Source organism: Amblyomma mixtum, chromosome 3 (assembly GCF_055824585.1).
Source record: "Amblyomma mixtum isolate Tamu chromosome 3, ASM5582458v1, whole genome shotgun sequence".
NCBI classification, from domain to species: domain Eukaryota; kingdom Metazoa; phylum Arthropoda; class Arachnida; order Ixodida; family Ixodidae; genus Amblyomma; species Amblyomma mixtum.
The window spans coordinates 429,396,787-429,467,966 of record NC_143014.1 but is presented as its reverse complement, the minus strand read 5'-3'; the positions used below and the strand labels follow the sequence as shown (position 1 = coordinate 429,467,966).

The 71,180-nt window shown below is 52.4% G+C and overlaps 2 protein-coding genes and 1 pseudogene across 2 annotated transcripts; 2 read left to right on the top strand and 1 right to left on the bottom strand.

Moving 5' to 3' along the window:
• The first annotated feature begins 22,393 nt into the window (after positions 1-22,393).
• Positions 22,394-23,437, top strand: LOC149358065 (uncharacterized). Its single transcript, XM_089578017.1, has one exon. It carries the CDS (start codon positions 22,394-22,396, stop codon positions 23,435-23,437), a length of 1,044 nt encoding a protein of 347 aa, XP_089434143.1.
• Positions 23,438-28,195: 4,758 nt separating this feature from the next.
• Positions 28,196-30,857, top strand: LOC149358064 (uncharacterized; annotated as a pseudogene).
• Positions 30,858-42,976: 12,119 nt separating this feature from the next.
• Positions 42,977-46,337, bottom strand: LOC149358063 (uncharacterized). The gene has a single exon (XM_089585039.1). The coding sequence runs from the start codon at positions 44,573-44,575 to the stop codon at positions 42,989-42,991; it is 1,587 nt and encodes a 528-aa protein (XP_089441165.1). The 5' UTR covers positions 44,576-46,337; the 3' UTR covers positions 42,977-42,988.
• Positions 46,338-71,180: the final 24,843 nt, after the last annotated feature.

Genomic DNA, 71,180 nt, shown 5'->3' with positions numbered 1-71,180 from the left:
GTGTAGGTTTCGCAGAAGTGATTCTAGCGGGGCCATCGGCTGGGACGGGGGCTGGTATATGTTTTCTATAAATATAGAAGGAAGTGAATGTGTGTGATGTATAAGTCCTGTGATCACGCAGGGCGTCTCAAACGGGATGTAATGAGTTTTGTAGGTGAGGCTGCGGTGGATTTTTGCGGACGCCCTGGGTGTGTTAGTGGTATCTGAGTGTGTAGATGTGTAGCTGGGGAGTGTTGCCGGTGTGCAGTCTCCTGGAGAAGTATGTGGGGCGTGGGTGTGATGGTGAGAAGGAGAAGTTGCAGAGGTGCGCGCTTGGCCCGGAAGCCGCGGCAGTTCCAAGTTAAAATGGGGGGAGTGCTCCACCCCGCCATATTGAATAGTGGGGGGATTGAGGAGGGTAGTAACATGGGTGTCAATTGGTATGTGTTGCTCAGGAAAGGTGGTTTGTTCTTGCAGAGGTAGGATGGGGGGAGTGGAGGGGGTTTGAAGTTGGATGAAGCGATGGGTAAGATTATGTTCCATGAGCTCACCATCTTGGTAAGCATAGCGTCCATGCGCTGCTCAAGTTTTATTGCGAAAGCAATACTACTCCCAAGAACGGCTTTTCGCGTAGCGGCCGCCACTTGGCATGTTTGACCTTTAGATTGACCATTAACGTCATACCGTGCCTAGTGACGTCACAGCGTGACGTCATACCAGGAGCGAGAGGCGGGCTTCCAACTCGGCTCGTCGGGTAACGGCGGCCGCTTGGCACGGCGGCGGCGGTGGTGGTGTAAAACATTTATTTATACTATGTACAAGAGAGGTATTGCTTGGACCGTGCCTAAAGGGCCCGGCCCTCACAATCACTAGGAGGGATCCCTAGTCCAGGACCGCTGTGGCCTCCGCGGCGGCCCTGGCTCTTGTCACCAGGGCTCGTTGGTCCTGGAGAGTTGAGCAGCCGAGCAGGGCAGCCTCCCAGTCCTCTCGGGTGGGGTGGGGGTGGGAAAGTAGGATTGGCAGGGCATGCCCACACCAAGTGATACGTGTCCGCAAACACTTCCCCACAGTGTGGACACTTGCCCGAAAAGGCCGAATTGAAATGTTTAAGCACTGCCGGGCACAGTACTGCCGCGCTCTTCCCACTAGAGGCGCTGCATATGCAGTATAGAACACCTGCTTTCGCAACCTACCAGGCTTAACCAAAGCTAAGCCCCCGCCAATTTTTCGGTGAGGCTGGCTGATTGAATCTGGCCTCGAGGCGGGCGTCTAGCTCTTCTAGTTTGTGGTCAAATTTGGCTTCGAGTGCTGCTAATTTAGCGTCTATTTTGGGGGCATGGGAGGGGGTGTGGCGTCTGAGGTGCGCTGCTTCTTTGCAGGAGGATTGCTCGAAGTGTCCGTTGATGATGAGGTCGGGTTTATGACAGGGGGTGCGGGTTGAGGCAAAGCCACCTACACACTTAAGGCCTGCGCGCTCCCTCCGTGACGTCACCCAACTTGACCCAACCGCCGCTGCCCGCGTCTCCTCCCGTGCAGGTGGACGCGCGTAGTGCGGGCGGTACTGATGTGGGGTAAAATTATGGCGACTGCTATTAAATTGCATTGGGCTAAAATGCAGGTATGCGTTGAATGGATGGGTTTTTATTGTATTAATAAAGGGATTGCTGGAATATTTTTGTGGTATATGTTTCACGTAGCATACCTAGATATGAAACTTCCGTAAAAGAAACGCCAGGGATCGTAAGGAACAGTGGTCACAAGACTTTATTCACATATTTACAAATTATATACATATTTACAAATGGCAAAGCTTTTTCCGTTCGTGCGCCAGCCCACACGATTCTATTAAAGATTCTATTTTAAGGTTTGAAATGTAGCTCGAGCGCATACCTGAAAAGCAGCGGAGGAAAAAGTCCATCAGGGACCAAAATATTGCCCTTTCTTTTCACTTTTTTATTTCAAGTTTGAACCAAGTTCAGTGCAGCTACTTGTATGCGACACTGCGCACCCATGTCATAGACGCCTTTATTCATTGCGCAAATGCATAGAATCGCTTCAATTACCTAAATATACTGAGCATTCTTTAGCCAAAACACTACGCACACTAAATATAGTCGAAACGCTGAATCAAGATGCAAGAATATATCTCGTTAGTGTGTATATGCTCTCTGCAAAATTCGATGATATTCATAGGCATATTTATTTAATCATGACATGAACGCCCGCCCTGAACTTGAAAATTTGTATCTTTCAACCACACAAGAACGCTGCCTGGTACATAAGAGAAAAAGATACATTTACTGATACCAGCAGTCTAGGGCAAACATCGCGTCCCATGAATCTTAGAACAGCACCTTGTCCATATTTTAGCACCGTGATAAACTATTACACTTCAACGATTGCTTCGATGCGCAGACACAACGTACAGTACCTTAGAATCTCGCACAGTCCGTATGTCGACGTCGTCGCGGCGAACAGCACGCTCCCACGTAATCCTACGGGAGTCTTTTGGGAACGAAAACGCACGCACTTTTGGCCCATTGTCATAGTTTCCTCTACAGTTGGGCACGCAGTAGCGACCCATTGCTTCAACAGCAGGTCACGACACTCAAAGATTTAGGTATCACGATGACAAGCAATTTCCTAGCCAGCACTCACGAACGCAACAGCAATAAAACGCAGCAGCGCACGCTGACATGTCCGGCTACACGACTACGGAAGGGTGCAGAACTGGTTGAGGGAAGAAAGGAGACGTCTCAGTGTCGGAGGAATGCGGAGGGGTCACCGGTCAAAGTGGCTGACGTCAGAGCGGGGGGAAAGGAAAGCGCGCAGGCCTTGAGAATTCAAGATGGCGCTGGTTGAGGGGGCATGGAGGGGGCGGGGGTGCTCCGGAGGGAGGAAAGGCGGCTTACCTCGTCACGCAAGGCCTTGAGATCCTGGTCTCTCTGATGTGCCTAGGACTCGGAGGACTGGGGTGGTGGGGGATGACGGGTGGCGTTGCCAGAAACGCGGTCTGCCCAGGTGAGACGCGAGGAGTTCTTGCTGCCATTCTGTCTGGTTCTAGACGATGACCGGGAAGCCGGCAAGCTGGGTCCGTTGCCTGTGCTGGGTTGATCGCAGCGGGAAAGCCGCGATGTAGACGGGGGAGAGAGAGCGTTCTTCGGGGGTGCTAGTTTACGGCCCCGTGCCTTGCAGTTCCCAGTTCCGGTCATATGAGGGCGTCCGCAGAGAATGCAGCTGGGGGTGCATGAGGGTACACCTTCTTTGGGATGGGACTGCCCGCAGCGGGGGCACTTATGGGATCTTAGGTGGACGCACACATCCGCCCGGTGACCTGGGACGCGGCAGTTCGTGCAGGCGTCTATATTCCCTCGGTATGGTGTGCATCTGTGGAGGGCTCCTCCATAAAGAACGGTGCGTGGGACAGGCCCAGCAGGGAATGTAATTAAAATAGAACGCCTGGTGCCCATTCGGCGGGTGTCCACGATGAGGACGTCTGGGTTGCCGGTGATCAGGTCTTGCAGGAGCTCTGTCGGGGTACATAGTCAGCAGAGGCTATGTAAGCTGCGACGGCGGAGCCCTTGCCTTTGTTTTAGAGGGCAGCTCTTTGGCGTCCGTTCCTGGGTTTCGCGTCGGCGTCGTCGTCGGCGTTGTCGTCGGCCTCGTAACCAGCTCCGCCCCCCTTTCATCCGCAGCTGGGGTTGACTCACTATCGGCGTCAGCGGCATCAGTCAGTCGCTGCTATCTCTTCCCTCCTCCCTTTATCGTGTTGTCCGCTTGCTGCGCGCGCTTCTGCCCCCATCGTTTGCCGCTGGGTGTACACGCCGCCCCCCTCCCCCCTCTTCCTGCGAGTCTCCGGTTGTCAAAGCGCCGGCTCGAACTTAATTCCTTTCTTCGCTCCTCCTCCAATGCAACCCCTGTGCGGTGGCAATCAGAGAGCCAGATCGGTGGCGGCGGATCTGTATATGTGCACCGCCCGAGCCGAAATTGCCGCTGCCGTTCGCCACTGCGAAATTATCTGCCAGTTCTTTCTGAGCCATGAGCGAGACGACCGATGGAAGTCCTCCGTCTGCTAAAAAAAAAATTCTGTGATAGCGCATACATGTGTTGCTCGATTTCTGTGCCTCAATCTATCGAAAAGGTGAAACAGCTTATTTGCTGCGCTCAAATTTCGCATTAGGAAGTAACGTAATCGTCGGTAATTTTTGATGTTTGTTAAGCGAACCAGGGCGAGTGCGTCATTGGTGCAGCAAGTAGTGCATATATCCATCTATTTCTCCGACCACAAAGCTTCCTCCATGACAATTAAGAACTATGGAGTGTTTATGCGAAGCATATTGCTAGAGCTACCACTCACGCCGTCGGCGTGGGACCCCTAGACGTCACACCACGTGACACCGTGACGTCACACCACGTGACTTCGGATGAGAGAGGCGGCCTCCACCTCGCGCCGTCGCCGTGGGACCCCTAGCCGTCACGCCACGTGACACCGTGACGTCGTCGTGACGATGCCATCGCACAGACGCCGGCATGTCCTCGAGCGGCATTCCCGCGCATTTCGAACGCGCGTTCACACTCGGTGTAGGTGAAACGCTCGCTCCACCGGGCAGGCAGACGCGGCTTCCGTGGCAATCCAGGCGCTCACCCAACGCGCGTCTCGGGGTTAGTCGGCGTTCCGCTGTAGCCATGCCGTTGTCTTCCCCCACGACGAAGGCTTCTAGTGGTTGTATTAAAATGACCAAGTATGCAACCAAGGAAAGCCATGTATTACTAAGCCTAGCCATCAATATGCTTCGCATCTGACTAGGCTTAACCTTAGCTAAGCCTCAGCCATAATTTTTTTTGAAAAGGGTATGTGCGTGAAAAATAAGTTTTCTGAAATTGTACGTACATGTCTCGCTCAAATATTCGCCTCAACCTTCCGAAACGCTTAAATAGCCGATGAGCTGCACTCAAATTCGGCATACGAAGGCTTATCAGGCTCGATCGCTAACATTCGCCCAACGCAGGCGTCAAAAGCCTTTGGGCTTTCTTCCTGGGGACATGCATAAACGCGCAAGCTGCTCCTTAGACTGACTCCGCGGAAGTTTATTTTGTTTTTCATATGTCACGGAGCGAGTGTCAGGCAGCGGCCGCCATATACTTTCCAGATTCGTTTGCTTTCCTGCACTTTCAACCGGAGCCGACGTCCTCGAGAGTCGGTACTCGCAGACGTCGGACCGAGTCTGAAAATTGGCAGCCGTGCGGGGGATTTAGAAATCGACAGGGAGCGCGAAAGCCCTAAACGTGCAGCCGAAACTGACTAAGAGCGATAGCTTCGAAGGAAGGAAGGGAAAACTTTATTTACACTAATGGTTTTTCCTGCGGTTTGGGGGCATCTTCAGAGACGTCTTGGTTCTACCCCCAGGAGCCTTCTCTGTCGAAGTCGTCCGCCTCTAATCAGTGGTCGGTTGCCCTCAGTCCAGGGCTCCGCTGGCCACTGCCGCCCGTTGAGCTCGCTGCACCAGACCTTGTTGGTCTTCACAGCGGTCGCTGGACAGCAGAGTCTCCCACTGCTCCGCACTCGGGTTTTGTATTTTGGGGACCACGTGTATGTTTTGGCAGGCCCATGTGATGTGGTATAGAGTAGGTTTTTCGTCGCGCCAGGGACATTTGTCCATGTATATCGTAGGGTGCATTTCGTTTAGTATATGTAGGTTTGGGAAAGAGCCTGTTTGTAATTGTCTCCAAGTGACAGCTTCCTCTCTGCTGAGAGATTTGTGCGATGGGGGATATCGCATTCTTCTGCCTCTATAGTTTTGTAGTATGGCCGAATATTCCCTGGGTGCTGGCGCGAGTTCGGCGGTCTCGTCGGATGCTCGGAAAGTAATGTATCCTCGAGCAATCCTGTCGGCCTCTTCGTTCCCTGCTACCCCCGTGTGCCCCGGTACCCACACAATTTTGTGTGGGATCTTGTCGTTTTGTTCTTCCTGGTTTTTAATTCTGTCGCTCGCTGCGAGGAGTATACGGAGCGCGTGACGACCTATCCTGCCATTCATGTAATTTCGGCAGGCTGTTTGAGAATCCGTGAGTATTGTTAGTGACCGCCCGGTTCTATAGCCCTCCGCCACCGCTAGAGCAACGGCTACTTCCTCGGACTCTGCAGCTGTGCAGCCTCGGAGAGACGCGCTGGTCATTTCGCGTAAAGACGAATCGACCACCGCCGCTACAGCGATTTTGGTATCTCCTCCTCTCCAAGACGCGTCTGTATACACGGTCGTGGCTTGAGGAGCGTGTTTTCTCAATGAATTCGGCCCTCACTTCTCTTATGCCGCGATGGAGGTTGGGATCCATGTTTTTTGGTATTGGAGCTACCTTGAGGGTCTTGCGAAGCTCGTCGGGGATCGTTGCCGTCCTCGACATTTCTCGCATCTGCTCGCGGTATCCGAGCCTCTGCAGGAGCGCTCTTCCAGTCGTTGTTTGCAACAGCCTGAGCTTTTGCGACTCAAGCAAGTCCTCAAGCACAAACTGAAGAACGCTCCTGCGGACTTGAAATTTTTAGCCTATTCATCATTAATCAGACCCAAGTTAGAATACGCTTGCATTGTCTGGGACCCATTTACTAAAACTAACATTCAAGCGCTTGAAATGATCCAGCGCAAGGCCATTCGATTCATCTTTTCAAAATACCGTTCAACCGACTCACCTACTGCCATAATGCGAGCAAACCGAATTCAAACATTGCAGGTAAGACGTAAAGTACTCAGATTAAAATTTCTTTTCCTTCTCAAACATAACAAGTTGTCAATGTGCCCGGATCCCTACGTCAAGCCATTTTCCGCTCCACGACCAACAAGACATCGCCACTCTGATTCACTAACTCCATTCACCGCCAGAACTAACCTATTTAAATACTCCTTCTTCCCCCGCACCGTAACTGAATGGAATGCTTTACCTTTAACAGCACTATGTGACATTGACTCCATTGAAGAAATAGAATATTGACGCCATCTAACTTTTTTGCTTTGTGTTTCGAATTTTCTTTCAGTGTTTTATTTTGTATATTCATTTTGCACTGTATTGCCCCTCCTGCTAGGGCCCAGAAGGGCCTGCAGTATTCTGTAAATAAATAAATAAATAAAGCTGCGCCTCTCGTAGCTCCTCAAAGGTGTTATGTAATCCCAGGGCCATGAGTTTTTCTGTAGACGTGTAGCGTGGTAGTCGGAGCGCTGTCTTATATGCTTTGCGTAGCAGGGCATCCGCTTGTTGTATTTCGTTTTTGTTGAGGCACTGGCAGGGTAGACTGTACGTGATTCGACTAACTACTAGGCTTCTTACTAGTTTTAGTGTGTCCTCTTCACGCATGTTATGTCGCCTGTTGGTGATGCGGGTGATCATGCGTGCGACTTGTAGCGTTGCTGCTTTCAGTAATGTAAAAGTGTGAGTACTGCGCTGGTTGGATTGAACCCACATGCCCAAAATTCTTATTGTTGTCTTTTCGGGTATGGGTGTCCCTTCTAGGTAGACGTTGAGTTTTAGGTCCTCGTTGGTTGGGACGGTCCGGTTTTGCTTGCCTCTCCAGACTCTCAGCAGTTGCGATTTCTCGGTCGAGCATGCGAGTCCTCTTTCTGCGAGGTATTGCTCTACACAAAAGGCCGCTTGTTGTAGCCTTTCTTCCTTCTCTCCGAGACAGCCCGTGTTTGTCCAGACTGTTATATCGTCAGCATACTTTGCATGCCTTCGATGTTCTCTAGTTTTCGAGCTAGGCCTCTCATAGCTATGTTGAAGAGTAGGGGTGAGATAACTGACCCTTGGGGTGTTCCCTTATTTGGAGTGCGAATTTTGGCCGATCGAAGGTCTCCTATGCCGATGGTGGCAGTTCTATCGGACAGGAAGGCTTTGACGAAGCCGTGCATTCTGTGTCCGCAATCTAGGTTGTCTAGGCCCGTAAGGATCGCTTCGTGGCTGACGTTATCGAATGCCCCCTTGATGTCCAGGGCCATTATGACATTTTCTCCCGTCCGAGGTACGTTTCGCAGGACATCTTCTTGTATTTGGAGGAGAACGTCCTGCGTCGAGAGCTTCGCTCTGAAGCCGAACATGGTATGTGGTACACAGTCGTTATCTTCCATGTAATTTTGAAGTCTTAAAGTTACAACCCGTTCGTAAAGCTTGCCAAGACACGACGTGAGTGATATGGGCCTGAGGTTTTCAATTTGTAGCTTTTTACCAGGTTTAGGTGTCATTATTACTTCGGCGTGTTTCCAATCTTCGGGAACCGTCTCCGCCTCCCAATGTTTGTTAAGAAAGCTGACGAGCTCTTGTATGAGGTCGTCGCTCAGGTTGCGGATTAGGGCGTTGTCGATTCTGTCCGCTCCGGCTGCCGTGTTTCTGGTGGTGTTTCTTATGGCCGCGTAAACCTCTTCCACAGTTATGGGGCGGTCGAGTTTCTCGTTTTCGGCTCCTCGATACGTTCCTTGGTATCGCGGGGGATTGTGATCGCCAAAACATTTTTCTCGTGCCTTCTCCAGTAGGGCGATGTCTGATCCCTCGAAGGAGTGGATCAATCTGTGGATGGCTTTATTGTTTTCTGATTTTATTTTGGTCGGATCGATTAGTGCTCTTAAGAGATTCCAGGTTCTGGCTGTGCCTAGAGTTCCCCTAAGCGAGTCGCTGAGTTCCCGAGTTTGTTTCGCGAGTTGCATCGCGTATTCTTCCGCCTTTGCCGTAATTTCTGCTATCTTTAGTTTTAGTTTCCTGTTGTGTTTTTGCTTCCGCCATCTTTTGGTGAGACTGCGTCTCGCTTCCCATAGCCTGAGGAGGTGGGCGTCTACTTCGGGCGTTGCTGTCGTTGTCCTTAGACTTTTTGTGCATCGTTGTCGCGTTTCTCTCAGCATGCCGCTCCATTCCTCCAGTGATTGGATACCGCCTTCAGATTTGTTGCAAGCCCCGCGAAACGCGTTCCAGTCAGTGATTTTCGCCTGTCCAATCTGGCGTCTTATGGTGTCGGATGCTATTCGTGTCCGGAGGATAAAGTGATCGCTGCCTAGATTTTCCATCATGTTTTCCCACTGTGACTCCCTGCTCTTCCTTACGAAGGTGAGGTCCGGGCATGTGTCCGTGCTCACGCTATTCCCGATTCTCGTGGAGCCAGCTTGTGCGATCCATAAAACAGTTCGAAGAGTTTGGCTTTTCTTTGTCTCGGCGGGCTGTACACATTCAGTAAGAACGTGCTGCGTCCCTTTCGCTTCTTCGGAATGAGTTCAACAAGCGCGTGTTCAATGTCGGTGTCGACGATGGTGTCGTGCCTGATGGCGGTAATGGTTTTGCTGACAAGGACGGCCGCTTTACCTTCGTTTTGACTCTCGTAAACCTCGTACCCTTGTAACGTCGGCTTGATTCCAGTCTCTTGGAGCGCAATTACATCAGGACGTGTGAGTTGTTTGTTTATATATTGTTTTATGAGGGCCTGCTTTTTGCGGTAGCCTCTGCAGTTCCATTGCCAAATATCTAAGTGTTCTTGTTCTTGCCGATACGTACTGATCATGTTTACGCCTTACTGCTGTTGCCTTGTTCGTTTGCGAAAGCTGTTAGCGCTGGACGGTTGTACGCCCTTTCCCTAATGTTTTCGGTATGTTTTTGTTTTCTAAAAGCGCTTCTGATCTCTGAGATCTGCCCTTGGAATTGTACTTGCATCTGTTGCATTTGCGACTGGATTTGCTGCATCATATCCTGCATCATCTGCTGCATCATCTGTTGCATTCTTGTTTCAAGGTCTCCTTCGTTCGATGCCTGTGGTTGTCGTTTTGGAAGGGCTCTAGTCGTGTCGAGTTCCCGCTGTTGTTCCTTTAGTGTTTTTGTGAGTTCCTCAACTTTGCGTTCGAGCTCGTTTTGTTTGATTCGAGCGAGTTCTAGCTGGCGTCTGAGCGCATCGCTGTTCGCGTCCTTCGGTTCTGTGACGCTACTGTCTTTGTTGTTTGTGTTGTTTATGTCACTACCCTTTCCTACCGAGTGCGAAGCAGTGGTAGAAGCCCAGCTCACCTTGCTGCCGCTTGTCTGGGAATGCTTCTTCTTTTTCTTTTTCTCTTGCTTCTCCCCCTCCTGTGGGCCGGCTGGTGGTAGAGGCGGGAAGGAGTTGGACCTCGATCGGCTCCTCGATGTCTCTCCCTCTGAGCTATAATATATCTGAGCTGAGCCATCGCTTGGGTGGATGCCCGCGTTGGTCGCTCCGTCCTCTTCCTCCTGTGGGTTTTGGCCTCGCTTTTTTCAATCTCTCTCGGCACTCCTTCGATCCTGTCCGGTGTGCCTCGCCACAGATTATGCACTTGGGCGCGCACTCGTGGTCGTCGGGCGGGTTCGAAACTCCGCACAGTCCGCACACAATAATGTTCGGTGTGGGGCACACGTCGGAGCGGTGTCCTTGCTGGAAGCAGACGTAACACACTTGCCTAGTGGGGCGGTACTGGTAGCGGTACTTCTCCTCCGTAATAAATGACAAATTTCGGCAAGACTGGGCCGTCGAACGTGAGCACTGCCGTCTTGGATTTTCCGAGCATCCTTGCCTGAAGTATGGTGACTCCTTGAGTTCTGACTCGTAAGTGTGCTTTGAGTTCTTCAGGAGGGGTACCTGGGTCTACACCGTGGATCACGCCGCGCAGGACGTCTTCCGGTGCCGCCACGTAAGCGTTTACATCATAAGTCTTTCCGTCGAATTTGAGACGGGTAATGTGCCGCACTAGACAAAAATTCAGGGGGCACTTTGGCTCTCTAAAGTGCTGCAAGGCGAAAGCGTTTCCTGGCCACTGTTTGTTTTTATTTACTTTTTTATTTTTAATATTTTGTTATTTCTTTTTGCTCCTCTTCTTAATTTTATTCTTTTATTTTTATTTTAACGCCTTATTTTTATTTTCTTTTTATTTTCGTTCATGTTTTATATTTTTTTATTTTTCTTTTCCTGACTTTACTCCTTTTATCTTATTTATGAAGCTCATGCATTCAATAGATGCGCCTTTATTCATGCTGGAACCTTGAGCCTTTTAAGCAGTGACGCCGAAAGGCGGACGAATCTGCCGACGCGTCTGTCGACACTCCTGCCGACGCGGCTGTCGATACTCCTGCCGACGCGTCTGTCGACACGGCTGCCGACGCGTCTGCTAACGACAGTATGAGGCATTAAAGGCTTTCGCCTTAAAAGGAAAGGCGCATAACTGGTTCCCCCCCCCCCCCTGGGACAATGGACGACACTGTGTTCATTGGCGTTAACGTTAACGTTCTAGACACATGATTTTGAGGAAAGGAAGGGTGCATAGCTGGTTCCCTGGGTCAGTGGACGCCTGGATCGCGTTTTGAGATACGCGAGAGAGAGAGAGAGAGAGGGGGGGGAGAAACTTTATTTCAAGAGGAATTCGGGGCACGCCCCAGGGTCCCCGCACGACCCCACTGCACTCAAGTGTTTATGTTCCTAAGGTCCGTAACACTGGCAGCCCGGCCGGTGGCGATGGTCTGCACGGCCGGGTCCTCCGAGTGCAGCAGGGTCTCCCAGTACTCCCAGCAACCTCCAGTTGTACCCCCGCTCCCCCATTGCCATTGAACTGAATAGTGACCTGGTACCTGAGGTTGGCACCCTCCGTGTATTGGGTTGTTGGTTGGTTCGTAAACATTGACTAAAACAGTCAAGGGGCCGAAGGCCCAGATCTAGGGGTCGGCCAAGACTCCTTGAAATCTGGCAGCCTCTAGAGCGAGACCGATGAGTGCTCGTTAGTCGTCTAGGGTAGAGCTGCGTAGACGAGCCTCCCAGGTATGTGGGCCTGCACATCCAGAACGATGGCAAAAACACCACCACCCTCAAGAAACTCAAGCAGGTTGTAGGCGCGATATCGCACCTCATCCGCAGGATTTCGGGACATCATAGAGGCATGAAGGAGCACGACCTATGTCGCCTCATTCATGCCTTTATCCTAAGCCGTGTGCTGTACACCACCCCATACTTACAACTATCCAAACATGACATAAACGCTTTGGATGCTTTGATTCGCAAGGCATTCAAAGTAGCACTTCATCTTCCCCTCAACACACCCACAGACAGATTACTAGGCCTGGGCCTCCACAACACGATCGGGGAACTGGTGGAGGCCCACCCGACAGGTCCAATGTATCAGGCTCACACAAACCTCGACAGGTCGGTATATCCTGGACTCCCTCGGAATCAGAATACCGGCCAACGACCTAACCCTCCTCGCCATCCCACGAGCTCTTCACCGGGAGCTCCTCATCAGGCCGCTCCCGAGGAATATGCACCCGTCCCAGCATGAGCAGCGCCGCAGAGCCCGTGCGAAGGCACTCCATCGAGCGTACGGCTCTGAGCCGGACGCCGTATGGGCGGACGCTGCCTGCACGGGTGATGAAGCGACAGCAGTTGTGGTGGACTCCTCTTTATCCACCCTCCTCACACTACCTCTCCCTCCAGGCACCTGCCCAGAGGCTGCACAGGAAGCCGCCATTGCACTTGCAATCACTCGCACGGAAGCCCGGTATATTTTAATAAGTGATTCTAAAACTGCGATTCAGAATTTTGCTCGAGGCTGAGTTCATGTCCCTGCTTTCGACATACTGGACTCGCCCGATGCACCGCCGCCCCGCCAAGTGGAGTTGATATGGGTGCCTGCGCACTCCGGGAATCCCGGAAACGAGGCCGCCAACCTTTTAGCCCGAGGTTCTTTAAACTGGGTTCAGGTGGCATCGGACCAGGGATTCACGAAGGAGCGAATGCACTCATTCAGTGAGCTGACCCAGGTATACAGAGCCTCACGCCAGCTCTACCCCCCGCCCCACCCCTCCCTAGATAACAGACACGCAACACTCTGGCGCAGATTACAGACACATACTCTCCCCTCGCCCCTTACCCTAACCCACTATCATCCCCCCTTCCCCAATCCGTCATGCGCCCTATGCCCAGAACCCTTCGCCTCCTCCCTCCACATCCTTTCCCTCTGCCCGGCGGACCCTCCCCCACGGGACCTAGAGAACCTGAAGACCTGGGAGGACTGTGAGCCCCTGCTGCGCTCGGAGGACCCGGCCGTGCAGACCATCGCCACCGGCCGGGCTGCCAGTGTTATGGACCTTAGGAACATAAACACTTGAGTGCAGTGGGGTCATGCGGGGACCCTGGGGCGTGCCCCGAATTCCATGTACAATAAAGTTTTTATTTCGAAAGCAATACTGCTAACACTTTTCTGCCGTTGGTGGAGGTCGTTCCTTCGCTCAGGTGCGCTACCACGTGACCGCGTGACGTCACGACAAGAGGAGAGCTGGGGGCCCAACTTGTCTCATCGATGGAGGCTCATTAAATTAACCAATTAATTTAAATTATTCTATTTGTTTAATAATTAAATTAAATTAATTAATTCGTTGATTCAATTGATATAATTAACTAATTTTACTTAATGCCTTTTACTTAATGACGAAGAAGAATCTATGAGTAGTGCGGAGCGATATAATCACAAGAGAAGAAAACGCCGTGCGGAAGAAACGCCGGAACAGAAAGAGCGGCCTGCTAAAGTGAGTGAAAAACATTTATTGCTCCAAAAATCAGGTTTTAGCGGTGGGCCGATGTCGTCATGTCTTCGGCCTCTTCACAAGGTCGGCGCCCCTATTCCAGGGCACCGCTGAGTCTTGCTGCTTCGCAGGCGTGCTGCACCAGTGCCCTTTGGTCCTGTTAAAAGAAGAGAGAGAGAAAACTTTATTTACAAAGGAATTCGGGGCACGCCCCAGGGTCCCCGCACGACCCCACTTCACTCAAGTGTTTATGTTCCTGAGGTCCATAACACTGGCAGCACGGCCGGTGGCGATGGTCTGCACGGCCAGGTCCTCCGAGTGCAGCAGGGTCTCCCAGTCCTCCCAGGTCTTGAGGTTCTCTAGGTCCCGCGGGGGAGGGTCCGCCGGGCAGAGGGAAATGATGTGGAGGGAAGAAGCGAAGGGTTCTGGGCATAGGGCGCAAGCAGGAGTGGGGAAGGTGGGATGATAGTGGGTTAGGGTAAGGGGCGAGGGGAGAGTATGTGTTTGTAATCTGCGCCAGAGTGTTGCATGTCTGTTATCTAGGGAGGGGTGGGGCGGGGGGTAGAGCTGGCGAGAGGCTCTGTATGCCTGGGTCAGCTCACTGAATGAGTGCATGCGATCCTTCGTGAATCCCCGATCCGAGGCCACCTGAGCCCGGTTTAAAGAACCTCGGGCTAAAAGGTTGGCGGCCTCGTTGCGGCCTCGATTGCAGTATACAGCCAAGAAGAAAGAGCAGAGCATCGTGGCTCAGCGACGTGAAGAACAAGAGATAAGAGTTCGCGAGTTCGAGTCTGCTACGCGTGAATTCGAGAAACGAAACTACCAGCACAACCAAGCGCAGCCAGGTACATGTTATTGCTTTCTCTCTCTTCCTCGCTCGAATATTCGCCTCAATCTTCGGAAAACCTTAAGCAGCTGACGAGTTGCACTCAAATTCGTCGCAAGGTTTGTTAGACCGGAGTGCTTAAATTTGCCCTCCGCAGCAGTACAAAGCCTCTGGGCTTTCTTCCTGGGGACATGCATAAACGCGCAAGCTGCTGCTTAGATGAGTTACAAAAGTCGCTGCTTTCAGTTTCCCCTAAATGTCCGTTCACAACATCACTAAAGCTGCCTCTGTTGACTCTGCGGAAGTTTATTTTGTGCTTCATATGTCACGGAGCGAGTGTCAGGGAGCGGCCGCCATATATTTCCCAGATTCGTTTGCGTGGAGAGAGGCTTTCCTGCACTTTCAACCGGAGCCGACGTCCTCGAGAGTCGGTACTCGCAGACGTCGGGCCGAGTCTGAACAGCGGCAACCGTGCGGGGGGATTTAGCAAAAGGAAAGACGTTTAACTGGTCCCCCCCCCCCCCCCCCCCCCCCCCCCCCTCCATTAGGACAGTGGACGACACTGTGTTCATTGGCTTTGACGTTAACGTTCTAGACTGCGATGATTGGATGCCTCAATCGCGCTTTGAGATACACGAGCAACCTCCAGTTGCACTATCCATACTGGCACAACGCGAAAGACACACAAAGGAAGGCGGGACAACACGGCGCTGTGTCGGTCCGCTGTGTTGTCCCGCCTTCCCTTGTGTCTGTCTTTCGCGCTGTGCCAGTATGGATAGTACAATTGACAACCAACTCGCACAGCTTTCCGTCCTACAACCTCCAGTGTCCGCAACGCACTCAACGTTACAGACTCGAAGCCGTGTCTAGTGGCCCACAGCTTTCGCTCTCTAACCATGCTGGTTCAAATGTAAATCCACAGCAAATATTTAGAGCGCAACACTTTGGCGCCCGTTTCTGCGTTTCGCGGCGTCGCCGTTGTCCGTTGTAGCCAGCAGTGGACACCTTAGTCGCTCTTTAAGCTGCGAAATAAGTGGAGCGGGAGCTTGGAAAGCAGAGGAAAGACGCATAACTGCCCTCTTGGAACAGTGGACACCTCAATCGTGCTTTAGGCTGCGTGGCGGTAGTGACAGATGTGCGCTGCACGCGTCGGCATTGACAAAGTTGCGCCATTTTAAGGAAAGGAAGTGTGCATAGCTGGTTCCTTGGGTCAGTGGACGCCTGGATCGCGTTTATAGACCTCCTCCATGTTTGCAAACAAGCGAGGTGGCGCTGCAGTCGCGAACGGGCTCGCGGTAGGCAAGAGGCCAGGGAGTGGCGTCGAGTTGAGGTGGTGCAGCGCCGGTTTTCAAGGCTTGTATGCGCGTTTTGAGTTTCTGAGAATCATAACAATGGTTGATGCTTTCAACTTAGTATTCCTCGAAGTACACGGGCTCGCGTTGGCCATGTACGGCGTATTTCGACACGGTGTGTATTGTATTATGGCTAGAAAGCGCTGCAGTTGGTTTCTACCCCAGGCATTCAATAAAATGATAAGTTTTTGACACTGAACTAGCAAGAATGATTTTACCTCGGGACAGTGCTGAGCGAAGCACTGGCGTTTTTTCGGCAGAGCCGACGTGCGCTCACCGTCTGTTGACACACGTGTCGCACAGTGCGAAAAGTGGGGACAGCGTCGATCGTGTCCCGATCTCATCTGTCTCGCGTAGCCGCTCTTTTTAGCCGTCAGATCAGGCACCACCAGGCTGACTTCTCCCCTTCTTAAACTGGTCGATTTGGTGAAAAGTTTGGATTCCTGAAAGTATATTTCTTCCAGCCCTGGGTCTTCTGTTTGGTTACTAAAAATTATAGCAAAATATTCAGTAGAAATTAATAAAATTATGGTTTTTAGATCTGTCGTCGTCAAAAATTGAGGTAATGGCGTTTCTGACGGTCCTGGCACGTCGCGAATCCTGCGGGTTTCCGACGACGGAGCACCACAATGTTAGTATCACTACGCAGAAGAGGGATCAGAGGTTTCGTTGATTTCAGTGCGGCATTTCTTTGACCAAAGCGAAAGCGAAGAGGCCATAAACGAGGGAAAAAAACTTAAAGGTTTGTTTTGTGATCTACCACATTTTCTGATTGGCATCACTCACCCCTTCGTAAATTTGTAACGAATGGAAATAGAATGATTCTATTTGTCGCGAACGATTCCAGAGACATTGAGGAGTGCAATAAATCTCTCGACTTTTTTTTGGTACAAGAGCAGTAGTATGGTAGTCATTTTTGATAAGAAAGCACTGCGAATCTAAAAAAAAGAAGTAATACCGCCATCATAGAGAATAGGGCGTTGGCAACGTGCTGGCATAAAAAAATTCCGCATTTTCTACTTAATTATTCAGGAGCCGTGGTGACTTGACGAGGGTGTTAATTAAAATTATCCAAGAACTTTACCAGGTATAGTTGAAAATAAAACGCATTGCTGAAATTAGCAGAGCAATTTCATATTTGCACCAAATTTGGTTACATATCTCAAGCATCAATAAAGAAAACACTTTTCATTGCCTCATCCTCTGTCAATCTCGCTACGTGCCTCTGTTGGTAGCCCGCCTGCGGTTGCTTCTTTCCAAACAGCCTTCGCGATCATGTACTACTTCAGGAAGAAGCTTATGACGCATGCATGATGCAATGAAAGTACGATGTTCGAAGCATGCCAACGCGACCGCGCAAGATTGTCACAACTTACCAGACTTTTCTACTACAATCAAATAATTATGTCGTTCATGTTAAGAAATATTTTCAAGCATATATTAAATGCCCTAAAATGCTTCATTACACGTTCGTATAACTTCTGCACACGTTAAAACATGCTGTGCTATCAACAAAATAACGCACTCCCCGGTGGAGAGGGACCCTGCCGGCGCCCGTGCACACCAGCTCAGAGCGATAAATACGTTCGCAGCTACATACATGCTTTTTCTTTTCCTTGCGCAATTTTAAGCGTACCATGCGGTTGTTCAGGTGAATGAGCGCGGCAATTTCCGTGCTATGAAGTACGTTGACTGGCAGCGCCGGTCTACACCCAGACTTCGCGCTTTTACTACCGCGGCCCATTTCCTAATGCGGCATTTATTTCCGAGAAACCTATTAAAGCTAATCTAATTTTTCGTTTTATGAGAACTTTCTCCGTTAGGATCATGCAACCGAAACCATGCGTTTAGGTGCAGCCGTGTTAACGGCATGACACCAGGAGAGGAACGAGCAGCACGGTACCGGTGAAATAACACTTGTGTACCGCAAGGTGATAAAGCTCCTGTTTTTGTGCCTTCGGCTTGCCGACACCGGCGTCTACCATGGGATAAGACTCAAAAGCAAAAGCGCACGTTTCGAGAAGAATGGAAAAAGGCCGAGGAAGAGGCCCAAAATTCCGTGTTCTTTATTTACTCTGTGTTTTTGTGTTGATTCAAAATGATATTATCTATTGTTCATTAATAAAAGTGGCTTATAATAATGGTTTTTTTCTACTTGGCTACAAATTTGGCGCCAAGATCAGGTGGCGTGGCTACTTTTGGCTACTTTTAGCTTCAGTTCTGGCTCTTTTTGAAAAATTCCCAACGGCAACCCTGCGCGGGATTCCTCCGCCGGCTGTTGAGGTGAGCGGACGTGCGTCCGCTGAGTTCCGTCGACTACGGGGGCTGCGCCGCACCCAGGGCCCTGGATGCTCACAAAACAAGCTGAAATCATCGACAAGAGTCTACCGAGTGCCGGCCTGGCCGAAATGATCAAGGTGGGAGCGGAATTTTCGATCTTAAGAGCCGCAAAAGCGCCGAGAGCCAAGGGAGCCGCTAAGCCTAACGAGGCCTAGGGGCGAGAACAAAGACCGGACCCCCTCGAAGGCCCTCCGGGGCGACTCCAACAGACATTGTTCCTGAGGAGATGAAGATACCTGGACAATGGTTTAAAGCCAAGAAAAACAAAAAGATAGTACCGGAAGAGACTGAAGCCGGCGGCCACGTGGCAGCGCCTGAACAGCGACGCAAGGAGGAGAAGCGTGCGGGAAAGAAGCTAGCGGAAAAATCGGTGGAAAGCCAACGAATGAAGATTCCATGCGACTACGAGAAAGTTATTATGAGGCCGCAAGGAGGCCTGGAAAGACTGATGAAGTTCGGCAGCACCTACCTGGCTGATGCAATCGGCAGGGCGGCAGACATAGGCGACGAAGGAGCTGGAGACATTATCACCTTCAACTTAAAACAACAGTCCGTGCTCATCGCAACGGGAGACGAAGGGAAAAGAAACCGCCACATGGCGGTGCGTGAAATCATCGTGGGGAAATAAGCTATAAGCGTCAACGCATATATGGCGGTACCAGAAGACTGCGGGAGGGGTGTTATATACGACGCCCCCACTTTCTGGTCGGAAGAGGAGATTATGAGGAGACTAAAATTCTTTGGAAAAATGAACCCCCCGGTTTTAGGGGTGAGAAGATTGGGAAAGGACTCAAAAGCGGTCCTCATCCTGTTCGAAAGCAAGGAGGTTCCGTGGCGGGTATTCCTCTCAGCGGCGCCAACCAGATGCGTACTTTACAAGAAAAAGTACGAGGTCTGCTATGCATGCGGCCGCATGGGACACAGGAAAGACGTCTGCCCGGCCCTCGAGAACAAGAGATGTAGAGGCTGCGGGGAAGAAAACCCTCAAGATGGACATCAGTGCCAGATAAAATGTCAGCTCTGCGGCAAGGAGCACCTACTCGGAGACAAGAGATGCAAAGAAATATATAGAACTCCGTTCATAGTCAAGGAAAGAACGTGGGAAAAGAAGAAAATCGAGGAGCAGCGAAAGCAGCAGCAGGAGCAAGAGGCAACAAAGAGCAAGGATCGCCGTAGGGACGACAGCTTCCCAAGGCTGGGCGAGAAGCAAGCAGATTCCGGAGAGGCTTCCTCGAAGGAACCCAGGAGATCGAGATCCAGGGACCCAAAGAACCCCTGGGGCAAGAAGAGAGACCAGAGCAGAGATCCGAGCAAGGACTCGAAACAAGTAAGCTTTGCAGAAGGGCAGTCCCAGGCCAAAGATGATAAAGATAAGGAGATAAAGCAACTTAAAAAGAGAACAGACAAGCTACAAAAACTCGTAAACAATCTTACACAGATGTTGCATGAGACAAAAGGGAAGCAGAGCGTTGCTCCCCCTCCCCTCACACAAACTAAGCAAGCGAAACAAGTGGCCCAACAGGTTGTCCCATCGGCACCTAGAGCACAAACAGATAAGAGTCAGGCAATAGAAGTAACAGACCCACCTAGGAGGCCCCCGCTTAAACGTAAGGGGGAGGATGAAGAAACGGACATATGGGTGGTACTAAAGAAGGAAGGGGAAGCCCATAGAGTCGAGATGGCGGCAATTCGAACAGAACTACGAGAATTCATGACGCAGGTGTCGCTGCAATTCCAGAACATGAACCAGAGATTCGAAAGTATGATGGCAGAACTTAAGGACCAAAGAGCCGATATAACAACTCTGGCGGAAAGACAGAGGACCTGTGAAGAGCGCCAGGCCAGATGTGAGGAAGCATTAACTCATTTTGCAACATGGCCAGACGCACTAAACAGAAATCCATAATCTGGCAATGGAATTGCCGAGGGTTCCAACGCAAGCGAGCGCTGGTGCAACAGTACATAGAAACCCTGCAGGAGAAGCCGCTAGCAATAGTGTTGCAAGAAACTGGCAAAAAGATAACACTCCCGGGCTATCAAGCCTTTCATAGCGATCGGGGGGAAAACTCACATGTAACAACGTTGGTTAAAAGAAACATTGCGACAATAGAGCACCAAATTCACTCGAACACGATAGAAGGAGTCTTAGTGGAGATGATTACGGGTAGGAAAGAGGAGCCCAGCCTCTTCCTACTAAACATCTACTCGAGGCCAAGACAACAAAAAGTAAGGTTCAGGGCCCTCTTTCGTGCAGCTTTGAAGGCTGCAGGAAGGAATCCCCTTGTTATAGTTGGAGATTTTAATGCGCACCATGAAGAATGAGGCTACAAGAAAAAAGATAGCAAAGGCAGACAGCTGTGGGAGGACATCCAAGAGCTAGGCCTCACGCTGCACACAGACTCTGGCTGCCCGACAAGGAAAGGAAATAGCGTAATGGCAGACACATCTCCTGATCTGACGCTCTCCAAAAACGCACCTGCGATTAGGTGGGAGAATACAGAGCAGGACTTAGGAAGCGACCATTACATAATAGCAACTACCCTGGAAACAGGACTTTCGGAAGATCGCTCTCAGCAAGCGAAGATCACGAAATGGGAAAGGTTTAGGAAAATGCGGGAAGGTATCCCGGCTGAAGACATTACTGACATAGAAAGCTGGACGAGCAAGCTTAAAATGCATGTAGCTAAGGCAACAGTAGCTTTAGAAGGACAGGACGCCCCAGCGATAGCCGACAGCAAGCTACTCCACATGTGGGAGGCAAAACGCGGGTTAGAAAGCAGGCTTAAAAAAACAAAGGTGGAACCGAAACCTGAAAAGGAGGATAGCTAGACACAATAAAGAAATCGAGAGGTACGCCATGCAGCTACGTGAACAAAATTGGTGCGGCGTATGCGATGATATGAAGAATGAGTCTAGCCAAGACGTGGAATATCCTACGCCACCTGTTAGACCCAACTCAATCGAAAACTCAAACGAACATTAAGCTAAAGAAAACTAGACATGCCTACCAGGGGGAAGACAAGGAATTCATGAAGGAAATAGAATAGACCTATATATGAAATATAACTTGCTCTGACTTGCCGGCTTATATAGGTGTAGTAAGAGAGGAGCTCGACGCACCCATAACGGAGGCGGAGGTTAGAGCGTAGTTAATCAGACTTAAAACAAAGTCCGCCCCAGGGCCGGATGGTATAACAAATAAGATACTTAGAAATTTAGATGACGAGTCCATCATTGCTCCCACAAAATACATGCAACAAGTATGGGAAAACGGAAAGCTACCCAAACAATGGAAAGAGGCCAGCATAATTTTAATCCCCAAGCCGGGCAAGCCACCCAAGCTGGAGAACCTCAGGCCAATATCCCTGACCTCATGCGTAGGAAAGCTGATGGAACATGTAGTGCAAACGAGATTAACTCGCTACATGGAGGATAACAGCTTATGGCCTGATGAGGTAGTCGGATTCAGACCAAAGCTAAGCACTCAGGATGTAATGTTACGACTGAATCATGACATCATAGACTCCAATTCTAGGGATGCAAAAGTAATTCTTGGGCTGGACCTCAAAAAAGCTTTCCACCATGTAAAGCACGAGGCCATCCTAGAGGAACTCCAAGAGATAGGAGCAGGCCAAAAAACCTATGACTATATAAAGGACTTTCTGACAAATAGAACAGCGAAAATAAGATAGCAAGACATAGAGTCGGGGGTAATTACGCTAGGGAGTAGGGGCACCCCGCAAGGATCGGTCTTATCCCCGCTTCTATTTAACCTTGCTATGAGAGGTCTACCGGAAAAGCTCAAAAAGATTGGCAACATACTCTTTAGTATGTATGCTGATGACGTAAATATCTGGGTCAATCAGGGCAGCGATGCCGAAATAGAGCATAAACTACAGGAGGCAGCGGACGTAGTGGTAAACTACGCAGCGAATAGAGGGCTAGCGTGCTCACCAGAGAAATCCGAGCTTCTGGTGTATAACCCTAAGCACTTGCGACTCAAACAGAGTAACAACTTCAACATCACGGTCGGAGGAAACCCCGTGCCGATGGTGGATAGGATTAGAATTTTAGGACTGCATATTCAGAGCGACGGATACAACGGGGAAACCATGAAGAAGCCGAGGGATATGCGGCGCAAGCCATAGGGTTATTTAGAAGAATAGCACTCAAAGGACGAGGGCTAAGAGAGAAAAGCTTGATCAAGTTGGTGCAAGCATACGTTATCAGCCGGATAAGCTATGCTACACCCTACTGGAAGATCCGCGCCTCAGAACGGGATAAACTAGACACGATCATAAGGGGATTCTGCAAACGGGCTCTAGGCCTGCCCATAAGCACCTCGACTGAAAGACTCCTAGACATGGGTATTCACAATACATGGAGAGAGATTGCTGAAGCCACGAGAACGGCGCAGCGAGACAGATTAAGCCAATCAAATACAGGAAGGGCGATTCTAAGCATGGTAGGACTCCAGACGGAAAAGGGTATTCTAGTAAAGCGGGACATCCCAAGGGACATCAGAGAAAAGATCAGGGTAGATCCTTTACCCAGAAACATGCACCCTACATTTCACAAAGAGAGGAGGGGAAAGAGAGCTGAGGCGCTCACCAAACGCTTCGGCGAAATGAACGAGAAAGCAGTGGCCTACACGGATGCGGCTAGCGGGAAACTGGGAGCAGCGGTGGCAACGGTCGTTAGTGGCCGGGGTACAGCTGTCTCTTCCGCAACCATACGCAGTCGAAATCCAGAGTCGGCTGAAGAAGTTGCAATAGCGCTCGCTTGCGTGGGAACGGAGGCACAATACATAATTAGCGATAGCAAGACTGCTATCCAAAATTATGCTCGAGACAGAATAACACACGAAGCACTGCGAATCCTAGAGGGACGCAGAATAAATAGAAATATTAGTCTCGTTTGGACACCAGCTCACGAGGCAGTTCCAGGAAACGAGGCGGCAAACGCCCTGGCTCGAGATCTCTACTTCCGAGCCGCGGCAGGACCGCCCGAAAACAAGGAACTGGACGAGAGACCGATAAATTACACAGAAACAGTGGAAAATTACAAACTAAACAGGAGACTCTTTCCTCCCCCTGACATAGAGCTCGCTAATACAGAGGCTACGGCTTGGAGGAGACTACAGGCTAAAAATTTCATACACCCAGTGTGGGCATCGCATGTCTTAAAGGATGAGGATATTGATGATAAGTGTAGGAAGTGTGGGGAGAGGGGGACCCTCGACCATGTGATTTGGGAATGTGCGGATTCTCCAGGGTTCCGAGAGGAAACAGACAGTAGAGAGGCCTGGGAAACCCTTCTGCAAAGCACGGACCCCGTCGTGCAGAAGAAAGCGGTCCATCTGGCGATAGTTGCCGCGAGGAGCCAGAAGCTCCTTGCCTGTATCTAGTCGCGGAGGTCATATTAACACATTATAGCGACAACCACCGCCTTTTCCCGGCCCCTGCAAAAGGGCTGAGTAAGACGGAGGAGCGAACTTTAAGGCGCCTGCAGACCGGTACTCTACTCTGTCCTGCAATAATAAAACATTACGATCCTAACACGGATGGGCGATGCCCACACTGTGGGGAGACCTGTGATATCTTCCACATGGTGTGGGCATGTACTCAAAATCCCCACCTCCCCCCTTCCCCTACCCCCTCCAGAGAGGCATGGGAGACTGCCCTCCTCAACTGCTCCTCGCTTGAGTCCCAAAGGGCTCTGGTGAAACGGGCGAGAGACGGGGCCTCGTCGTGCGGTGTCCCGGACTAGGGACGCCGACCATGTAGCGGGGCCACTCTGTGGCTCCCAAACTCTTTTTCACAAAATAAAAGTTTTCACCACCACCACCGGCCCCTGCCCCTAGGCCTGCGTGCCGGAGGTAGGGAGTAGGGGGCCTCCATTCTGATGGGAAATAAAGTTTTATCAACAACAACAACATGGCAGAAACGCGGCGCTGAAGCCATAGGCCTTCAGCGTTCGTTGTGTTCACTGGCGTTGGCGTTGACAACGTTTTACACTCCGATCATTTTAAGGAAAGGAAGTGAGCATAACTGGCTCCCTGGGCCAGTGAACGCCTGAATCACCGTGGGGTGATGAGAGGGAGATGTGGCCTGCATGCGTTAGCGCTGATAAGGGTGAGCGAACTCTCGCGATCAACCATTAACTGCCACCTGCGGGTGGGGACTTTTATGTACATATATAGACAAACAGGAATTTCTTACCACTTATGCGGGAGAACAAGCCGTTCCTCTCGCTCGTAACAACTCGTAACGACTCGCACGTTCTACCTCGCATAGTGGTTCCACGTCATCGGTCAGCGATGAAACTTAACACCTGTCTGCTCAGGAACACCACAATGCTACCGGGGGAAGGCAATGCGCTCAAGAATCGCCAGAAGAACGCGCGCAAAGACTCGAAAAACAGCGGATTACCGAGGTTGCCATTGCTAACGCAATTTACCCGGTTTAACCAGAGCTAAACCACTGCCAATTTTGAAGCGAAAAGCTTCACTAGGCTCGTCAACACCGCGGTTCGCGTGAGCAGGAGGCCAGATTTGCCACTTCTGCGCATGCGCGAAACCTAGCGACGTCACGCGCTGTGCAGGGGGCCGCCGAGTGCGTAATAAAAAAAAGAATAAAACAGCGCAGAAACGAGAATAAAAAATAAATGAAAGATAAAATATGAGAACTAAATAAAAATAATAAATAAAGGCAATCAGTGCGCCAGGAAACACATCTCGGTGGACATCCAAACCGCGCCAAAGGGCCTTAAGGAAAATTAAATGAAATGAATATTGGTTTTAAGGAAATGAAATGCCTATCTCTCATATCTTGTACACCCGAAAGGAATGGACACAACAGTACATGTCTCTAAAGCAACCTTCTAGCGTCTCGTCCTCCGCCTCCGTACAGGCAGTGTGTGGACTGCCGAACGCCTCCACCGTTATCCTGGTACTCCCAGTGCATTGTGCGCAAACGTCCAACCAAACGTAACTGGACCTTTCCGATTTTTTTGCCATCGTAACGCACACCTCCCCCGCTCATGAAACTACCGCCCTAAGAGCATATACGAACGGGTGAAAGAACACCCCACTTGTTGTTTTGACTGAGAGAAGGATGAAAAGGAAATTGCACGGGCCTGCCTACAGGCTCAAGCCGAGCCACCACCGCTGCCGATCGAGTTTAGTCGAAAGATCAAAGGAAACAGAAAAAGATCTGTGTGTGTGTGTGTGTGTGTAGCTTCTATGCCATTTCAGAAGACATCCGAATACGGACTGGATAAATTAACAATTTATGCCCCAAATTTCTCCAATATGCCAATAGAAGCCGCGGGCATAGGAGGGTTGCGACTAATGCAGCAGAAAGCGTAGGGCTTTTATCTAGAATTTTGCGTACGGCAAAAGAAAATGTGACACATTTGCTAAATTACTCGACAAGAAACCCGAGTCAAAAGGGGGTGTGGTGAAAAAAAATTAAGATTTGAGGAAAGGAAGTATCTCTGTCACATATCTCGGTGGATACCCGAACCGTGCCGAAAGGGAAAAAATAAAGAATGCAGTGAAATAAGAAAGAGGGGCCGTAACGCACCCGCCGCGGTGGCTCAGTGGTTAGAGCGCTCGGCTACTGAACCGTGGTACCTATGTTCGAACCCTACCGCGGCGGCAGCGTTTCGATGGAGGGAGGGAGGGAGGGAGGGAGGGAGGGAAAACTTTATTTACACTAATGGTTTTTCCTGCGGTTTGGGGGCTTCTTCAGAGACGTCTTGGTTCTACCCCCAGGAGCCTTCTCTGTCGAAGTCGTCCGCCTCTAATCAGTGGTCGGTTGCCCTCAGTCCAGGGCTCCGCTGGCCACTGCAGCCCGTTGAGCTCGCTGTACCAGACCTTGTTGGTCTTCGCAGCGGTCGCTGGACAGCAGAGTCTCCCACTGCTCCGCACTCGGGTTTTGTATTTTGGGGACCACGTCTATGTTTTGGCAGGCCCATGTGATGTGGTATAGTGTAGGTTTTTCGTCGCACCAGGGACATTTGTTCGTGTATATCGTAGGGTGCATTTTGTTTAGTATATGTAGGTTTGGGAAAGAGCCTGTTTGTAATTGTCTCCAAGTGACAGCTTCCTCTCTGCTGAGAGATTTGTGCGGTGGGGGATATCGCATTCTTCTGCCTCTATAGTTTTGTAGTATGGCCGAGTATTCCCTGGGTGCTGGCGCGAGTTCCGCGGTCTCGTCGGAAGCTCGGAAAGTAATGTATCCTCGAGCTATCCTGTCGGCCTCTCGGTTCCCTGCAACCCCCGTGTTCCCCGGTACCCACACAATTTTGTGTAGGATCTTGTCGTTTTGTTCTTCCCGGTTTTTAATTCTGTCACTCGCTGCGAGGAGTATACGGAGCGCGTGACGACCTATCCTGCCATTCATGTAATTTCGGCAGGCTGTTTGAGAGTCCGTAAGTATTGTTAGTGACCGCCCGGTTCTATAGCCCTCTGCCACCGCTAGAGCAACGGCTACTTCCTCGGACTCTGCAGCTGTGCAGCCTCGGAGAGACGCGCTGGTCATTTCGCGTAAAGACGAATCGACCACCGCCGCTACAGCGATTTTGGTATCTCCTCCTCTCCAAGACGCGTCTGTATACACGGTCGTGGCTTGAGGAGCGTAGGCAAAACGCAAACGTGCGATGTCATGCACGTTAAAGATCCCCAGTCGGTCAAAATTATTCCGGAGTCATCCACTATGGCACCTCTTCCTTCCTTCCTACATCTCTCCGTCCCTAATTTACTCTTCCCTTACGGCGCGGTTCAGATGTCCATCGAGGTATGTCAGGCAGATACTGCGCAATTCCCTTCCCCAAAAGAACTTTCTTAGGGGCCGCAGGGTAAGGATGGGTGGAAACAACTTTATTACACACACACACACACACAAACACACACACACACACACACACACACACACACACACACACACACACACACACACACACACACACACACACACACACACACACACACACACACACACACACACACACACACACACACACACACACAAATCTTCTAGGGTGGTCCCCTACTGGTCCAGGAGTCCACGGGCTTGTGCTTCACGTAAAGCCAGATTGGCCAGCGGGCTGAGCGGTCCGTAAAGCAGCCTCCCAGGAAGAAAGAGTGGGATTGGGGATGGGGGGTACTGCCTTTGGGGAAGGACATTCCCAAAGGTAGTGGAAAAGTGTGGATCTGGGCACGCCACAGGTTTTACAATCAGGAGGAAAGTTGGGGTGAAAGCATGAGAGACGGTGGGGGGAAATAAAGAACGTTATTTGATGATATGTAGAGAGGAGAGAGAGAGAAAGAACTTTATTGTACAGGGAATTCGGGGCACGCCCCAGGGTCCCCGCACGACCCCACTGCACTCAAGCGTTTATGTTCCTAAGGTCCATAACACTGGCAGCCCGGCCGGTTGCGATGGTCTGCACGGCCGGGTCCTCCGAGCGCAGCAGGGTCTCCCAGTCCTCCCAGGTCTTTAGATTCTCTAGGGTCCGCCGGGCAGAGGGAAAGGATGTGGAGGGAGGAGGCGAAGGGTTCTGGGCATCCTAGACCACCTAGACTAAGAAGGCCTCTGCTCTCCAGGCTGACGTCAGCGCCACGTCACGACTAGAGGCCTAGCCGCCGACGCGCTGACCGCCGCCGCCGCGATAGTCACTGTCGGAGCATGCTCGGGCTTGCCGGCCGGCGGAGCGGTACCGTGCACTGCTTGCATTCTGCGGTGATTTTCTCGCTTGTGAGGTGCTTTGTGAAATAGTTATTCGGCCCTGTGCTGCTCGTGTTCACGCTAGTGTCCTACAAGTGGTGAAAACGTGCGCTGCTATGCTTGGACAGTTGTGAATATGCCAAACAAGTGCTGTGTGCCTGGGTGTAGCGGCAACTACAAATCCGGACCAAAAGTCCATGTGTTCAAATTTCCTGAAGATACAGAACTGAAGACAGCATGGCTGCGCGCTATTCCCCGAGAGGGCTTCTTTCCTTCGGCACATTCCAGGGTAAGATTGCTATCGTTATTTTTGTTCCTTGAAAAATACAAAGCAAACACGTGCACGTGCGTTGTTAGTGGAATTTCAGCAGTTATATATTTAGTTTTGAGGGAGGCTTCACTGCAATATGTTAGGCATTTTTTTTTCTATTCACATGCAGGTTTGCGAACTGCACTTCACTGAAGGTGACATCATTCGAGAGGATTGTGATGTGGATGATACTACGGGCCGTACGATAACTGCACCCATGCTCCGTTTGCGTCTCCGACCGGATGCTGTTCCGTCAAAATTCCCGAACTGCCCGAGCTATTTATCGAAGGTTTGCAGCAGAAGGGAGAATCCGGAGTCTAGAAGAATTCGTTTGGATGCAGCTGCGACTGAAAAAGCTCTTGCAGACTCCCTCGAGACGTTTAGAGCCGAAGAGGAAAAAGATGCAGTTCGGAGCCTAAACGACTTAGCCGAACACGTGCGAACAAGCCAGTCTGAGTTCTGGCATACAATATTGAGCAGTGGCCGCCTCATATTACTGCACATTGTTGAAGATGATGCTCCTTGGGTGAAGTACTCAGTTTGCGTGAAGGCTGATTTGTCTATCACGTTGCATTTCCTAAAGACGCCAGTCACAAGGCTAGGGTCCAACCTGTTCGTTCCTCCTCAGGCGAAAAGTAAGAGGGCTTTCGCTGACTTTCTTGAAAGCATCAAGGTTTGGGACAGCAGCGTTTCTTCTAGCTGTAGCGACTCGAATGAAGAAGTTTTTGATGCCATCAATTTCCTGCTTGGCCAGATATCTACAGCGCAGTCAGAGGATAATGATCATGCAGTCCAATTCCTCAGCGAACAGTTGAAGCTTCTGTCTGCAAAGAAGGAGCGAAGGCGCTATTCTATAGATTTCATGGTGTATTGTTGCATTCTCTTCATGATATCACCCCATGCCTATAAATACATGAGAAGCTATGGAGCAATCACAATGCCGCATCCAATGACCATCAGATCAGTTTGCTCATCATATGGAATGAATCCACAACGGGAGCATCACGGTGCAGCCTTTCTCAGTTACATGGCGAAAAGGATCTGCGAGCTCGATGACAGACAGCGGCATGTGACGCTTATGGTTGACGAAATTCACATAAATCCTTATTTTGATTATAAGGGTGGCAATATTGCTGGACTTGCGCACAATTCTGAAGAGGTTGCCAATAGTGCATTCGTTTTCATGGTGCAAAGCCTTACTTGTCAATTTAAGGAAGTTGCACACATTATCCCTGCCCGCAAAGCTGATGCCGTGTTTCTGCACAAGTCAATAATGGATGTCGTGACTGGCCTGGAGAAAATAGGTTGCAGAGTTACCTGCATAGTCAGTGACAACAACTCGATAAACAGAAAGGCAATGTCTTACTTTGCATCTCCGCCAACAAACGGAATCGTTTATCCCCATCCATGTGACTCCTCGAGACCGTTGTTTTTTGTGATCGACCCAGTCCACATACTAAAATGCATTCGGAACAACTGGCTAAACCAGAAAAATGACCAGCTGTGTTTCTACTTCCCCGAATTCGAGGATGATACAGCACAACCACGGCGCATGCTGACTGCGTCATTCGCCACCATCAGAAACGCATACAACCTTGAGTGTGACCAACTTCTTAGATACGGTCATAGTTTATCAAAGAAGGCGCTGTTTCCATCCAATCTTGAAAGGCAAAACGTCAAGCTTGCTCTACAGATTTTCAGCGATGGCTTACCTCACGCACTTCGTCGCTTGGAAAAAACACAACCTGAACTTCCCAGAGCACACTGCTAGCTTCATTGAGATCATAGTTAAATGGTGGAAAATCGTGAATGTAAAGACTCCGTACAAAGGGAAGAGACTCCGCGACCATTTTCAAGAGCCGGTGTTCCCCTCTGTGGACGATCCTAAACTGGAGTTCTTGTACAAGCTGTTGGACTGGCTCGATGAGTGGCACAGCAAACGCCTCGACAGCGGTTGTTCGACCAAAGAGACGCATACTGCTTTACACCACACAACTCACGCACTCATCGAAGTAGCCCGATACTGCTTTGAAGAGCTTAATCCTATCTTACGTTCTTCTGGGAAAGGTGCAGACGGACAGTTTAGAGCAAAGATTCGGCAAATACAGGCAGCTGGTTGGAGCACAATATCATATTTCCTTAAGACAGATTTATGAAGGCGAAAATAAACTACGACTGCAAAACACGCTGCCTAAACTTCAAGAAATCTGTGCAAGCGTGCAAGCGAAAAAAACTGAGAAGTGGGAACACCTGCACGGATCTGTGGACACGCCGCGCCCTTCGTTCAACGTCGTTGTGACTGCAGCGGCTTTATCAAAGATAACAGACATCATCCCCGTTCTTGTGTACGTTGCAGGATACGCCGTGCATACAGCTCTGAAGAGGCTAAACTGCACAAAATGCAGATCAGCGCTAACAGTGAACAAGACCATCACAGTTTCGCCCAACGAGGAAAACTACGATCTTGTTAAGCAGCTGGATCGCGGAGGACTTGTTTTCCCGGCAATGTTAGCAGTGAATGCCGTCGCACACAATTACGTCGTAGTTGAACAGCTTGCAAAGGACGCGTAGTTTTAAGAGCGCCAGACCAGCGTAAGCTCGTCACGGAGCTGACAATGGATTTGCTGACAAATGACGACTCGTGTGAATTTGATGCCTGTGACGACACATCCTTCTCAAAAACTTTTGCAGCCGGATGAATGACAGAACCGTTGATGACGACAACAAATCTAAAAAAAGAAAAGCTGAAACCCTAAAAAGCAAATAAACGAATTTGCGTTCCGTAACACGTTTTGTTGGGAATAATTTGTTAAAACACATTATTGTACGCCAAGCGATGAGCCCCCCCAATTCTTGCGCGCGCTTATCTGCTTCCGCAGCGCCCGCAGGCCTCGACGCATGACGTCACGACGGGAGCGCTGAGGCCTGTGGTGTTGTTCTGGTGCTCATAGGGCGCATGCCGGAGTGGGGAAGGAGGGATGATAGTGGGCTAGGGTAAGGGGTGAGGGAAGAGAGTGTGTCTGTAGTCTGCGCCAGAGCGTTGCGTGTTTGTTATCTAGGGAGGGGTGGGGCGGGGGATAGAGGTGGCGTGAGGCTCTGTAGGCCTGCGTCAGCTCGCTGAATGAGTGCATGCGCTCCTTCGTGAATCCCCGATCCGAGGGCACCTGAGCCCGGTTTAAAGAACCTCGGGCTAAAAGGTTGGCGGCCTCGTTTCCGGGATTCCCGGAGTGCGCGGGCACCCATATCAGCTCCACTTGGCGGGGCAGGGGTGCATCGGGCGAGTCTAGTATGCCAAAAGCAGGGACATGGACTCGGCCTCGAGCAAAATTTAGAATCGCAGTTTTAGAATCACTTAAAATGTACCGGGCTTCCGTGCGGGTGATAGCAAGTGCAATGGCGGCTTCCTCTGCAGCTTCTGGGGAGGTGTCTGGAGGGAGAGGTAGTGTGAGAAGGGTGGATAAAGAGGAGTCCACCACAGCTGCTGTCGCTTCATCACCCGTGCAGGCAGCGTCCACCCATACGGCGTCCGGCTCGGGGCCGTACGCTCGACGGAGTGCCTTCGCACGGGCTCTGCGGCGCTGCTCATGGTGGGACTCGTGCATATTCCTCGGGAGCGGCCTGATGAGGAGCTCCTGGTGAAGGGGTCGTGGGATGGCGAGGAGGGTTGGGTCGTTGGCCGGTATTCTGATTCCGAGGGAGTCCAGGATATACCGACCTGTGGAGGTTTGTGTGAGCCTGATGTATTGGGCCTGTCGGTGGGCCTCCACCAGTTCCCCGATCATGTTGTGGAGGCCCAGGCCTAGTTATCTGTCTGTGGGTGTGTTGAGGGGAAGATGAAGTGCTACCTTGAATGCCTTGAGAATCAAAGCATCCAAAGCATTTATGTCATGTTTGGATAGTTGTAAGTATGGGGTAGTGTACAGCACATGGCTGAGGATAAAGGCATGAATGAGGCGACATAAGTCGCGCTCCTTCATGTCTCTGTGATGTCCCGAAACCCTTCGGATGAGGTGCGATATCGCGCCTACAACCTGCTTGAGTTTCTTGAGGGTGGTGGTCTTTTTGCCATCGTTCTGGATGTGCAGGCCCAATACAGGGAGGGTGCCAACCTCAGGTACAGGGTCACCATTCAGTTCAATGGCAATGGGGGAGCGGGGACTGCGGTGGCTCTTAGGACGGATGAAGAGCAGTTCGGACTTCTCTGGGGAGCAAGACAGTGCGATGGTCCGTGCATAATTTTGGGTGAGTGTGGCTGCTTCCTGTAAGGTGTTCTCTATGTCGCCGTCATTGCCGTGGGTGGTCCACAGGCAAGAAGAAAGAGCAGAGCATTGTGGTGATTCGAGACGGTGACATCGTGGCTCAGCGACGTGAAGAACAAGAGATAAGAGTTGGCGAGTTCGAGTCAGCTACGCGTGAATTCGAGAAACGAAACTACAAGCAGAACCAAGCGCAGCCAGGTACATGTTATTGCTTACGCAATCAGCCAGGCTTAACCAAGCTTTTCAGCCAATTTTTTCTCTCTCTTCCTCGCTCGAATATTCGCCTCAATCTTCGGAAAAGCTTAAGCAGCCGACGACCTGCACTCAAATTCGGCATTTAGTAGTAACGCATTCGCCGTAAGTTTTATTAGACCGGAGTGCTCAAATTTGCCCACCGCAGCAGTACAAAGCCTTTGGGCTTTCTTCCTGGCGACATGCATAAACGCGCAAGCTCCTGCTTAGACGAGTTACAAAAGTCGCTCCTTTCAGTTTCCCCTAAATGTCCGTTCACAACATCACTAAAGCTGCCTCTGCTGACACTGCGGAAGTTTATTTTGTGTTTCATATGTCACGTAGCGAGTGTCAGGCAGCGGTCGCCATATACTTTCCTGATTTGTTTGCGTGGAGAGAGGCTTTCCTGCACCTTCAGCCGGACCCGACGTCCTCGAGAGTGGGTACTCGCAGGCGTCGGGCCGAGTCTGAACATCGGCAACCGTGCGGGGATTTACCAATCGATATAGTGCGCAAAAACCCTGGGTGATTGTGGAAACGTTTATTCAGAAGGGACAGGAGGTACGTTTACATCAGCCCGTAAGGGACCGATCCTTACAAACACCTAAACGGGCAGCCGAAAATGAGGATGTGGTGGTGAAAAACATTTATGGAAAATTAAGTTTTTTGCAGAAAGGTGACTGGGGTAGGACCCTATTGGCCCTTTCCCCTTACAATACTGGGTGGAGCCCCTATTCTGGTGCCCCATTGGCAAGCAACGCCGCCCGCGTCCGTTGAACCAAAGCCTTTTGGCTCTTTAGGTCTTGACAGCCGAGCAGGGCCGCCTCCCAGTCCTCTCTGGTGGGGTTGGGGTTGGGGGGATAGATGGGTTTGATTGACACGCCCAAACCATGTGGAAGGTGTCAGCCACCTCCCCACAGAACTGGCACGTGCCATCAAAGGATGTATTGAAATGTTTAAGCACCGCCGGGCACAGCACAGTGTTAGTAAGAATTTTGATGAGGAGGCACTCGTCAGCGCGATCCAGACCCTTACAAGGGGCCGGGTAGCGCCGGTGCTCCTCCTTGTAGTAATCGGTGATTTGTTTGAATGTAAGGGCCAGATTGTCTGATTGGGAGTACCCTTCCAAGGACAGGGAGATAGCCCGGGGAGAGAGTGCGCGGGCGGCCTGATCGGCCTGTTCGTTTCCCTGGAGTCCCTGGTGACCGGGGGCCCAAATTAGGTTGCGTGGTGTTGGATCTTCGCATCGACAGCTATATTCCAGTATGCGCCAGGCAAGCGGGGGAGCCCAGCCCAACTCGTAGTTCCGACAGGCCCCTCTCGAGTCGGTGATGATGTGTTTTGACTTGGGATTCGTGAGAGCCAGAGCAATGGCAATCTCCTCCGCATGTGTTGCATTGTAGGCTTTGAAAGTGAGCCCGTTAACTGTGTTTGTGTTGTGTACGACTGCGGCCGTGTACCACCCCCCCGTGGTGTGGGCCGGCAACGTCCACGTAATACAGGTGTTCTTGGTTACCATAATATCGCGCCAACGCTTCCGCGCGCGCCTGGCGACGACCGCTATGGTCTTCTCTGGACATGTTCCGGGGAAGGGGTCGGACCCGGAGGGCGCGTCTCCAGGGTTCTAGCACTCTCTCCCTTTCCTCAATGTGGTAGTTATGTTTGATGTGTAGCCGGTCCAAGAGGCGGCGACCGGACGTGGTCTGTGCAAGACGCGTGTATTGGTTGACTAAGTGGGCTTCTCGAAGCTCCCGAAATGTGTTCACCGCGCCCAAGGCCAGAAGCCTCTGGTTGGACGTGGTGACCGGGAGATCGAGAGCCCGCTTAATGACTTTCCGCAGGATGACCTCCAGTTGGTCATCATCGTGTTTGCGCAGGTGCAAGTAGGGAGTTGAGTAGAGGATTCTACTCGTTACGAAAGCATGGGCAAGCCGCAGTGCATCCTTGCTTCGTAATCCGCTCCGCTTGTTGGAGACCCGGCGGACCATGCGGCCCACCTGGTCTCCCACCGTGCGAAGTTTGGCTAGGGTGGTGTCGACTCTGCGTTGGTGGTGTATGAAGAGGCCAAGGACGCGGATCTCCTTGGCCTCCCGGATCGGTCCCGAGGGGAGACTGATGCGAAGCGGTGTTGTGTCCCGAGGGGAGGGACGTAAGTGCACAAATTCTGATTTAGCTGGGGCGCACTGGAGTCCGCAGTAGGCCGCGTAGTCGTCGACTAGGGTCGCCGCTGCTTGCAGGCAGGACTCCATGTGGCCCAGGTTACCTTGCGTGGCCCAGATTGTAATGTCATCCGCATAAAGAGCGTGATGTATCCCGGGCAGAGAAGACAATTTGGAGGGAAGACGAAGCATTGCCAAATTGAAGAGCAGGGGAGACAGGACCGCGCCTTGAGGTGTTCCCCCCGAGCCGATGGTGTATGGCCGGTGTTCCGCATCTTGTATGCGTATATAGACTTGACAGTCTGTAAGAAATTGTCTTATGTAATGGAATGTTTTGTGGCCACAGTTGGTGTTACTGAGGTGGTCCAGAATTACTTCATGTTTGACGTTGTCGAATGCGCCTTTAAGATCTAAGGCCAGGACCACCTTGTCGTTGTGGGGACATTCTACAGGATCTAAAATGTCGTGGTGGAGCTGGAGAAGTATATTGCCACGTATCATTGTAGTGTTTGTTCGTTCACGCTCAAGGCTGCAGGAAAGGGCTGTTATCATTTTTGTTCCTGACGCGAGAAGCGACCGGACTAATCTCGATTGTTCACAGCCATGAACAGCTTCGCCTACGTGTTTCTAGATTACTCTAGATGATCTCGACCTGTTATCTCGAAGTTTCCTAGCCGGCTTTAAATTGAACGATGCCACGAGCAGCGGGCATTCGTAGTTCGACGACCGACGAGCACGTTTGTTGCTTACGCCGCCGCCGAGTGATTCAGTTATTTTGCGGGCGCAAGTCAGCCCAAATAAAGAGCTTCGTTTCCAAGACTGGCTGGTGTCTTCCTGACCACTGGACTGCCGTCACTACAACGTGACATCTGGTGGAGGTGCTGGGTAGCCTCCCATGTTCCGGACACCCCCTACAAGCCGTGACGCCAGCCCTCTGAGTCATCAACCGCAGGACCTGAGTCCAGCCCACCGCGCTAGCCGACGCCTTCAAGGGGACGCACCAGAGTTCGGGAATCTGCCGGACCCTACCCGGAAGCGGAAGCCAGCCGCAACGTCTACCATGAGCTTGCCCCAGACGACGACTCCAATCATTCTTCACCAGCCCCGGGTGCCACCAACCTTCGACGCTTCGCCTGGCGCCGACCCCGAAGAATGGCTGGAGCAGTTCGACCGTGTGGCTATCTTCAACAACTGGGACGATGCCACGAAACTTAGGTACGTCTTCTTTGCCCTGGAGGGACCAGCAAGAGTCTGGTTTGAGAATGAGGAAGCCAGCCTCGCGAATTGGGAAACCTTCAAAGAGCAGCTTCTCAAGACTTTCACAAACGTCGTGAGAAAGGAGAGAGCCCAGCAGCTGCTACAGTCTCGCATACAACACCCAAACGAGACCGTTGCAGTGTACACTGAGGAGATGAAGCGTCTCTTCCGGCGTGCCGACTCGAACATGAAGGAAGAAGAAAAGGTCAAGCTGCTTATGCGAGGAGTTAAAGAACAACTCTTTGCCGGCCTCGTACGGAACCCACCGAAAACCGTGGCGGAATTCATAGAAGAGGCCTCCACGATGGAAAAAACTCTTGACGCCCGAGCCCGCCAATATGAGCGCCAGCAGCGCGTTTTTTCAGCAAACTGCCTGGACGCCGCTAACAACGATAACCTGCGGGAGGTTATACGCCAAGTTGTACGAGAAGAGCTCCGACGATTGCTGCCAAATGGAACGCAGCCGCAGGTTACATCACTTACTGACGTAATCCGGGACAAGGTTCAACAGGCCTTGGGTGTGACGCCGACACCCACGCAGCCTCTGCAGCCCCCAGCCATGACTTACGCCGCAGCTGTGCGCCGTCCTGCACCTCGACGACGGGACCCAAGCCCCTATCGCCCTCAGCCAGCTGCGTTGGACCGCCGCCCACTCGCCCCAACCCGCCCGTCCTACGAGCGACGCGCGCAGCCGAGGAAATGCGACGAGTGGAGAACTCCCGACCAGCGCCGTCCACTATGCTTCCACTGTGGCGAAGCCGGTCACGTCCTCCGGCACTGCCCATACAGAAGACTGGGCATCCGAGGGTTCTCTTACGACGCTCCACGACCCCGACCCGGCCAGCGACCAGCCGAAATCGAGGAGTTTTTACGTCGGGAAGAATACTCATCGCCGAGCCGCCTATCACGTTCCCCGTCGCCATCGTCCCCGCGCTTTGTATCCCCTAGCCGAGGTTACGCCGTGCGTGGACGCTCCCCCAGCCCCCGAAGGTTAAACTAAATAAAGCAGCCTCTGGAGGTGAGGTTGCTTCTAAGCGCAATGACAAAGATCCTCCATCGACGAGTACTCAAGACCATGCCTCAACTACGACGACAACACCGACGACGACGACACCGACGACGACGACGCGGCCAGACTTGAAGCTTTTACCGCTGCCCAGTGAAGTAACGTCGCAGTACGCCCACCGCAGCCTCACTACTCGACGAAGCCGAGATCGGACACCGAAGACAACGTACAATACGAGAACGCGAACAAGTGACCTTGAAGTTACGGTCGACGGTCACGCGGTTACTGCCTTGGTGGACACGGGAGCTGACTACTCTGTCATGAGTGGCCCAGTCGCTGTCCGACTCAGAAAGGTAACAACAACCTGGGATGGCCCGCTGATCCGCACCGCAGGTGGCAACCTGATTACGCCGTCAGGACGCTGCACCGCGAGAGTTGCTGTAAATGGGAGAACCTTCCTGATCCTACAGCAATGCTCGAGAGACGTGATTTTGGGAATGGACTTCCTGAACGAACATCGGGCGATCATCGACCTTCGATCTAAGTCGATCAAGCTTTCCACGGAAAAAGCCATACCTGTTGCGACGGGCGCGACTCATCACGTTGCCTTAAACGTCCTCGATGAAGCATTGAGCGTGCCGCCCCGATCAAGTGTTCTCGTCGGCATAGGTACTGGAGACATCGAAAATGCCGAAGGCGTTATCGAGGGGAACACACAGTTACTCCTGGATCGAGGATTGGGCGTCGCGAGGGGAGTCGCCGAAATCCGAAATGGCCAAGCCCAGGTGTTGCTAACCAACTTCACGGAAGAATACCGGCATCTAAACAAAGGTACGACGATCGCTTTCCTCGACGAGCTGGCAGACATCAGAGACGTATTTGCCCTACCCGACCAACCCGCAGAACCATCTGACCAAGGCCATCAACCCACGTTCGACATCAACCCGGCATTACCCCGGAGCAGACAAGACCAAATACGCACTCTTCTTCAAAGGTACACCGATTGCTTCTCATCAGCATCGAATGTGCGACGAACCCGGCTTGCCAAGCACCGCATTGTCACAGACGAACACGCGCGACCACTGCGACAGAGCCCCTACCGCGTATCGCCGCTAGAACGCCAAGCTATCCGCAAGCAAGTTGAGGAAATGCTTCGTGACGACGTCATACAGCCATCGAGGAGCCCCTGGGCAGCACCGGTCGTCCTAGTGAAAAAGAAAGACGGCAACCTTCGCTTTTGCGTCGATTACCGCCGCCTGAACAGCATTACGAAGAAGGATGTCTACCCCCTCCCCCGCATCGACGATACACTGGACCGGCTGTGCAACGCTAAGTACTTCTCATCGATGGACCTGAAGAGCGGCTACTGGCAAACTGAAGTCGACGAAAGAGATCGCGAGAAGACTGCGTTCATCACGCCAGACGGACTCTTCGAGTTCAAGGTGATGCCATTCGGCCTCTGCTCTGCCCCAGCGACGTTCCAGCGAGTAATGGATACGGTGCTCGCAGGCTTGAAGTGGCAGATTTGCCTAGTCTACTTAGATGACGTTGTTGTCTTCTCCTCAAGCTTTGAAGACCACCTCAGAAGGCTTCGGATAGTGCTGGAAACGATCAAGTCTTCAGGCCTGACACTGAAACCAGAGAAATGCCACTTCGCCTACGAGGAGCTGCTGTTCCTTGGTCACGTCGAAGCAAGGATGGAGTTCGCCCAGACCCCCAGAAGACGGCTGCGATCGCAGAGTTTCCACAGCCTAATGACAAGAAGGCTATACGCAGATTTCTTGGATTGTGCGCTTATTACCGACGATTCGTCAAGAACTTTTCGCGCATCGCTGAACCTTTGACTCAACTTACCAAGGCTGACGTGCCTTTTAAATGGGAAAGGCCACAAGAAGAAGCTTTCAACGAGCTGAAGCGCCGCTTACAGTCCCCTCCTGTGCTCGGGAACTTTGATGAAAACGCCGAAACCGAAGTTCATACCGATGCAAGCGGGGTGGGCTTAGGAGCGGTCCTCGTTCAGAAAAATGGCAGACAGGAGAAAGTTGTCGCGTACGCTAGCCGTTCACTGTCGAGAGCCGAAGCCAACTATTCGACGACAGAGAAAGAATGTCTCGCCATTATTTGGGCCACATCCAAATTTCGCCCCTACCTATACGGACGACCATTCAAGGTTGTGAGCGATCACCATGCTCTGTGCTGGCTGGCCAATTTGAAAGATCCCTCCGGCCGCCTTGCTCGTTGGAGCCTGCGTCTTCAAGAATTCGACATAACTGTAGTCTACAAATCTGGCCGCAAGCATTCCGATGCAGACTGCTTGTCACGAGCTCCTGTCGACGCAGCACCCGAAGAGGAAGACGACGACGCTTTCTTAGGACCGGTAGCGTGTTCGCCAAATGCAGCCGGTACAGCCAGCGATGACAGCGCCGCCCACCGGCAGGTAGCAGCCACATTAAGGCTGGTTATAAATATTCATTCAGAACGACGGCTTGACATCGCCGCTATGGCGCAGTGGATTAGAGGCATGTGTCGCGTATGGAAGGTCGGCCGTTCGACTCCGCTCTCTCTACTGTAATTTTACTGTTTTTTTTTAATTTCGTTTTTTTTTTCATTTCTTCCCTTTTAGGTCGCAAATCGTGATGCTTAGTGGACCGGTAAGCGCCAGCAGTTTCGCGCAGCAGCAGCACTCGGATCCTGACTTGCAAAGCCTAGTTGATTATTTGAAAGGCAAGACCGCATCGCCTCCCCGAGGGTTCAAGCGGCAACTGTCGTCCTTCGTCCTTCACAATAATGTCCTCCTGAAGAAGAACTTCGCGCCGAACAGGACAGTGCATCTTCTTGTCGTGCCCAAAAATCTCAGGCAAGAAATTATGCAGGCATGTCATGATGAGCCGACTGCAGGACATCTCGGGATTGCTCGCACGTTGCACCGCATCCAGGAGAAGTACTATTGGCCACGGCTAGCTACCGACGTTTCCCATTACGTGAAAACGTGCCGTGAGTGTCAGCGACGCAAAACGCCTCCGACTAGACCAGCCGACTCCTGAACCCCATACCACCGCCAACTAAGCCCTTTCAGCAAATAGGGATGGACCTCCTCGGCCCCTTTCCGACCTCTTCATCAGGAAACAAGTGGATCATCGTGGCCACCGACTACATGACCCGCTACGCCGAAGCAAAAGCATTGCCTAGTGGTACCGCAACAGAAGTCGCAAAATTTTTTGTCGAACAAATTCTCCTGCGACACGGCGCCCCGGAAGTGCTCATCACAGACAGAGGAACGGCGTTTACAGCGGAGCTGACGCAAGCCATTTTAAACTACAGCCAAACAAGCCATCGGAGGACCACTGCCTATCATCCATAAACCAACGGACTCACAGAGCGTCTGAACAAGACCATCGCAGACATGCTCTCCATGTACATCGACGCCGAACACAAGACGTGGGACTCCATTCTGCCCTACGTGATCTTCGCTTATAATACTGCCGTCCAGGAGACAACCAGGTTTACCCCATTCCAGCTGGTATACGGCAGGAAGCCCACGACAACACTCGACGCAATGCTCCCGCACGTTTCCGACGAAGACAACCTCGACGTCGCCGCCTACCTTCATCGCGCCGAGGAAGCCCGAAGACTTGCGCGGCTTCGCATTCAAGACCAGCAGCACACCGACGCCCGACGCTACAATCTGCGCCGACGAGACACGCATTACAAGCCAGGTGATCGGGTTTGGATAGGACGCCAGTTCGCCGCCGTGGATTGAGCGAAAAGTTGCTGCGACGCTACTTTGGCCCGTACAGGGTTCTCCGTCGGATCGGTGACCTCGACTATGAAGTCATCCCCGACGCCACGACAGCATCTCAGCGACGCCGCCCACGCCCGGAAGTCGTACATGTCGTACGCCTGAAGCCATATTATGAACGCTAAAGGACTCGAAGTTTCATTTTCCGTGTTTATTTTCATTTTAAAGCATCGAGACGATGCTTCTTTGGAAGGGGGGTAATGCCACGTATCATTGTAGTGTTTGTTCGTTCACGCTCAAGGCTGCAGGAAAGGGCTGTTATCATTTTTGTTCCTGACGCGAGAAGCGACCGGACTAATCTCGATTGTTCACAGCCATGAACAGCTTCGCCTACGTGTTTCTAGATTACTCTAGATGATCTCGACCTGTTATCTCGAAGTTTACTAGCCGGCTTTAAATTGAACGATGCCACGAGCAGCGGGCATTCGTAGTTCGACGACCGACGAGCACGTTTGTTGCTTACGCCGCCGCCGAGTGATTCAGTTATTTTGCGGGCGCAAGTCAGCCCAAATAAAGAGCTTCGTTTCCAAGACTGGCTGGTGTCTTCCTGACCACTGGACTGCCGTCACTACAACGTGACAATATCCTGTGCTGACTTGTGAGGACGAAAACCGAATATAGTGTCCGCGAAAATGTGCTGTGTTTCGAGATAATCGGAGAGTCTGTCACGCACCATCGTCTCCATCAGCTTGCCGACACAAGACGTGAGGGAGATGGGGCGAAGGTTCTCCACATCAATAGGTTTGCCGGCCTTCGGAATAAAGGTCACGAGAGCCGATTTCCAATCGAGAGGGAGAGGAGTCTCTCCGTCCCAAATGCTATTGATGTATTTGAGGAGCGCGGCGTAGGCTGCGTCGGGAAGGTTGGCCAAGAGCTTGACCGTAACCTTGTCGCGCCCGGGTGCAGTGCACCGCTTCATCTTGCTTAAGGCCGCCCGGAGGTCGTGGAGCTGGAACGGAGTGTCAGCTCCGTGTTCTCTTCGCCTGCATAGGAGTACGCCGCCGGCCGGGGGTCCTTAGTTGTGCACAGGTATCGATCCCTGAGCGTGTGCGCTAGCTGTGTTGTCGATCCTGTAAAGTTGTGCAATGCCCTATGTAAGTGGCGTTTTGTTTCCGTGCGTGTTTGTATTGGATCGATGAGAGCGCGGAATAGGCGTCACGTGTTGCGACCAGACATCTGGCGCGCAGCCGCGTTGCACCGGTCCACCCAGTTAGTGTCGGCTAGCTGAGTAGCATATTCCGCTGCCTCTTGTGTGAGTTCGAGGATGCGTTTCTTTAGGCGTCTGTTATGTTTCTGTTTCTTCCATCGTTTGGTGAGGCTGCGGCGGGCCTCCCAAAGGTGGAGCAAGTGGTTGTCCACGTCCATTTGTGTTTCTGTGAGCTGTATCTGCTTTTCGTGTTGTGTGAGTGTAGACGTGAGCGATTTGGACCATGCGTCGTATCCCGACTGGAGGGGGTCTACGATGGGTAGAGAGGTGCGGAAAGTCGTCCAGTCCGGGACACGAGCTGGTGTTAGTGGGCGTTTCAGGGGACGCATGCAAATGGTTGTGTTGATTATACAGTGATCACTACCTAGAGTGTCTTCTGTATTCAGCCAGTCGGCATGGCGTATGTTGCGTGTAAATGTGAGGTCCGGGCAAGTATCTCGTTGAATCAAATTGCCGACACGTGTTGAGTTGGCGGGGTCAGTGTGCAAAGTGAGTCCAAGTGTGGAAAGAAGTTCCACAAGCTTCCTCCCACGCCTGTCCTCCCGTGGGTACCCCCATAGCCTGCTCGGGGCGTTGAAATCCCCGACGATCAGAAGGGAATCCCTTCCAGCCACCTGCATAGCTTGGGTGAAAATTTAATTGAACGTGACGTTCTTAAGTTTAGGTGGGCAGTAAATATTTAGAATGTGTACAGGTGGGTCAGACCGCTTTAGAGGCAGCACTGACACCATCATGTATGGGAAAGGCGGTGTTGTGGGGAGCGTGACCTCCTGCGCAGTATACTGCTTGTGAACAAGTATACATGTCTGCGGGTTGTGTTGAAATGTAGTGTAGTTTGTTAGTTTGGCCCCGGCGCCGGGTTCCTGAAGGGCAACCGCGGCAACGAGGAACTCAAAGGTCTCAAGATAGAGGCGGAGATGAGTCCGCTTCGTGCGGTTCTTGAGACCACGGCAGTTGCACTGCGTTAGTGTAAGTGGCTGAGTTGTTCTTGCTCGCGACTTAGGGTTGGGGGCCATGGTCGGAGGCGGAGGGTGGGGTTACGTTGTTAAGACTCCCCAGTCCGCTAGTGCCCGGCGCAGACGTGCAGGAGTCTTCCGAGAAGTCAAACTCATCGGGAATAACTCTGTTGAATTTGGAGGGGCGGTTAGCGTCTCTGATGGGCCCTACGCGTTTAAGGACGCGCGGATTGTTTTTTATCCATTTTTCGATAATGTGAGTTACGGCTTGTGTCACCTGTGCGATGACCCTCTCCACCTGACGCGCAATGGTATCGTGGATAATTTTGGGAAGGTCAGCCAATTGTGTTTCAATCGCGGTCACCCGGGTCTCCAGGGCCGCGGCACGACTCTCCACAGGAGTAGGAATCTCCCTGTCTGTGATGTTTTCTTCCTCGCCGCTCGACGCGGGCGGAGTATGGAATTGGGCTTTGAGCGAGTTAAGCTCGCTGGCTAGTTTTTCGTCTTGAGCTCGCAAGAGGGCGAGCTCGCGCTTGAGTTCCTGCGTCTCGGCGGTGCTGGTGGGGGAGGAGGGAGGAGGGGAAGGAGAGGAGGCGACCCTCGCCCAGCTGCCTACCTTGGGTTGGTTGCAGGCGGCGCCGCCAGATGAAGCGCTGAGAGCTGGGAACTCCGCTGCTCTGGGTGGTGGCGGTACCGTTGCTGTCTTGCCAGGGGGAGGCCGTGGCGTCTTCTGGTTGTTTTGCTGCCGGCCGGTGGTGTGACTTCCCCGTGTCGCGCCGGGATTGGCTCCCTTGGGTGGCTTGATTGGCGGCCTGGGCCCTGGCTGCGGAAGCCGGATGAATTTGCTGGTGCATTCGAGGGAGCTGGTGAGGTGCGGGCCCCCGCATATTATGCACATGGGATTGCAAACGTGGGGGGCCATCCCCTCAGTGCCAACCCCCACGTTCTGGCCACAAAGGCCGCATCTTTCTTTGACCGGGGTGGGACAGTTGTCCACCCGGTGCCCCAGCGTGCCGCAACGGTAGCACGCTGGCACCGTTTTCTTATACTCCTTGACGGGAGTCAGTTCGGCATTGTGGTGGACGTAACGCGGAACGCTGCGTCCCTCGAAAGTTAGCACAGCTACATTCGATGTTCCCGGCTTGCGCACATGGACTAATTCACCACCGCGCCACTGCACACTATGTTTCAAGGATTCGCTGGTTTCAAGGTTATGCACAGTAATCACACCACGACACACATCACCGGTGAGCTTGAGGTGTCCGTGAAGTGGGAGCGATCCTTTGCTGGTGGTAATTTGGATGTCCGTCAGAAGCTTTTGAGCCACCTCGGGGTTCTTCGTGCCACAGACGATAATATTTTGTTCCCAATTGGGAGAAATTGTAATCGCATTCATATGCTGTCTGCCGATGAGTTGCGAAATGGCAGCGCCGAGCTCACCGTGCTGGAATGCTGTCTTGAGGGCGACCGTACTGCGTGGCCGCAGCACGATCACGTAATCGTCAAGGTTCATCCTGACCGTTGGCTTGGGCGTCCACTTGGAGACTGGTGAAAATGTCTTCTGTGGACATTTAGAAGACGGAGCGCGAGCGTCTTCCGTTGCTGATTTGTCGAGAGGAGTCTTGGGCATTGCAGCTCCTCGTGCGTTCTGCCGGCGGCGGTTCCGGCTCTCAACGACTTGAAAAAGGGCAGCTTGCTGCGCCGAAATGGTGGATGGGCCATCCTCTGGCTGGCTTGCAGGGACAGACGTCTACGACAGAGTCGTGGGGTCGTATCCGCGTTGTTCAGGCAGATCCATGTTGAGAGGTTGACCGGCGGGCGTCTCCGCAGCCAGCGGCGGGGGAGCCAGAGCCGTTAGGTTCAGCTCGACCGCTACGTGGTGATGCGGAGGGTTGCTCGAAGTGGCCGAAAATTGGGCGTACCTGGATCAGATCGGGGAGACGCGCCTCAGCAGTCGGGAAGAGCGGACGTGTCTCACGTCGGCTCCGCCGAATTTTATGATCCTTTCCCGAAGCATTTTCCGAAGCTCTGCGATACCATCTGGCTACACTTCCAGAACAACGAGGAGACCACCCACTCTTGTTCAGGTGGGACCGTTTTCTCAAATCCTTCGAGAATTTGAAGACTAAGCGGATCGCGCGAGTTGATAAGCCTAACAGTTAGGCCACGACTCAGCTGCCCGCCGCTGCTCCGCGGGCAAATTCTGCCGCAAACCCTGACGACCCTGATGGGATACGACCCGGAGGGGATGCAGATTGTCACCATGCCGCAGGCGAAAACCCCAGTTTTCGACAAGGTTACGGAGGCGATTATCCAACGCAAGATAGAAGAGTGGGAACGCGCATCAGCCCGTGACAACCACTCGGCACGGCAGAAAGGTCGAACGCCAGATGGACGCGTCACCGCGGCAGGGGATACGCCGCTGCAGCAGACGCCCCGCACGCAAGTCAAGCGTTGGAAGCCTCCTCCGCAGCCGCGTCTGGACAAGCAAGATGCAGTGATCATAATCAAACCTAAAGGAACGCTGGATCTCAGCAAATTCAAGGGAAGCAACGCGGTCGGAAATGTCTTGCACATTGCTGCTGGCGTCGACAAGGGCTCAGCCGAGCTCAGCGTTTGGCCCATATGGGAACAGAACATCATCGTCGTCGGGGTGCGAGACGCCCAAATAATCAGAAAGATCCTGGCAATTCACGAAATTCAGCTTGGGGACAAGGCACAGGCAGTGTACTCCTACCTCCGCCCCTCCGACGACACTTGCAAAGGAGTGATACTAGTGGACCCGAGGGTTTCCAACGAAGACATCACGAACGCGCTTCGCTCCCCGGACGCACCAGTGGTGAGCGTGAGAAAATTAGGTTCCTCCAACGTGGCGGCCATCACGTTTGAAGGAAGAAAGGTTCCGTTTCACGTCTTCTACTACGGTGAAGCGGTTCCAGTACGCCAATACAAGAAAACAACGCCAGCCTGCGCACTGTGCGGGAAACTTGGACACCAGGCGGATGTTTGCCCTTGCCCTTCGAAGTCAAGATGTCCGCAGTGCGGTCAGCAAGATGTTCCAGAATCCCACGACTGCCAACCCAAGTGCACGGTCTGCGAAGGTCCACATCCCATGGGGTCGAATCAGTGCAAGTACAAGTACCGAACATCACAAAAAACCAAGCCCAAGACAGGAGAAGTCAACCACCGGTCAAGATCCAGGTTTCGCAACCGGTCCGGCAGCAGAGGCCCATCGAGCAGCGGGGACCGACTGACCCACCAGGCCCAGTCCTCCAGCAACAACTCAGCACCCCCAGGCTCAAACTCTTCAAGCAATGGACCTGGGACAACTGATAAGGTGTCGCGCAACAACGGCAGTCGTCCAGCCAAGAAGACAACAGGACCCCATAACAAGGAGCAACGCAACGGCAGCAAGGTGAGCTGGGCAGATGTAGCTGCCTCCTCCCCCGAAGCGTTGGCTTACAAACGACTTAAAGCAGAGATTGAACAACTAAAATCAGAAAATAGCACATTGAAACAGCAGTTAGGCCTCGCAGTCAATCCAAACAACACATTACCTCCATCGACGCAACAGGCATGTCCAATGGAAGAAGATAAGGCAGAGCTAACCCCTCCGTCTCCACACCAGTTAGATACTAGCACCTTCGAGAGGCAAGCAACTACACCAGACGCACCACACCAGGCGCCAACTCCGCAGGCACCACCACCGCAGGCACTAAAGCCACAATATACAGAGCACCCCCAAACCCAGGAACGCATCACTCGCTTGGAAAGAACAATTCAAGACCTCATTGACAATAAATTACAAGTTATGATCGAGACGACAATCAAAAGCATGTTCGAATCAGTTATTAAACCCATGATGGAAAACCTCGAACCAGTTCTAATAAGGATGCAAGCACAAGAGATTAGAATTGACCGCAAACTTCAGGAATTATCAGATGTTTCTCACAACAAGGGCCCAAAGCTACAGGGTAAAATGGGAACTCGTCGCCTGCTAAGCACTGAGATAAATCTACAACTTGAGTGCGCACCACATGATGAGACCCACGATTCTAGTGTTCAGCATGGCTCCACAACGTAGACATAAACTTACCATTCTACAGTGGAACTGCAAGGGACTAAAACGGAAGAGGGAAACATTACAGCAATACATAGACTCTCATCCCGATACGGCGCAAATAATAGCCCTGCAAGAAGTGAATATGGAGGCTAAGATCATAGGATACTCAACACATCAAACAAATCCCTCGACATGCATCTTGGTCCACAAATCATGCACGGCAATCACTATAGACCTTAATCTAGACAGTGACATTGAATATACTTTCATAAAAATTCTGCCACAGAACAGAAACAGCAAGGGCACCTATATACTCAATATATATAGTCGCCCCAAACAGCACCGCGTAGCCTCCGACGTGATCTTTCTTAAAGCCCTAAGAGAAGCCCAAAAAGCTCCCCTAGCTATAGTTGGAGACTTTAATGCTTCTAGCCCCCTGTGGGGATACCCCAAGGAAGACACGAAAGGCAGAAAACTAGCATCCGCCATCGCTGACATGGCCCTGACCCTACTCACGGACCCGCAGCGCCCGACGCGAGTCGGCACCAGCGTAACGCGGGATACTTCCCCCGACCTCACGCTCGTCCGCAATGCCCGCAACTATGAGTGGCTCAATACAGGAGAGACCCTAGGCAGCGATCACTACGTGCTGCAGGCCATCTTCGAAAGCAACAAGCACAGCAAACCACGAGGGCAAGCCAGAATTACAGACTGGGAGACATTCAGGAAGGACACCAAACAAACCACATCCGAAAAAATAACCAGCTACGAAGATTTGGCGGCTTCCATTCTGGACCGTAAAGAAAAGCTCACAAAGTATCTCGCCACCACGGAGGACCACCCAGCTGTTGACAACCACCTCCTACACCTTTGGGAAGCAAGACGTAGTCTTATAAAACGGTGGAAAAAACAAAGACACGATCGGAAACTAAGACTTCGAATAGCCAAGCTTACTGTTCAAGCAGACCAACACTCATGGGACCTCGCTCGCACCAATTGGCTAACGAAGTGCGAATCCCTCAAAGGCCGCCTAGACACCAAGGCTACATGAAACCTTCTGCGACCCTCCGAAAGCGAAGAGTGAACAACACAGAAATTTGCATCGAGCCCTACACAGCTTTCAAGGCACGGATCAAGAACTCGTGGATGAACTGACGCGTCGCTATATCTGCACCGCGCGAGGCCGACAACCCTACAATAAGGAGTACCGTGGGGAACCGAACGAAGACCTAGACAGAGATTTCACTTCAGAGGAAATCATTGCAGCACTAGCAGATATGCGCCGAGGCACAGCCCCGGGACAAGACAAAATTACTGTCGGACTTCTGGCCAACCTCGGCACGGAGGCTCTGCAGCAACTCACTGATTACATAAACGAATGTTGGCGTACCGGCACCATTCCACAAGCATGGAAAACAGCCAATGTACACTTTATTCCCAACCCGGCAAGAAAATCAGCATCGAAAACCTGCGCCCCATATCCCTCACGTCGTGTGCAGGCAAACTCAATGAAAAGGCAGTCCACACGCGTCTCTCTAATTATCTTGAGGACAATGAGCTACTGCCACACACTATGTTTGGATTCCGGGCACACTTGTCCACCCATGATGTGCTTCTGCAAATCAAACGCGAAGTCATTGATCCCGCACGCACAAACAGTAACCGAGCGCTTCTAGCACTTGACCTGAAGGGAGCGTTTGACAATGTCAAACACTCCACAATCCTCAACAACCTCCACAGCATGAACTGTGGACAGCGAGTCTACTCGTACATCTGCGATTTCCTTACGGACAGAACCGTCAACATCAGCACCGGCACAAAACACTCAACGCAAGTGAAGATGGGCACGAGAGGCACTCCTCAAGGGGCAGTACTATCACCACTTCTCTTCAACATTGCACTCCTAAATCTCCCACCTCTTCTTAATGAGGTACAGGGTATACGCCACGCCCTGTACGCTGATGATATAACCATCTGAACAACCACGGGAAGAATGGGAATGATTGAAGAACAACTACAAACAGCGGCGACAACAGTTCAAAATTATGCCCGGGCGTGTGGACTAACGTGCTCACCCGAAAAATCCGAACTCATAGTCTTCCGTAAACGCAAGAATCAAGACACCATCAATATCCGCGTAGACAACTCACCCATCAAGGAAGTTCACACCCTGAAGATACTGGGTCTGTACATAAATAGCAACGGCAACAACCTTCTTGCCCTCCGGAAACTACGGCTCGTGAGCGAGCAAGTCGCTAGGATGATCGCCAGGATAACGACGCGCAAATCAGGGATGAGAGAAGACGATACTCTGCGACTGGTGCAGGCTTTCGTTGTAAGCCGCGTCGTCTACGTAGCGCCCTACCTCCGCCTTAAGAAGCGTGACATAAAAAACCTCGACATCATAATCAGAACTGCCTACAAGAAGGCCCTGGGACTCCCTCTTGCGACATCGACGGACAGGCTCTTGCGACTGGGTGTGCACAACACGATCGATGAGCTGATAGAGGCACACCTTACGGCGCAGGTGGTACGGCTCTCCACAACTCGAACTGGCCGACAAGTCCTGAGTGATTTAAACATCAGTTGCCCCCGACAGCTAGACACCAAAGCCGGCATCCCAGCCTCATGGAGAGGACAACTCAATTCAGCTCCACTACCCAGGAATATGCACCCTGATTTTCACCAGTCACGACGACAAGCACGAGCCGAAGCCATGAAAAGACACTACGGCGGGCGCGAGGGCGTGTTCTATGTCGATGCTGCGGGTCCCGAGCAGGGAATGACTGCCGTCGCGGTAGTGCACCAAAATACAACAGTCGACGGACTAGTACTAGCTAGCCAGGACATACTGGCTGCGGAAGAAGTGGCGATTGCTCTAGCTGCAACACACACTAGCTCAATATACATTCTCACAGATTCACAGACAGCGTATCGCAATTACCTCAGGGGCAGGGTCGCACCGCTAGCAGCTAAAATCCTGCAAGATAGCTACATCCGTGGCTACCAACCCACACACAAACACTTAATATGGTTACCAGGTCACCAGGGCATCCCAGGGAACGAGAGCGCACATGCCTCAGCCCGAGCATTTCTCCCCCGGGCACCCAGTGCGGATGCCGTGGAACCTCCTACCCCGCTACTAACTTACAATGACATACTTCAGCACTTAAGATTATCCCGTCGGGTCTACCCTCCACCGGCTAAGACACTAGATAAAGGGGAGGAACAACACCTCCGAAAGCTACAGACCAACACTTACAACAACCCACGAAGACTACATGCCATAGACCCGGAGTCATTTGACTCACAATGCAAATTCTGCGGGGAGAAGGCGGACCTCTACCATATGTTATGGGCCTGCCAACGAAATCAGGCGATCACTGCTAATAACCAGCCAACGCAGGAGGGGTGGGAGGCAGCTCTGTCCAGCTCGGACGAAAAGAGTCAAAAGCAACTCATCGAAAGAGCCCGGACAGCAGCCTACGCCAATGGGGTTCCGGCCTGAGAGCTCCAACCACCGCTACAACCTCCTAAACCATTTCATTAAAATATTTTCACCACTGGGTCAGATCGGTGTCTCCAGGATCCTGGTGACTTCACAGATGCAGACGCACAGGTTTGATGGGTGTTACATCAGATTGCCGCGGTTCCAGTCGAAAATCGACGGAGCCGATGTGCCACGCGTCCGGTCGCTCCGCGCTCAAACGCGGCGTCCTCAAACTGAGGAAGAACGGTAGCTCAGTCCTCGCTTCGGCGAGCGCGGCTTCGGCCGCTTATCTGTTTTTTGAGCAGCGTCCGCTCCGGCGGACGCAGTTGTTGCTGCGACGCGCGTCTTTTCTTTCTTTTTTCTGTTTCCTCTGATCTTTTAACTCTCCTCTATCTGCACGTGGCAGCGGTGGTGGCTTGGCTCGAGCCAGTAGCAGGCCCGTGCAATTTCCTTTTCATACTTCTCTCAGTCACAACAACAACAACAACAACGGTAGCTTTGAAAGAAAAGGAAAGGCGCATAGCTGGTCACCCCCCCCCCCCCCCCCCCCAGGACAGTGGACGACACTGTGTTCATTGGCGTTGTCGTTAACGTTTTAGACTGCGATGATTGGATGCCTCAATCGCGCTTTGAGATGCGCGAGCAACCTCCAGTTGTACTATCCATACTGGCACAGCGCGAAAGACAGACACGAGGGAAGGCGGGACAACACGGCGCTGTGTCGGTCCGCTGTGTTGTCGCGCCTTCCCTTGTGTCTGTCTTTCGCGCTGTGCCAGTATGCATAGTACAACTGACAACCAACTCGCACAGCTTTCCGTCCTACAACCTCCAATGTCCGCAACGTTACAGACTCGAAGCCGTGCCTAGTTGCACACAGCTTTCGCTCTCTAACCATGCAGGTTCAAAAGTAAAACCACAGCAAATGTTTAGAGCGCAGCACTTTGGCTGGCGCCCGTTTCTGCGTTTCGCGGCGTCGCCGTTGTCCGTTGTAACCCGACCAAGAACTTACAAAAACAGAGCCTTAGTCGCTTTGGGACGTTAAACCCCACAAACCAAAACCAAAAACAGAGGCCGTCACATGGCGCCAACTCCAGACGGACACTTTCCCAAATCCCAAAAGATTCCATAATATATTTCCTGAACGGTATATGCCGATGTGAAAACTGCAATATCCCAGCAGACCTCCTTCATATGGTCTGGACTTGTCCACGACAACACATGCCAACACCCACACAACATACCTGGGAGGCTCGTCTACGCAGCTCTACCCTAGACGACCAACGAACCCTCATCGGTCTCGCTCTAGAGGCTGCCAGATTCCAAGGAGTCTTGGCCGACCCCTAGATCTGGGCCTTCGGCCCCTTGACTGTTTTAATAAATGTTTACCAACCGTTGTAACCGGCAGTGGGCTCCTTAGTCGCGCTTTAAGCTGCGAAACCAATGGAGCGGGAGCTTGGAAAGCAGAGAGAGAGAGAGAGAGAAAACTTTATTTACAGAGGAATTCGGGGCACGCCCCAGGGTCCCCGCACGCCCCCACTGCACTCAAGTGTTTATGTTCCGAAGGTCCATAACACTGGCAGCACGGCCGGTGGCGATGGTCTGCACGGCCGGGTCCTCCGAGCGCAGCAGGGTCTCCCAGTCCTCCCAGGTCTTGAGGTTCTCTAGGTCCCGCGGGGGAGGGTCCGCCGGGCAGAGGGAAAGGATGTGGAGGGAAGAAGCGAAGGGTTCTGGGCATAGAGTGCATGCCGGAGTGGGGAAGGAGGGATGATAATGAGCTAGGGTAAGGGGTGAAGGGAGTGTGTGTGTCTGTAGTCTGCGCCAGAGTGTTGAGTGTTTGTTATCTAGGGAGGGGTGGGGCGAGGGGTAGAGCTGGCGTAAGGCTCTGTGCGCCTGGGTCAGCTCACTGAATGAGTGCATGCGGTCCTTCGTGAATCCCCGATCAGAGGCCACCTGAGCCCGGTTTAAAGAACCTCGGGCTAAAAGGTTGGCGGCCTCGTTTCCGGGATTCCCGGAGTGCGCGGGCACCCATATCAGCTCCACTTGGAGGGGCGGTGGGGCATCGGGCGAGTCCAGTATGCCAAAAGCAGGGACATGGACTCGGCCTCGAGCAAAATTTAGAATCGCAGTTTTAGAATCGCTTAAAATGTACCGGGCTTCCGTGCGGGTTATAGCAAGGGCAATGGCGGCTTCCTCTGCAGCCTCTGGGGACGTGTCTGGAGGGAGAGGTAGTGTGAGGAGGGCGGATAAAGAGGAGTCCACCACAGCTGCTGTCGCTTCATCACCCGTGCAGGCAGCGTCCACCCACACGGCGTCCGGCTGGGGGCCGTACGCTCGATGAAGTGCCTTCGCACGGGCTCTGCGGCGCTGCTCATTGTGGGACGGGTGCATATTCCTCGGGAGCGGCCTGATGAGGAGCTCTCGGTGAAGGGATCGTGGGATGGCGAGGAGGGTTGGGTCGTTGGCCGGTATTTTGATTCCGAGGGTGTCCAGGATATACCGACCTGTGGAGGTTTGTGTGAGCCTGATGTATTGGGCCTGTCGGTGGGCCTCCACCAGTTCCCCGATCGTATTGTGGAGGCCCAGGCCTAGTAATCTGTCTGTGGGTGTGTTGAGGGGAAGGTGAAGTGCTACCTTGAATGCCTTGCGAATGAAAGCATCCAAAGCGTTTATGTCATGTTTGGATAGGTGTAAGTATGGGGTAGTGTACAGCACACGGCTGAGGACAAAGGCATGAATGAGGCGACATAGGTCGCGCTCCTTCATGCCTCTATGACGTCCCGAAACCCTGCGGATGAGGTGCGATATCGCGCCTACAACCTGCTTGAGTTTCTTGAGGGTGGTGGTGTTTTTGCCATCGTTCTGGATGTGCAGGCCCAATACACGGAGGGTTCCAACCTCAGGTACCGGGTCACCATTCAGTTCAATGGCAATGGGGGAGCGGGGGCAGCGGTGGTTCTTAGGCCGGATGAGGAAGAGTTCGGACTTCTCTGGGGAGCAAGACAGTCCGATGGTCTGTGCGTAATTTTGGGTGAGGGTGGCTGCTTCCTGTAAGGTGTTCTCTATGTCGCCGTCACTGCCGTGAGTGGTCCACAGGGTGATATCGTCGGCATAAAGAGTGTGCTTCAGGTGGGGAATAGTGGCCAATTTTCGGGCGAGGGGGATGAGGGTAATGTTAAAGAGAAAGGGAGAAAGGACAGACCCTTGAGGGGTGCCGATACTCTGAAGAGTGTAGGAGGGGGAAGACAGAGGGCCGAAGTGTATCTCAGCTGTGCGGTCAGTGAGGAATGCTTGAATGTAGGCATACGTGCGCACACCCACATTCAAGGGGGATAGAGCAGTCATGATCGCCTGATGTTCAATGCGATCAAAAGCTTTGGAGAGATCCAAAGCTAAGACTGCCTTGGTGTGACCCGGAAGAAGCGGGTCGAAAATGTCGTGCGAGAGTTGTAGCATAGCGTCCTGCGCGGATAGATGGGGGCGAAACCCTACCATGCTATGCGGGTAAAGATTGTTGTCCGCCATGTGACTTGTGAGTCTCGCTAACACAACATGCTCTAGGAGCTTCCCAAGGCATGAGGTTAGCGAAATAGGGCGAAGGTTTTGAAGTGTAAGTGGTTTGTTGGGTTTAGGTATGAATATTACCTTCGCGTGGCGCCAGGACTGCGGGAGGTTATCCTCCCTCCAGCACTGGTTGAAGTATTTCGTAATGTGGGTGATCGATTGGTCATCCAGATTTCGGAGCATGGAGTTTGTGATTTGGTCTGCACCAGGTGCGGAGTTGGCGCGGAGAGTCAGGAGGGCCGCTCTGACTTCCGTCTCCGTGATGTCGGTGTCGAGTGTTGGATTTGCTTGTCCTGTGTAGTGCGGTAGAGGTATGGGGCCGCCTGGAGATGTGTACATGGTTCGAAGTGTGTCTAGAAGGGTGTCGGGGTCGTCAATGTGTTCATGTGTGAGGCGTGTGACGTGGTGCTGTGTTGCTGATTTGGTGCGCATGGGGTCAATGAGGTGTCGGAGGAGTTGCCATGCGCGTTTGCTGGACAGGTTTCCGGCGATGCCGTCACATATCTGTCCCCAGTTGGATCGGCAGAGCTCCTCAGAGTGCTGTTGGATTTGTGTCTGCAGCGCGGCCAGCCGCTTCTTAAGCGTTCTGTTGTGTTTGTTGCCTTTCCAGCGTTCTAGGATGCTGTGATAAGCCTCCCAGAGGTGGGCTAGGCGTGTGTCAAGGGTAGGTGTTTCGGTTGTAGTTTCAATGTCTCGCGTGTTGTGGTGAACGTCATGCTTGAGTGATTGCACCCATGCATCGATGTCTGCGATGGGAGTGTCTGGGAGGGCGGTGCGTACAGCGCGAAAGGCATCCCAGTTAATGAGTTTGTGTGTTGTATTTGCGTGACGGGGTGCTTTGTACGGGACAGTGATTTGTATAATGTAATGATCACTGCCCAGTGTATGTTGTGTTCTGTTCCAGGTAACGCCGCGGATACAGCGGCTCAGCGTCAGGTCCGGACTGGTGTCCATGCTGACACTGTTGCCGATCCTCGTAGGCGTCTGAAACGTGTTGTGCACAGTGAGTTGGAGGTTCTGCAGGAGCAGCCAGAGCCTGCGACCTCGATGTGTCGTGGTTGTGTATCTCCAGTCAGTATGCTGACTGTTGAAGTCGCCGCCGATGAGTAGGGGATGTTTCCCTGCTAGATGATGTAGGTCTCGCAGAAGTGATTCTAGCGAGGTCATCGGCTGGGACGGGGGGTGGTATATGTTTGCTATAAATATGGAAGGAAGTGAATGTCTGTGATGTATAAGTTCAGTGATCACGCAGGGCGTCTCAGACGTGATGTGATGAGTTTTGTAGGTGAGGCTGCGGTGGACAAGTGTGGATGCCCTGGGTGTGTTAGTGGTATCTGAATGTGTAGATGTGTAGGAGGGGAGGGTTGCCCGGTTTGCAGTCTCCTGTAGAAGTAGTATGTGGGGCGTGGGTGTGATGGTGGGAAGGAGAAGTTGCAGAGGCGCGCGCTTTGCCCGGAAGCCGCGGCAGTTCCAAGTTAAAATGGGTAGATAATTAGTGTTCCCCCCCCCCCCCCGCCATATTGGATGGTAGGGGGATTGAGGATTGAAGTAAGACGGGTGTCAATTGGTATGTGTGGCTCAGGATAGGTGGTTTGCGCTTGCGGAGGAAGGATGGGGGGAGTGGAGGGGGTTTGAAGTTGGGTGAAGCGATGGTTAAGATTATGTTCCAATAGTTCCATCATCTTGGTAAGCATAGCGTCCATGCGCTGCTCAAGTTTTTCGGTGAGGGTGGCGGCAAGGTGATTGAATCTGGCCTCGAGGCGTGCGTCTAGCTCTTTTAGTTTGTGGTCAAATTTGGCTTCGAGTGCTGCTAATTTAGCGTCTATTTCTGAGGGTACGGGAGGGGGTGTGGCGTCTGTGGTGCGTTGTTTCTTTGCGGGAGGGGTGCTCGAAGTGTCTGTGGATGATGGGGTCGAGTTAATGACAGCGGGTGCGGGTTTAGGGGGCATGGAGGGGGCGGGGGTGCTTAGGAGGGAGGAAAGGCGGCTTACCTCTTCACACAAGGCCTTGAGCCTCTCTTGAGGTCTCTCGGATCTGCCTGGGAGGACTGGGGTGGTGGGGGATGACGGGTAGCCTTGCCAGAAACGCGGTCTGCCCAGGTGAGACGCGTGGCGTTCTTGCTGCCATTCTGCCGGCTTGTAGAAGGCGACCGGGAAGTCGTCGAGCTGCGTCTGCTGGCTGTGCCTGGTTGATCGCAGCGGGAAAGCCGCGATGTATCCGGAGGATAGAGAGCGTTCTTCGGAGACGCTAGTTTGCGGCCCCGTCCCTTGCAGTTCCCGGTGCCGGTCATATGAGGGCCGCCGCAGAGAATGCAGCTGGGGGTGCATGAGGGCACATCTTCCTTTGGGTGGGACTGCCCGCAGCGGGGGCACTTATGAGACCTTGGATGGACGCACACATCCGCCCGGTGACCTGGGACGCGGCAGTTCGTGCAGGCGTCTATATGCCCTCGGTACGGTGTGCATCTGTGGAGGGCTCCTCCATAAAGAACTGCGCGTGGGACAGGTCCAGCCCTGAAAGTTATTAAGATGGAACGCGTGGAGCCCATTCGGCGGGCGTCCACGATGAGGGCGTTTGGGTTGCCGGTGAGCAGGTCTTGCAGGAGCTCTGACGGGGTCTCATTCCAATAAGCATTGGAGATGACTCCGCGTACTGCTCCGTCCGGCGGGGCTATGTAAGGTGCTACGGCGAATTCCTTGCCTTGGTGTGTGATGGTGTTCACCCGAACCAGAGCGAGCGCGTCATCCTTTAGGGGCGTGCTTACGGTGCAGGTGTTGTTGACCGGGTGTACCCTGATTTGGGTACGCGCTGGCTCCTTAAGCTGGGACGCCGCTTGGAGGATGGCCTCTCGTAGTTGTCGGGGTGGAAGCAGGTCCAGCTGCAGCCCGCCTCGTGATCTAAAAACGATCTTGTAATCTGCAGCAGGAAGCGGTGGCTGCTGCCGCGAACGCTGCGCAGCTGTGCGCGTTGCTTGCAGGTGCGCTGACTTTTCAAGGCATGGAGACTTGGGGGTACCGGTAGCAGAGGCTGCGCCCTCCTGGCGTCGGGTTGTTGAAAGGACGTCCTTGGAGCGGGCAGGCACACTAAGAATGTGCGTCCAGTCCCTTGGGTCGTAGTCGTTGGGGTTTAGAACCTCTCCCTGCACCTGCACCTCCATGATGGCGTTGGTGCCGGAAGCGTCCGTCGGAGTAGGCCTAGCTCCCAGCGGAGAGAGGCCTAGCTCAGGCGGAGAGGTCACAGAGAAGAAAGGGCCGTGGGTGCCCGAAAAATGGCGTAGGCGGGCCAAAAATTGATGGCGTGCAGCGCTCACATTCGCAGATCCGTGGGTGGTGAAATTTTGGCTGATGATGCTGGCGATTGGAAAATTCCGCTGTCTTTGTGCGGAGCCGATGTGGGGTGCGTCTGTACTACACGGCCCCCTAGCGGCCCTGGAAAGCAGAGGAAATGCGCATAACTGCCCTCTTGGAACAGTGGACACCTCAATCGTGCTTTAGGCTGCGTGGCGGTAGTGACAGATGTGCGCTGCACGCGTCGGCGTTGACAGAGTTGGGCCATTTTAAGGAAAGGAAGTGCGCATAACTGGTTCCTTGGGTCAGTGGACGACTGGATCGCGCTTATAGGTAGGTGGGGTGATGAGGGGGAGATGTGGCTGCAGGCATTGACAACGTTGTGGCAGAAACGCGGCGCTGAAGCCATAGGCCTTCAGCGTTCGTTGTGTTCATTGGCGTTGGCGTTGACAACGTTTTACACTCCGATCATTTTAAGGAAAGGAAGTGAGCATAACTGGCTCCCTGGGCCAGTGAACGCCTGAATCACCGTGGGGTGATGAGAGGGAGATGTGGCCTGCATGCGTTAGCGCTGATAAGGGTGAGCGAACTCTCGCGATCAACCATTAACTGCCACCTGCGGGTGGGGACTTTTATGTACATATATAGACAAACAGGAATTTCTTACCACTTATGCGGGAGAACAAGCCGTTCCTCTCGCTCGTAACAACTCGTAACGACTCGCACGACTCGCACGTTCTACCTCGCATAGTGGTTCCACGTCATCGGTCAGCGATGAATCTTAACACCTGACTGCTCAGGAACACCACAATGCTACCGGGGGAAGGCAATGCGCTCAAGAATCGCCAGAAGAACGCGCGCAAAGACTCGAAAAACAGCGGATTACCGAGGTTGCCATTGCTAACGCAATTTACCTGGTTTAACCAGAGCTAAACCACTGCCAATTTTGAAGCGAAAAGCTTCACTAGGCTCGTCAACACCGGGCTTCGCGTGAGCCGGAGGCCAGATTTGCCACTTCTGCGCATGCGCGAAACCGAGCGACGTCACGCGCTGTGCAGGGGGCCGCCGAGTGCGTAATAAAAAAAGAATAAAACAGCGCAGAAACGAGAATAAAAAATAAATGAAAGAAATAAAATATGAGAACTAAATAAAAATAGTAAATAAAGGCAATCAGTGCGCCAGGAAACACATCTCGGTGGACATCCAAACCGCGCCAAAGGGCCTTAAGGAAAATTAAATGAAATGAATATTGGTTTTAAGGAAGTGAAATGCTTATCTCTCATATCTTGTACACCCGAAAGGAATGGACACAACAGTACATGTCTCTAAAGCAACCTTCTAGCGTCTCGTCCTCCGCCTCCGTACAGGCAGTGTGTGGACTGCCGAACGCCTCCACCGTTATCCTGGTACTCCCAGTGCATTGTGCGCAAACTGCGCCAGCCATGACGTCAAACCAAACGTAACTGGACCTTTCCGATTGGATATCCTGGCCTTCCGATTTTAAGGCGGAAGCCTTTAATGTCTCATCGTTGTAAGCAGCAGTTGTCGACAGAAAATGTCACGCTTTTCAATTGGTGGAAACGGTCGTGACGTCACAGTGCGCGAATTTCAAACGGGGCCAATTGCACTTTGGCTAGTAACCATGCAACCAATTGAAGCGATCGTATAGTGATGCTCCAAGTAAGTGGGACTGAGCTTAGTTAATTGCTTAATTACCCAATCCGCCTAATTAGCATTACTAGTCAGGCCATATAAATAAGCTCAGGAATCGAACCCCGGTCTTCGGCGTGAGAGACGAGCATGCTATCCACTGCGCCATGCCAGCTCGATGGTTTGGAATGAACAAAGGCGCGTCTAGTGAATACGGTGTCTTCACTCACTCTCATCCTCCTCCATTCCCTTCCGGCGAGGTTTAGGTGTCCACCGACACATGAGAGACAGATACATTTCCTTTCCTCAAAAACCAATTTACCGACGAGCGAGGCGTAGAACCGAATGGGCGATGGCGTTCTATGGACTCCTTGGCAGCGTTGCAAGACGCTGTCGCGTTCCACTCTTAGGGGCGAAGCTTAACATCTTAACCACACATCAGTGACCACACTTTAGGTCAAAAAAGTGCCCCCCTGAATTTTGACGGGTGTCCACCGAGATATGTGAGACAGTTACTGCGTAATTTCCTTTCCTCAAATACAATTTTAATTTTCTTCATTGCGGCTCCTCTTTATCTATCTTCTTTCACTCCCACCTCCCTTCCTCTACGGTGCGGTTCAGATGTCCACCGAGATGACAGAGAATTACTGCGCCATTTCCTTTGCCCAAATAGCATAGCGTTCAAAGGGCAAGGCATCGCGCCGAACGGGTGGTGGCGTTCCGTGGACTCCCTGGCAGCGCTACAACGCGCTGTCGTGTTCCACTCCTAAAGGCGAAGCTTATGCGTCATTAATTAGCAGTTAATTAGTATTCAGGCATTAATCAGTAATTAACAATTAATTAGTGATTTGCCATCACTTCGTAATTAGTACTCAATTATATGTGACGCCACCAGTGCCACAGAAACAGCGAAGGTGGTGCGGAAAACGCTTCCGCCTCTACCCACTTTAGACAGTCAAAGTGCCCCCTGAATTTTTTAAGCATGAAATGCTTTTAGCTCCCGTGGTCGGCAGTGTGGTGACGTCACGCCGAAACCGAGATCCACTCATCCGGGCTCTGAAACGAGAGGAGGAGGAGGATAAACTTTATTAAGGCGAAAGCCTTTAATGCCTCATCGTTGTAAGCAGCAGTTGTCGACAGAAAATGTCACGCTTTTCAAATGGTCGAAACAGCCGTGACGTCACAGTGCGCGAATTTCAAAAGGGGCCAATTGTACTTTGCCTAGTAACCATGCAACCAATTGAAGGGATCGTATAGTGATGCTCCAAGTAAGTGGGACTGAGCTTAGTTAATTGCTTAATTACCCAATTATCCTAATTAACTTTTCTAGTCAGGCCATATAAATAAAGAAAACGGAGTAGGAAATTGGTCGAGCTCGGGATTCGAACCCCGGTCTTCGGCGTGCGAGACGAGCATGCTATCCACTCGGCCATGCCAGCTCGATGGTTTGGTATGAACAAAGGCGCGTTTAGTGAATACGGTGTCTTCTCTCTCTGCATTCCTCCTCCCTTCCCTTCCGGAGAGATTTAGGTGTCCACCGAGTTATGAGAGACAGATACATTTCCTTTCCTCAAAAACGAATTTACCGACGAGCGAGGCGTAGAACCGAATGGGCAATGGCGTTCTATAGACTCCCTGGCAGCGTTGCAAGATGCTGTCGCGTTCCACTCTTAGAGGCGAAGCTTAACATCTTAACCACACATCAGTGACCACACTTTAGGTAAAAAAAGTGCCCCCTGAATTTTGACGGGTGTTCACCGAGATATGTGAGACAGTTACTGCGTAATTTCCTTTCCTCAAATAAAATTTTCATTTCCTTCATTACGGGCGCTCTTTGTCTTCTTTCACTCCCACTTCCTCCCTTCCTCTACGGTGCGGTTCAGGTGTCCACCGTGATGACAGAGAATTACTGCGCCATTTCCTTTCCTCAAAAAGCGTTGCGTTCAAAGGGCAAGGCATCGCGCCGAACGGGTGGTGGCGTTCCGTGGATTCCCTGGCAGCGCTACAACACGCTGTCGCGTCCCACTCCTAAAGGCGAAGCTTAAGCTTAATTAGCAGTTAATTAGTATTCAGGCATTAATCAGTAATTAACCATTAATTAGTGATTTGTCATCACTTAGTAATTAGTACTCAATTACATGTGACGCCACCAGTGCCACAGAAGCACTGAAAGTGGTGCGGAAAACGCTTTCGCCTCTACACACTTTAGACAGTCAAAGTGCCCCCTGAATTTTTTCGTCGACAGATGTATCTGACGGTGTGGGGTTAGAGCCCCATCAAGTGGCCATGAGCCCGTGGCGTTCGGCGACTTCTAGGGCTCTTGTCACAACCCGGATCTGTGTGTCCGAGTCGGAGCTGAGCAATGCGGCCTCCCACTGGTCTGGATTCGAGAGCTGCAAGCCTCTAGGACGAAACCAAAGCCCCAGGGTATATGCGGGCATATATCGCGGGGTTGGGGAAGGTGTTCGTTTGGAGTTGCCTCCACGCAACTTCTTGGGGTTTGGTGAGAGAACTATGTGCGGGGGGATATAGAAGTCTACCTAAGCGGTAGTGCATGGTTATGTCATGAAATGTGACCATACGATCTCTCGCCGTCCGCAGGACGGGCGACACCACAACCCGGTCGACGAATCCTCGGGCATAATTGTGGGCCGCCTCGTTGCCTGGATGCGACGAGTACGCAGGGACCCAGATCAATTGGATCGGGCGGAGTTGAAGTTTGGTGGAGTGGAGGAGAGAGAGGGTGACAGGGGAGACCCGGCCTTTGGCGAAACTGCGAATCGCCGATTTAGAGTCGCTGAAGATGGTTTCTGCAGAGGTGGAGACCATCGCCAAGGCTATGGCCGCCTCCTCGGCCTCTTCAGGCGATCTGACGGGAATGGAGCACGCAACTAGCGGCCGTCCACAGTAGTTTACAACCGCGAGCGAAAAAGCTTCGCGGTCGGGGTATTCAGCGGCGTCGACATAGACTGTTGTCTGATCTGTTAAATATTTTTTGTGCAGAGACTTAGACCTGTGCTTGCGGCGAGCGACATGATACTCTGGGTGCATATTTTTAGGAAGAGGGGTAACGATAAGGTTACTGTGGATATGGTGTGGAAGCTGGACCCTGTCGGGTGCGGTTGTTTCGAAGCGTATTCCAAGCTTGTCGAGTATGTGACGTCCCGTGGAGGTGTGAGTGAGACGCTCGTACTGAGAAGTGAGATGAGCTTCCGAGAGCTCCGTCACAGTGTTGTAGACCCCTAATGCCAGTAGTTTATACGTGGGGGTCCGGTGGGGGAGATGAAGAGCCGCCTTGTAAGCCTGTCGAATAAGGCAGTCAACGCGGTCCTGTTCCTGGCAGCTAAGGTAGAGGTAAGGGAGGGTATATGTGAGGCGACTGATAACAAACGCCTGAACAAGACGTCGGAGGTCAGCCTCTCGCATGCCTCTATGTTTATTAGCAATGCGACGAATTAGACGAATGGTCTGCGATACAGAGACTGTAAGTTTAGCTAGAGTGTCGGTGTTTTTCCGATTGCTCTGGATGAGGAGCCCCAATACCCTAATGGTGGATACTTCGCGTATGGGCTGACCACTAGCAGTAATGCAGATGGGAGGATGGCCGTGGAGGCCGGGTTGACCTCGGATGAGCAGCAGCTCGGATTTCTGAGGGGAGCACGAGAGGTCGGCTGCGGCTACATGGCGCTCAATGACATCGACCGCTTGTTGAAGTGCGGATTCGACCTCAGCATCGTAGCCTGTTGAAACCCAGAGGGTAATGTCGTCTGCGTATAAGGTATGGGATAGCCGGGGGATAGCGTCTAATTTAGAAGGTAGCGTGAGCAAGGCGACATTGAAAAGAAATGGGGAGAGAACGGATCCCTGGGGGGTGCCATTGCTACCGAGGTTTATAGGGTCTGAGAGGAGAGAGCCAAAGCTAAGTTGTTGGTGGTGGAAAACATTTATTTACAGATAAACTTCGGGAGGTGAGGTATGAGCTGACCCAAAGGGGGCCAGCCCTCACAAGTACTAGGTGGAGGTCCCTAGTTCGGGACCCCAGTGGCGTCGGCCGCTGCCCGGGCTCGCGCGACCAGGGCCCGTTGGGCCTGCAGGTCAGAGCAGCCGAGCAGGGTCGCCTCCCAGTCCTCCCGGGTTGGGTTGGGGTGAGGGGGGATAGCAGGGTTGGAGGGGCAGGCCCACACCATGTGGTAGATGTCCGAAGACTTCTCCGCACAGTGCGGACAGCTGCCAGAGAAAGAAGGGTCAAAGTGTTTTAGAGCTGCCGGGCACAGCAAAGTATTTGTATATAGGCGAAGCAGAAGCCGCTCCTCCGCCTTTGAGAGACCTTTACACGGGCGGGGATAAAGACTATGGCCAGATTGATAAAGTAAAGAAATGTCTTTAAACGAGTAAGCTGGAGAGAATTCGAGTTCCTGATCGTCGGGGTCGGAGGGGAATGTCCGGTGAGAGAGCGCGCGGGCGGCGGCGTCAGCTGCCTCATTTCCCTCAAGGCCCATGTGAGCAGCAGCCCAAACGATACGCCGGTGAGCGGGGTCCCCGGTATAGACGCTGTTTTGGAGAATGCGGTAGGCTAGATACGGTACCCAGCCCTGCTCGACGTTCCGACATGCCCCTCGCGAGTCGGAAATAATTGTTTTTGAATTGGAATGAGATGCAGCCAAAGCAATGGCGACCTCCTCCGCGTGTGTTATGTCACGGGCTCGGAAAGTAAGGCCGTTCACTCTTTTGGATTCGTGGACGACTGCGGCCGTGAACCATCCCCCATGGTGGGGGCCGGAGGCATCCACGTAGAATACGCCGGGTTTCGATCCATAGTGGCGGGCCAGGGCTTCCGCCCGCGCCAGGCGCCGGCCATTATGGTCCTCACGGTTCATGTTCGCGGGAAGAGGGCGCACGTGGAGGGCGCATCTCCACTGGGATGGAATACGTACGCGCTCTTCCATGAGAGTGGTGTGTTGGATGTGTAGTCGGGCAAGAAGGCGGCGACCCGACGATGTCTTCGAGAGACGTGTGTATTGGTTGGTCAAGTGAGCTTCCCGGAGCTCCCGAAATGTGTTCACCATGCCCAGCCCCAGGAGGCGTTTGTTGGAGGTGGTCACGGGGAGGTCCAGAGCCCGCTTAATAGTTCAGCTATACGACCAGAGAGGAAAGTACGTATATACTCGTAGGTATACGGTGACCAGGATTTAATAGGGAGAGGTTAGTGAGAATAGCTCGGTGCGAGACGCTGTCAAATGCTTTAGTTAAGTCAAGCCCTAGAATAGCCTTTGTGCCCGCTCTGGTAGAGGGACACAGTATCTCTCGTGAGAGCTGGAGCATAATGTCTTGCGTAGAGAGATTTGAGCGGAAGCCAAACGTGGTGCGAGGTAGGAGATGGTTATCTTCAACGTAATTATTCAGACGGTTGAGAATGACGTGCTCCATCAGTTTCCCAGCACAGGAAGTTAGGGAGATGGGGCGGAGGTTTTCGAGAGCTAGTTGTTTGCCTGGCTTCGGTATGAAAGTCACGCGTGCATGTTTCCATGCTGCGGGGATTTTACCCTCTCTCCAGCAATCATTCATAAAGGCAGTGAGGGCCTCAATGGACGGGTCATCTAAATTACGGAGAGTTTTGTTGGAAATGCCGTCCGGTCCCGGGGCAGAGTTAGGACGGAGCTGAGTGAGAGCGAATCTTACCTCAGCTTCCGAAATCTCCTGATCGAGGGCAGGGTTGGCACCGCCCATGTAGAGGGGGAGAGGGTCCGGGGAAGTAGTATTGAGATAGCGTACACGAAGTTCATCGAGAAGATCCTGGTCTGAGCCGGGGTGTTGATGGACTATGCGGGAAATGGTGTCTCGTTTGGATGTTTTGCAACCGTCTGGGTCTAAAAGGTAACGGAGAAGGTGCCAGGTGCGAGTTAGCCCGAGCTGTCCACGCATGTTGTCACAAACTTGACCCCATTGCTGGGTAGTCAGTGCGATAGTGTGCGCCTCAATCTGTTTGTCTATCTGAGCTACTCTACGCCGAAGCGTTCTATTGTGGCGCTGTTTTTTCCAACGGTTTTGAAGGCTTTCGCGGGCCTGCCATAGGTGGAGGAGACGGCTGTCTGTATTGGATTGATCAGCCGTGATAGGTGATTCTTGAGTAGTAGCAGAGACATCTGCCTGCAGTTTGGAGATCCACTCGTCCAGGTTATTAATCCGGGTAGGGGCGTTCTGAGCACGTAGGGAACGAAACTTGTCCCAATCCGTGATTAGGGTCGGGCGACCTCTCCGGCGGAACGGGGACATGCTGAGGGTGGTCGCGAGGAGATAGTGGTCGCTGCCGAGGGTATTCTCAGTGTTCAGCCACTGATCGAACCGTACGTTTTTGCAGAATGTCAGATCAGGTGAAGTGTCAATAGACACACTGTTTCCTACGCGGGTGGGAGTGTGAGGGTCAGTAACAAGGGTGAAGCCCAGTTCCTGTGCTCGCAACCACAGAGTGTTACCCTTTCGGTTGGCGGTGCGGTAACCCCAAGCGGGGTGGTGGGCATTGAAATCTCCTACAATGAGGAGACCAGAATGGTGCGCAAGCCTGTTGACCCGGGAAAGAAGGGTGGTGAAGTTGCGTCTTCTGTCTCTCGGAGGGCTATAAAGGTTAAGAATGAAGAGGCTTTGGTCGCCCCTTTTACGAGGGAGGAGTTCGAGCAAGACGCAGTCTACCCCAACGTCGTCTAAGGAGTGTTGGACGGCCGTCAGGTTGTGTTGAACCAAAATAGCGGTGTCGGGAGTGGTGACATCTAGAGGGGAGTATGGTTTATAGCCAGGTAGTTTCACTGGGCCATGAGTTTCCTGAAGGGCGATGATATCAGGGGGGATGTCGGAACTTTGGACATACTGCTGCAGGTTGCCTCGCTTGCGGCGAAACCCCCTGCAGTTCCATTGCCACACATTAAGTAGGTGGCGGGGCGCCATGGTGAAGTGTGGGTGAAGCTAAAATGGGTAGGGTGGTGGGAGCGTGCGGCAAGCGACCGTATGGTTTAACGCGCGTCGTGTGGAGGGCGGCCGTTGCGTCTCCCCTAGCTTCAAGGCCTGTGATGCGTGTTTGGATCTGTTGCATGAGGGTGTTAAGTTGTTGTTGGATTTGCTGCTGCATTTGTTGTTGGAACTGGAGCATTTGCTGTTGGATTTGTTGGGAGAACTCAGCAAATTTCGCTTCGAGCTTAGCATCAATTTTAGCCTCTAATTTTTCCTCTAGGCGAGCCTCAAAATCCTCAAGGTCAGCAAAATTAACGTAGCGTTCTGAGCGGGAGGTAGCTTTCCGCTTAGAGGGAGGACTAGAGGTAGTATCTTTGGATTGCGGGTTAGTAGATGGGGGCGCCTGAGGTGAGATGGTAGGAACAGGTTGAAGTGGTAGAGTGGCATTTGTTTGAGGTGGTGGATCGGGTGCAAAGGGTGGACGCTTTAAGGAAGCGTTTTGTTGTTGGAGTCTATGATTGCTAGCTTTAAGGGCTGTTATCTCGTCGCGCAGGGCTTGCAGCTCTGAATCACGAGACTGAGATTGCTGAGAGTGAGAAGCCGCAGCTGCCCAGCTCACCTGGTTTTTCGTGGAGGGCTCTCGGTGAGGAGACGACTTGGAGTTCAGGGGTGGGAATGACTGGGAGCGATTCCGGCTGGAGCGCCGGTAAGAGGAGGAGGAGCGGTTAGAATCCATTTTGGCCGAGGTGTTTCCAGACCCTTGGCGACGGGTCCGGGATCGGGAACGATGGGAGGTGGAGGCACTGTCTGAGTCATCTTGTAGCTGGCGTTTCAGTACGGCAGCAGGCACTTTGTAGCGGCGTTTACACTTGGAGGAACCAGTCTGGTGAGGACCAGAACAAACTATACAAGTGGCGGTGCATTCATGGGTTTCGTCAGGGTCGCAAACTCCGCAGTGAGGACACTTGGAGAGTTTGGGAGACGGGCAAACGTCCTCTCGGTGTCCCGTTTTGCGACAGTTAAGGCAGGCTTCCACTTTGTTCTTGAAGATGTAGCAGCGCACAGCACTTCCTGCGTAGGAGACTTGGCGGGGGACCTTTGTCCCTGCGAAAGTGATGACAACAGATTGGGTCTTGCCTAAACGGCGGGCGTAGAGAATGCAGTGTTCTGGACTCTGGGGTATCAAGTACTCCATGATTTCCTCCTGGGTCTCATCCACGTACTGGTGGTGAATGATACCTCGGACGTATGCGCCTGGTGGGGCCAAATAGGTGGCAACTGGGTAGCTTGTCGGGCCCAGGATGATTTCCTGTAGCTTCGTGTAAGTGATGGCGCGGTCCCGGTTCGGGGTGCTAAAGGTGAGGGTGTTGTGAACGAAATTTACCCGAAGGCGGTCCTCTGCGGTATCGGAGTAAGTCAAACGAAGGCTTGAGGTGATTGCTCTGCGAAGAGCGTTCTCGCCCCAGGAACGCAGATTTAGGCCCCCGCGAGGGCGAATGATGACTTTAAAGTCTTCAAGAGGGAGACGTGGCAGTGACGGTGCACCTCGAGGTAGCTTACGTGACGTGGAGGGAGGTAGCTGCTGGGACGCGGTATGCTGGGCGTCTCCGTCAGCGGTGGCTTGGGAGTGCGTTTCGATGAAGAAGCGGCGGAGCCGCGTTCGTAGCAGCGGGCTACGTAGGTCCAGTCCGTGGGTATATAATCTTGAGGGGCTAGATCCTCCCCCTCCACGGTGACGACGTCCATGCTTGGCGAAGCACTGGGCCCGGCTGCGAAGCAGAGCCTATCGCCAGCGGCGGTAGGCTTAGCGAGGCTGGCGCTGGACTCGGTGGAAACAAGTGTCCATGCAGGTCACAAAAACGGAGTGCCGGTCCCGAAATTGGGCTGGGCAGGTGCCGAGCACCTTCGTGAACTTCGGGAGACACAATAAGATTCGGCGGAAGGTCAAAAGTCGGTCAAAATAGCAGAAATGGCCGGAGCCCATACGCACACGCGTCTGCACACCAGGCCAGGAACGCCGACTCTCTCTGAAACGAGAACATCCAGGCACCGTACGAGACAACGAGATTTAACGAGACTCTCTAAGCCCTCCTACGCGACCGGCATGCAAGCGCCGGTTGGTCTGCAAACGAGTCACAAAAAATAACTGCTGCCAGTGCCTTCTCAATGTTTATCAAGATATCAGTCGAGCTGTCGTTTGATAATGCACGGATTTATAATTTCCGATTTCTAATAACGCGTGCAAAAAGCACATACATGCCACAATATTTAAGCATGAAATGCATTACGGTGCGGTTCGGGGGTCCACCGCGATGACAGAGAATTACTGCTCCATTTCCTGTCCTCAAAAAACGTTGCGTTCAAAGGGCAAGGCATCGCGCCGAACTGGTGGTGGCGTTCCTACCTTCCAGTAAGGTGCGGCTCGGGTGTCCACCGAGATGGCAGAGAATTACTGCGTAATTTCCTTTCCTCAAAAAGCGTCGCGTTCAAAGGACGAGGCATCACGCCGAACGGTTGGTGGCGTTCCGCGGACTGCCTGGCAGCGCTACAACACGCTGTCGCGTTCCACTCCTAAAGGCGAAGCTTAAGCGTCATTAATTAGCAGTTTATTAGTATTTAGTCATTAATCAGTCATTACACACTAATCAGTAATTTGTCATTACTTCGTCATGAATTATGTGTGACGTAATCCAGTGGTAACATCACCAGTGTCACATACGCAAAGTGGTGCTGAAAACGCTTTCGCCTCTACGCACTTCGGACAGTTTCGAACGCGCTGCATATACATTCTTGTCAGGCCTGCGTCTCGTCGTGTCCGCGCGCGCTTCGCATTATGCCCGTAAACATTTCATGCTTACTCTACTCTCGGTTACGGGAGAGGCAGAGTTTTTTCTTTAACTATGAAGTTTCTGAGAAAGCTGTATAGCTTTCCTTTGCAGCCGTATGGCTGCGCTCGGGTGGATGTCAAGGAGTAATTACTCCCTTATTACGTTGTGGCAGTGTCGTACAGCGCGTATTATTTTGCCATCGTAACGCAAACCTCCCCCACTCATGAAACTACCGCCCTAAGAGCATATGCGAACGGGTGAAAGAACACCCCACTTGTTATTTTGACTGAGAGAAGGATGAAAACGAAACTGCACGGGCCTGCCTACTGGCTCAAGCCGAGCCAACTGCCTATAGAGTTCAGTTAAAAGATCATAGGAAACAGAGAAAGAACAGTGTGTAGCCTCTATGCCATTTCAGAAAACATCCAAATACGGACTGGATAAATTAACAATTTATGCCCCATATTTCTCCAGTATGCCAATAGAAGTCGCGGGAATCGGGGGGTTGCGCCTAATGCAGCACAAAGCGTAGGGCTTTTATCTAGAATTTTGCGTATGGCAAAAGAAAATGAGACGTATTTGCTAAATTACTCGACAAGAAACTAGAGTCAGACGTGGGGTGTGGTGAAAAAAATTAAAATTTGAGGAAAGGAAGTATCTCTCTCACAGATCTCGGTGGATACCCGAACCGCGCCGTAAGGGAAAAAATAAAGAATCCAGTGAAATAAGAAAGAGGGGCCGTAAGAGAGAGAGAGAGAAAAAAACTTTATTTCCACAGGAATTCGGGGCACGCCCCAGGGTCCCCGCACGACCCCACTGCACTCAAGTGTGTATGTTCCTAAGGTCCATAACACTGGCAGCACGGCCGGTGGTGATGGTCTGCACGGCCGGGTCCTCCGAGCGCAGCAGGGTCTCCCAGTCCTCCCAGGTCTTGAGGTTCTCTAGGTCCCGCGGGGGAGGGTCCGCCGGGCAGAGGGAAAGGATGTGGAGGGAAGAAGCGAATGGTTCTGGGCATAGGGCGCAAGCAGGAGTGGGGAAGGAGGGATGATAGTGGGTTAGGGTAAGGGGCGAGGGGAGAGTATGTGTCTGTAGTCTGCGCCAGAGTGTTGCGTGTCTGTTATCTAGGGAGGGGTGGGGCGGGGGGTAGAGCTGGCGAGAGGCTCTGTATGCCTGGGTCAGCTCACTGAATGAGTGCATGCGCTCCTTCGTGAATCCCCAATCTGAGGCCACCTGAGCCCGGTTTAAAGAACCTCGGGCTAAAAGGTTGGCGGCCTCGTTTCCGGGATTCCCGGAGTAGAGCGGCCGTAACGCGCCCGCCGCGGTGGCTCAGTGGTTAGAGCGCTTGGCTACTGAGCCGTGGTACCTATGTTCGAACCCTACCGCGGCGGCAGCGTTTCGAGGGGGGCAAAACGCAAACGTGCTATGTCAGTGCACGTTAAAGATCCCCAGTCGGTCAAAATTATTCCGGAGCCATCCACTATGGCACCTCTTCCTTCCTTCCTTACATCTCTCCGTCCCTCATTTACCCTTCCCTTACGGCGCGGTTCAGGTGTCCATCGAGGTATGTGAGGCAGATACTGCGCAATTCCCTTCCCCAAAACAACTTTCTTAGGGGCCGCAGGGGAAGGATGGGTGGAAACAGCTTAATTACACACACACACACACACACACACACAAAAAAAAATCTTCCAGGGTGGTCCCCTACTGGTCCAGGAGTCCACGGGCTTGTGCTTCACGTAAAGCCAGATCCACCAGCCATTTCTGGCCAGCGCGCTGAGCGGTCCGTAAAGCAGCCTCCCAGGAAGAATGAGTGGGATTAGGGATGGGGGGTACTGCCTTTGGGGAAGGACATTCCCAAAGGTAGTGCAAAAGTGTGGATCTGGGCACGCCACAGGTTTTACAATCAGGAGGAAAGGTGGGGTGAAAGCATGAGAGACGGTGGGGGGAAATAAAGCAGCCTGTCTGTAATTGTCGCCATGTGGCGCTGGATGAGGGCGACAAGGAGGAGAGCAACGGAGGCCTGTGTTTGCTAAATGAGTGGTGGTGATGTCGATGGCAGATTGTAGGAAACCGTAGGCAAAGGTGATGGAGAATCTTAATGAGAATTGCCAACACAGTAAACAAAAAAATAAAGAAAAGCTGAGCATGGTGGCAATTGCCACCACCCCGTTTCAAAGGGGGCGCTCCTATCCATCCATCCGAGGTACTGTGGGGTGGTGGCTGTGTCATGCGGCCGAGTATGCAGAATGAGGTTATTTGATATGTAGAGAGGACCGATAGGGCCTCTTGCGCAGGGCTGGGTGCCTGATCATCCGTGGTCCGGGAGGAGAGTTCTCGGACCAGCGCATGAACGCGCTAATCACCGGGGATCGAGGCATGCCCAGGGACCCACGACAGAGTAACCGTTCGGTCGA

Excerpts from the sequence above, each read along its gene's own strand:
- LOC149358063 (XM_089585039.1), bottom strand. The coding sequence starts at position 44,575 with ATGCCCAAGACTCCTCTCGACAAATCAGCAACGGAAGACGCTCGCGCT.
- LOC149358065 (XM_089578017.1), top strand. The coding sequence starts at position 22,394 with ATGGGTATTCACAATACATGGAGAGAGATTGCTGAAGCCACGAGAACG.